This window comes from Malus domestica, chromosome 17 (assembly GCF_042453785.1).
Source record: "Malus domestica chromosome 17, GDT2T_hap1".
Taxonomy (NCBI): domain Eukaryota; kingdom Viridiplantae; phylum Streptophyta; class Magnoliopsida; order Rosales; family Rosaceae; genus Malus; species Malus domestica.
In genome coordinates, this window is record NC_091677.1 from 32,953,093 (window position 1) to 33,024,307 (window position 71,215).

The 71,215-nt window shown below is 37.0% G+C and overlaps 5 protein-coding genes and 3 long non-coding RNA genes across 20 annotated transcripts; 5 read left to right on the forward strand and 3 right to left on the reverse strand.

Annotated features, from left to right (window-relative positions):
* The first annotated feature begins 2,904 nt into the window (after positions 1-2,904).
* On the forward strand, positions 2,905-3,874 carry LOC139193545 (uncharacterized). 2 transcript variants are annotated; one of them, XR_011577758.1, is made up of 3 exons: positions 2,905-3,200; positions 3,334-3,396; positions 3,624-3,874. It is a non-coding gene; the product is annotated as an uncharacterized lncRNA (long non-coding RNA). The 2 variants fall into 2 exon arrangements; XR_011577757.1 differs by lacking the exon at positions 2,905-3,200 and having other exon boundaries at positions 3,262-3,396.
* A 6,092-nt stretch (positions 3,875-9,966) lies between these two features.
* On the forward strand, positions 9,967-11,896 carry LOC103432309 (aspartic proteinase PCS1-like). The gene has a single exon (XM_008370497.4). It carries the CDS (start codon positions 10,144-10,146, stop codon positions 11,563-11,565), a length of 1,422 nt encoding a protein of 473 aa, XP_008368719.2. The 5' UTR covers positions 9,967-10,143; the 3' UTR covers positions 11,566-11,896.
* An 8,144-nt stretch (positions 11,897-20,040) lies between these two features.
* On the forward strand, positions 20,041-21,690 carry LOC114822549 (uncharacterized). Its single transcript, XR_003770618.2, has 2 exons — positions 20,041-20,205; positions 21,236-21,690. It is a non-coding gene; the product is annotated as an uncharacterized lncRNA (long non-coding RNA).
* A 963-nt stretch (positions 21,691-22,653) lies between these two features.
* Positions 22,654-24,649, forward strand: LOC103426216 (uncharacterized). Its single transcript, XM_008364311.4, has 3 exons — positions 22,654-22,892; positions 24,039-24,143; positions 24,251-24,649. Exons 1-3 carry the CDS (start codon positions 22,848-22,850, stop codon positions 24,362-24,364), a joined length of 264 nt encoding a protein of 87 aa, XP_008362533.2. The 5' UTR covers positions 22,654-22,847; the 3' UTR covers positions 24,365-24,649.
* A 396-nt stretch (positions 24,650-25,045) lies between these two features.
* Positions 25,046-26,369, reverse strand: LOC103426215 (uncharacterized). Its single transcript, XR_011577759.1, has 3 exons — positions 26,116-26,369; positions 25,693-25,869; positions 25,046-25,527 (listed from the first exon to the last, which is right to left on the reverse strand). It is a non-coding gene; the product is annotated as an uncharacterized lncRNA (long non-coding RNA).
* A 2,921-nt stretch (positions 26,370-29,290) lies between these two features.
* On the reverse strand, positions 29,291-32,721 carry LOC103426214 (putative pentatricopeptide repeat-containing protein At1g09680). 2 transcript variants are annotated; one of them, XM_070816672.1, is made up of 3 exons: positions 30,310-32,721; positions 30,150-30,207; positions 29,379-29,613 (listed from the first exon to the last, which is right to left on the reverse strand). In XM_070816672.1, the coding sequence occupies exon 1, from the start codon at positions 32,719-32,721 to the stop codon at positions 30,892-30,894; it is 1,830 nt and encodes a 609-aa protein (XP_070672773.1). In that variant the 3' UTR covers positions 29,379-29,613; positions 30,150-30,207; positions 30,310-30,891. The 2 variants fall into 2 exon arrangements, with proteins under 2 accessions (XP_070672772.1, XP_070672773.1); XM_070816671.1 differs by having other exon boundaries at positions 29,291-29,613; positions 30,150-32,721.
* Positions 32,722-32,803: 82 nt separating this feature from the next.
* LOC103405880 (uncharacterized) lies at positions 32,804-42,213 on the forward strand. 11 transcript variants are annotated; one of them, XM_008344900.4, is made up of 19 exons: positions 32,804-33,061; positions 33,157-33,255; positions 34,022-34,206; positions 34,313-34,417; positions 34,636-34,736; positions 35,919-35,997; positions 36,308-36,319; positions 36,409-36,474; positions 36,925-36,993; positions 37,077-37,133; positions 37,605-37,682; positions 37,882-37,979; positions 38,059-38,104; positions 38,871-38,998; positions 40,063-40,156; positions 40,419-40,481; positions 40,566-40,634; positions 41,418-41,661; positions 41,812-42,213. In XM_008344900.4, the coding sequence occupies exons 1-18, from the start codon at positions 32,953-32,955 to the stop codon at positions 41,616-41,618; spliced, it is 1,659 nt and encodes a 552-aa protein (XP_008343122.2). In that variant the 5' UTR covers positions 32,804-32,952; the 3' UTR covers positions 41,619-41,661; positions 41,812-42,213. The 11 variants fall into 11 exon arrangements, with proteins under 11 accessions (XP_008343122.2, XP_008343121.2, XP_070672774.1 ...); XM_008344899.4 differs by having other exon boundaries at positions 41,861-42,213; XM_070816673.1 differs by having other exon boundaries at positions 41,879-42,213.
* Positions 42,214-46,174: 3,961 nt separating this feature from the next.
* Positions 46,175-49,631, reverse strand: LOC103417448 (glutamine synthetase cytosolic isozyme). The gene is made up of 9 exons (XM_008355635.3): positions 49,292-49,631; positions 48,495-48,534; positions 48,089-48,192; positions 47,928-47,976; positions 47,603-47,797; positions 47,271-47,399; positions 47,094-47,168; positions 46,918-47,009; positions 46,175-46,808 (listed from the first exon to the last, which is right to left on the reverse strand). The coding sequence occupies exons 1-9, from the start codon at positions 49,363-49,365 to the stop codon at positions 46,496-46,498; spliced, it is 1,071 nt and encodes a 356-aa protein (XP_008353857.2). The 5' UTR covers positions 49,366-49,631; the 3' UTR covers positions 46,175-46,495.
* Between the last annotated feature and the right edge of the window lie 21,584 nt (positions 49,632-71,215).

Genomic DNA, 71,215 nt, shown 5'->3' on the forward strand with positions numbered 1-71,215 from the left:
GCATACTTTTTCAACGCTCTTGTGTTTCCACCCCTCAACAAAATGGGGTTGTGGAGCGAAAGCATAGACATATTCTTCAAACTGCACGAGCTTTGCATTTTCAGTCACATATTCCCTTGCATTTTTGGGATGAATGCATTCTCACATCCATTTACCTCATTAATCGCATTCCCACCCTTCTCTTATCGGGTCTTACGCCTTATGAGAAATTATTTGGTCACCCTCCTTCATATACCCATTTACGCACTTTTGGGTGTTTAGCATATGCCACTAATCTTCACCCCCAACATAAGTTTGATGCTCGGGCTAAAAAATGTGTTTTCATTGGGTATCCTTTTGGCCAAAAAGCTTACAAATTATATGATCTTCATTCCAAACAAATTTTTACTAGTCGAGATGTCACCTTTCATGAGCATATTTTTCCATTCCACCCAAATCCTCACCCAAATCCGCACCCACATACTGACCCAAACACTGTCCCACACACCGACCCCTATACTGATCCCCATGCCGACCCAGGCCCACTTCCCTCTCCACATGTTACCGTCCCCATCCCTTCCCACATAGACCACCACCCTACCGACCCGGGCCTTTCTCCTGGCCCAGCACCAGTCCCCAAACTACCCACCTCTGCTACTGACGGGCTTGACCAAGTCTCGGTTCTTCCTGGTGGGCCTGCTCTCTCTCTGGACCCGTGTCCACCATCTGCCCAGCCTGCCGCTGCATCCCCTGCTCCTTTGCGCCATTCCAGTCGCATCCGAGTTCCGCCGACCAAGCTCCATGATTATGTTTGTCCGACTATTCCGTTGCCCCCCGCCAACTCCTCGCCTTCCGGTCCTCGTACAAGGTATCCTCTTTCTAATTATTTGTCCTATCAAGGGCTCTCTCCTAAGTATCAATCCTTCATTGCACAATTGTCTACTGTTTTGGAGCCTAACAGTTATACAGAAGCTGCCAAACATCCCCATTGGTGCAAGGCCATGGACGAGGAACTCCAGGCTCTTCAGGCCAATGACACTTGGACACTTTCTCCTCTCCCTTCCGGGAAGGTACCCATTGGTTGTCGGTGGGTTTATAAAATCAAAAGAAAATCTGATGGGAGTATTGAGCGTTACAAAGCTCGGTTGGTTGCTAAAGGTTACACCCAATTGGAAGGTATTGACTATCATGATACCTTTTCTCCCACTGCTAAACTTGTCACTTTCCGCTGCTTACTTGCTCTTGCTGCTACTCACTCCTGGTCACTTCATCACCTTGATGTCCATAACGCATTCCTTCATGGTGATCTCATGGAGGAAATCTACATGCTTCCCCCGCCTGGTCTTCGGCGACAGGGGGAGAATTTGGTGTGTCGCCTTCATAAGTCAATTTATGGGTTGAAGCAAGCTTCTCGGCAATGGTTTTTCAAGTTCTCACAAGCTATTCGATCAGCTGGTTATGTTCAATCTAAAGCAGACTACTCACTTTTCACTAAGAGAAGAGGGAAGTCATTTACTGTGCTTCTCATCTATGTGGATGACATACTGATAACGGGGAATGACTTGAAAGCAATTGATGATCTCAAATCTTTTTTTAATACCAAGTTTCGTATCAAAGATCTTGGTAATTTGAAATATTTTTTGGGAATTGAGGTGGCACGATCGAAACAAGGTATTTTCATTTCACAAAGAAAGTATTTATTGGATATCCTAAATGATGTTGGTTTTCTAGGATCACGGCCTGCAAGCTTTCCTATGGAACAAAATCTCAAATTACTCCCTGATGATGGGCATGCATTGGATGATCCAGTCAAGTACAGAAGATTGATTGGTCGGTTGATATATCTCACTATAACCCGACCGGATATTACATATTCAGTTCATTTATTGAGTAGATTCATGCAATCACCTCAAAAGTCTCATTATGAAGCTGCTTTACGCATCTTGAAGTATTTGAAAGGCACACCAGGGCAAGGCATGATGTTTCCATCTCAAAATTCATTGAAGTTAAAGGCATATTGTGATTCCGATTGGGCAGGATGTCCTACCACTCGACGTTCCACTACTGGTTATTGCGTTTTCCTTGGAAATAGCCTTATTTCATGGAAAAGCAAACGACAGAAAACTGTATCCTTATCTTCTGCTGAAGCAGAATATAGATCCATGGCAGCAGCATGTTGTGAGCTTGCATGGCTCCAAAGCCTTTTTCGAGATCTTCAAGTTCAAGACCAAGGGCCGGCTACCTTATTATGCGACAATCAAGCCGCTCTTCATATTGCGGCAAATCCGGTATTTCACGAGCGAACAAGGCACATTGAGATTGATTGTCATTTTGTTCGAGATAAGATTATGGAAGGAAAAATTGTGACGGGATTTGTTCCTTCCATATCACAACTTGCTGATTTGTTCACTAAAGCTCTTGGGAAGGAAAGATTTCATTCTTTGCTAGGCAAGTTGGGAGTTCGAAACATTCACTCACCAACTTGAGGGGGAGTGTTGAGAAAGTCAAGGATCATCATCAAGATACTTGCCATATATTGTAATTAATTATATTCCTATTTTGTATTATGAGCTGTCTATTAGTAGCTAGTTTGTAGGAATTGATTGAAAATATATGACTACATATAGTAGTATTGTAAAGAGATTATTCATTCAATAAGAATCAGTGAATTACTACCTTCCAAAATTTACATATATCAATGATAGTGTCAAGTTGTCGTCAGATATGCAAGTTGTGTCTGCAAGGGCTAACCACAGAGCTACCAAATGACCTCCAGTACTATCCAAACCTCATCAAGTTATCATTAATTGAAACTGATCTCAAGGAAGACCAGATTACAATTCTGGAGAGGCTGAAAAACTTAAGAGTTCTACACCTTAGCTGGAGTGCTTTTGAGAAGAACTCAAAGACATTGAAATTCTCTGCTGGAGGCTTTCCTCGTCTTGAATTTCTTTCACTTTCCTGCATGGACGAAATAGAGGAGTGGATGGTGGATGAAGGAGCCATGCCTTGTCTTCGCCAATTGTATATTGAGCACTGTGGAGGCATGAAGACAGTTCCCGATTGGCTGAGGTACATTACAACCCTCAGGGAATTAGCCATCACTGGGATGTCAAAAGCATTCTACAGTAGACTTGAGAAAGGAGGAGCAGACTTCTACAAAATCCAACATGTGCCTTCCCTTGATTTTGGGCCAGCCATTGAGGAGTTTCTCTCATCACGTACGTGGAATGTATCATAACCAAGCCAACTTCTTCAATTAATTCATTTTTGTTCTTTATGTTTCAACATTACAGTACACTAGTTGATTTCTTTTGTTGTACAAATATATAGATCACTAATCTCAATGTACAGATAAAAAAATTCCGGTGAAGGGAAGCATGAATTTCAATTGTTGACACACGCCATGATGATAAGGTAATTAGAAGCCCAAGCAAATTTTTCATGTTCCACTCACGTCAACGTTGTTTGCTGATTCTATTGCGAATGGAAGAGTAAAGTTGATGCACTAGTACTTGTGATGTATGCTTTTTTTTCCTAAACATTTAGTTGGCCAAACCAATATGTCCACTTCGATTAATTTTTTCCATGGTTTGTGCTTTAGCTTATTGAGTTTACTGGATAGTTTTGTTACTGTCTTGCAGGAAAAATTGAACGAGGAAAAGCTCTGACCAAACCGCTTAGTGCTGAAAGCCTGAAGCTCTCAGAACCTGCATTGCTCGCTGCTCAAATCTGGTTAAAATTGTTGAAGGCTTGAACCTTGAAGTATGTTTTATATTTTACTTATCAAGTAAAAGTACTTCAGTTAAAGACATCATCTTCACGTTGAGTAATTTCTTCTGTATTAATTGACTCTGCATTTATAGCTTCTCAATTGGATAGCAAAAAACATTTATTTTTTAAGACTCTTTTGTTAAAAAGTATTTAGGTTTTGAACAAAAACATTCATGAAATGGACTGTTATTATACTCGACATGAGGTTACTCTCTCAAAGTGGGACTCTGTACGAACTCTTCGTCATCTCATGTTTTATGCACAATGTTTTATAATGTTGGCATGAAAGTTGTGCCAAAGACATAAAGTTGTGGAGAGTCCATGGATATATATAGTCCTACTCTTGAGACTTTTTTTTAATTCCTATAGTTTGTCAAATATTTGATTCTTGGAATGGAGTGTTTCTCAGTAACTTTAGTAACCAGGAGACTAGCTACGCTATAAATTTAACTTCGTTAAGCAGCATATGTACGTTCCTGTTTAACTAGCTACAGTTTGTCATATGTACGTTCCTGTTTAACCTTATCTAGTATAAATAATATCTGAATGAAAAACTTGTCCAAATTTAAATGAACGTTATATTGTGATGTGATTTAGGGAACAAAATTTGATACGTAAGTTTGACGAGTGTAGTAATGTTGTGTGAAGAAATTTAAAAGTAACGGATAATTGAGTATCACCTTTGTTGCAGGTATGTTGTAAACTTGTAAACGATGGATGTTATTGTGAACCCACCATGAAGCTAATAAAGAGTTACCATCGGAAGTCTTTGAATAACTAGTTCTTGAGTACACTAGAATTTTAAAGATATCCCAAAAGTTGTATTTGATTAAGGGTAATGTTAGAGAGACCAAGTTTTTAAACAAAATTATGTAAGCCAAATGATGTATTTGTTGATGATTGAATTATTACTTAAGTGTTGATTAACGTGTTTATTTCTTTTGGTGATACATCATATGAGATTTGCAAATTTGGTTTAAAAATTAGTGTGCCTAGCATTATCCTTTGATTAATTCTTGAGTGATGATTACAATGAAACAACCAATGATTTAAATAAACAGATTACAACTTCCTGGAACAACTCAAAGGACTATGGTAATTAAAACGACATTAATGAAAATTAATCCAACGAAATTTGAAAGATTTAATTATTACTATATAAATTAAACTGCATTTTGGAGGCTAAAATGACCTCATATGGCTAAAAATCATCTTATGTCACAACAAAGTAGTAAGTTTGAATCGTGGCGTTATTCCCTATTCGAAAAGGTATCAACAACCTAAATCTGAGCTCGGACGCGAAATCTGTAAATTCTCACTGCTTCTTTTTGTCTTTCTACGGTCAATTTTCTCTTCAATCTATTCAACCATTTGTTTTACATCATATTGGTGAACTATACTACATCAGCCCTAAGTATCAAATTGATGCAAAGAGCACAATTTTAATGATGATAGAGCAAATAGTTTATTAGGTATTGGTATGATGCCTAATCATGCACAATACTAATCAAATTGTTAAGGCGTTGCATTCGCCGTTCTATCATCTATTTGTTTATTCTTAATCAGTGCTTTGGCTTGCCGGTTCCCCCATATGTATACATTTTCTTTTCTCCAACATTATTGTTGATTGCATCATAGAACTACTATATATTAACATATGGTATTAATATGGCACTATTGCGTTTAACAAGATAAGGCACATTGCTTAAACAAATATAGCCTCTAATATTCGATTTGACTTGACAATTGACACAGGTTAAGTAGACGCAAGGTTTTTCTATAATATACACCAGCAATGGCGGCTTCAAAATTCAAATATTTGGGGTCTTAATGTTAAAGGTCTAAATTTTTTAATAGAAACAGAGTGCGAAGTGTATAAAAAAATTTCAATTTATTCACTGAGACATTTCGTCTAACACTTAATCTACTTTTTATTGTTAGTCAAATTATGTTGCGCACATATCAACAAATATTGACATTTGCCGAAGCAATTTTATGAGTACTATTGAGAGAATTTGTCGAGTGCTATCAACGCAACCTGACAAGTGTTGTCGAGATATGATTATTAGGCATTACATCAAACGCTTAGTGGGTACAAAAGGGACTCATACCAAACATTGGAAAATTCTTGAAAAATCTTCACATGTAGATCTCCCAAATTCTGGGAGTTCATGGAAACACTTTGGTCTCACTGTACATCTGCTTCAATGCACAAGCATGTGGAATGCACAAGTGCTTGAGCTGGTTGATTATAATTGTCAAAATTCAACTATGTAAATTTAACCGTCCAATGCACCAATGCATCTCATACACCGACGCATTGTAGAATTTTGCATTTTTAGAGGCAGTAGATGAAATCTTATTCTATTTTTTAGGGTAGCTAGATGCAACATTATTATTAGCTCTCAGGTAAGCATATTTCTGTCTCTTAATTTCTTAAACCAATCTAATCCTACACGCATAACCCGTGAGGCATGTAGTAATCTTGTTCCAGGAGTTCGATATGTTGAGATCCGACACCTACCATGCAACATTTTATTTTCTAATGGTTCAATAGTAGGTTGATTAGTCATATGACAACGCCACGGCACCAGGTATTCTCATTCCCCTAGTAAATACAAAATAAATAATCGTCCTTCTGAGCTAGTTCAGTGTCCATCTACAATACATGGACACAATGGTATCTTCTCGTATTTTCGTGTTATGTCGTATTTTTTTATGGTCATATAATAATTATTTGAGTAAACTGCCGATTTGCCCCCTGAACTATCACCCAACTTTCGATTTGCCCCCTGAACTTTTTAATTGGAAAATTAAGGACTTAAACTAATTTTTTTGGCCAATTTGCTCCCTTCTATTAATTTTTCATTCATTCCATCCAAATTTCTGTTAAATGGAAGCATATGCACAACATGTGTGGGTAGTTCAGTCATTTCATTCTTTAAAATAATTGAAAACCTTAGATTTCTAAAATATAAACCTATGCAAATATGTGTGATTCTATAGCTTTTCTATCTGAAGGTCTAGTGAAATGACGCTTTTGTCCACAAATGAGAGTTACGTAGTTTGCACATGATGAGAGTTAACGTTAATTTGGATGAAATTTATGAAAAACTAACGGTAGGGGGAAATCGGCCAAAAAAATTAGTTTAAGTCCTTAATGTTCTAATTAAAAAGTTCAGGGGGCAAATCGAAAGTTGGGTGATAGTTCAGGGGGCAAATCGGCAATTTACTCTAATTATTTTTGTTAATTTGATATTTTTCGTGTTCGTGTCGTATCCCTTGTGATCATATTTAAACCAATAATGATCTTAATATTATGTTTTAGAAGATAAACCCTTTTTTTAGAAGATAAATCCAATTAAGAGACATATTTAACCCAATAATGTTCTTAATACTCTGTTTTAGAAGACAAAACGATATAAGTAATGATTTGTTCTTTCATTCAAATTCCTGACCTCTTAACTGCTTGAGACAAACACTTTGTCCTTCAAAAGTCACAAAAAATTAAAATTAAAAAAAAATTGTTGGGTTCACAGTTGCATCTTTAATTTTTTCGAGATCTTAAGGAAAACAGAAAAATATATTGAGGTGACTAGTTGATCTCATGTACTTACCTCGTTATGACTAAACAAGTGATAAGATTGAACCTATGTGAGCCACCCGGACAATCCAAGGGGATTTAACCATATACCTATAAGAAAGTTTTACTTGGTCCAAAGCATATGTTTCCATGGACACACTTTTTTAAAATAAAAAACGGTGTTGCTAGTTCTCACTCATCGTCATATTGTCTAAAATGATAATGTTAGGGAGATCATATTTAACTAATGAGGTTAATATTGGCTCGGAAGTTGATTGGTGATGGCTTAATTTTCATTCCCAAAACTCCACGTATCTTCTGCCTCTGATCACATCTCTCCGCACATTAGCAAATACATGGGAGTGGTGCAAATAAAGGGCGCAAAAAAAAAAAAAAAAAAAAAAAACCTACTGTCACCACGTTATCATCCAAATTACTCCCCAAAGTAGTTAGAAAAAACGTTAACTAGTCATCCAAATAATAGGATGTCCAGTAAAACCAAACGGTCACAAGTGGTAAATGCTCTGGTAATTAGGAGAAATTTTTCAGTGTGATGGGAATACGGTTTGATACATCAAGCGTCATACCACAAGTGGTTGAATATTTGAAATCCAATAACTTGTATTCTGACACTTGATGTACTTAGGGGAGGGTTCGGTACGGTTACCGTACCAAAACCCTTGTACCAATTACCGTACCAAACTTTCGGTTTGGTAAAATCTATTACCATTACCGTACCAAACTTTCGGTATACCGAAGTTCGGTATTGCCAAAATTTTGGTTGGCATGGTATGGCAATGGTAATTGCCATTTTGTTTTGGGACAAAATATGTTTTTGTTTTTTTAACCCAATTCAAGGGCAAAACTTTTTTTTTTTGTACCTTTATCTCATACATTATAAATTAAATTCATCTATTATTCATCATTCACAATTCACACACATAATAATTCAAATGAAGCATTAAGATTCATCATGAAAATTAAGCTTACAATCCAAATAGAAGTTACGAACCAAAACAAATAGAAATTAACAATCCAAATAGAAATTAAAGTTTCAAACCAATTGAAAATTGGAAGTAAACTTCAAAAAAGAGAATTCATTGATCAGTTATTCAAGCTTGAGATGTCGAAGCTTTTGGAGGAGACATTGAACTTGTAGAAGATTGAGTTTGTGTCAAGCTTACATTACAAACAAAGAAAACATATTAATTAGTAGCAAGAAGAATTAAAGTTGAAAACCATTTAATAACAAATTTACTAAAAAAATTAAAGCATATCTTTCTTGTTTTCTCTTCTTCTATTTTCTTGTAAAATTGAAGCATATCTTCTGTTGGTCCTTGTAGAAGTTTACTTCACCTGCCCTAAGCCAACCACTAGTACACACTAGTGCCTCAATTATTTTAGGAGTCAAGAATACCCTAAAAGGGTTCACAACCCTCCTCCCTAGACTAAATGCATTTTCACTAGCAACAGTAGAAGTGGGGGTTACAAAGATATTTTGGCTATTTGTGAAAGAATTAGGAACTCTTTTGTGTTTGATTTCCACAATTTTAAGAGATCAAAATCACCAACAACAATGCTAATATAAGTAGGGTTTTATTTTCAAATTATTGGAATATTATAAATATTAGTTATATAATTATGTATTATATAAATTATAAATTATAAATTATATTATATTTTCGGTATGGTACGGTAATACCGTGGTAATGATATCAATTACCAATACCGTACCATGAAATTTCGGTACGGTACAATACCGTACCATTACCAATTGGTACAAAAAATTTGGCACAAAATCGGTATGGCACGGTTGGCAATTCGGTTGGCACGGCAATTTGGCAAAAAAATCCACCCATGTATTAAGCCGTGTTTCCAACACACTAAAAATCTCTCGGTAATTAGGGTTTTCTTCATGGTTTTCTAGATTCATACATTTCACTCTCCATATAATGTAAATTATTGTAGAATATCGATTGTAATCAAGTAAAACCAACCCTCCCTCTGTCTCTTTCTCTAGTGTCACCAACGCGTGGTGCACCGGCCATTTGCATTGGTGGATGCATTGGTCATCCGGCAAACGTTGTCATCCAATTTATCTAATATATATAAACAAGACAAAAAGCCTATATTTATGTACTGTAATTTCTGTGCAATACGTAAATGTGTGGACATCTGGACACTTCCATCGATCGTTCCCCACTCACCATCACCCATGCCCCATTCAATTTTATACATCAAACAGTGGAATATGATCCCTACTCTTAACTACTCTATTGACAAAAACGCGTTATCTTCTACGCTTTTGGCTTCTCCTATCTTTTGCTTGTTCCTTTAGGGTGCGTTTGGTACGTGGGACGGGACGGGATGGAACGGGACGAGACGTTCCGTCCCGCGTTTGGTGCGCCAAAAATGGGTGGAACGGGCTGTTCCACGGGACAGATTTTGGGTGTTTTTGCGTTCCACCTCTCCCCTGGAACGGGTTTGTTCCACGTATGTGGAACACAATGTTTTACCATTTTAAGACAAATATACCCCATGTCTTTTTCAAAAATTACACCTTCGTTCCGTCATGTCCCGTCTCGTCCCGTTCCGTCCCGTCCCATCTGCGTACCAAACGCACCCTTACTTTTTTCCTTGCGTTTTTTTTCACTTTCCACCCTATAATTCCGATGGTATAAATACTACCCCACCTCCACAACCCCACTGTACCTAGAAACCCACCCACCCATCCTCATTTCTCTCTTCTTTCTGTGTGTGCTTTTGTAAATCAATCACTAAGTAGCCTAGCTTGCTAGCTTGTAATAATGTATCTCTCTCCCAAAACCATGTTCTTAAATCTTCTCATCTTCTTCTTTCTCGTCTCTCCTTCTCTTTCGGTTTCGATTCCGAAAGATCAGAACAAGCTCCAAAACAAGTTGAAGAACGACACTAGTGCCTTTTCTCTCTCTTTCCCTCTTACTACTTCTCCACTTTCTCTCTCTGCAAATCCAAACACGTCCAAAACTTTCTCTGTCGTTTCAAACTACAAGCAAAACCCTAGATCAAGACCTACTACTACTGCTGCTACTGCTGGTGGTGCTACAACAAAAACACCATCGTACAACTACAAGCTTTCGTTCAAGTATTCGATGGCTCTCATCGTTTCTCTCCCCATCGGAACTCCTCCGCAGATCCAACAGATGGTTTTGGACACCGGAAGCCAACTCTCATGGATACAGTGCCACAGCACGACCCCCAAACCACGCCCACCACCTCCTCCCATGGCATCGTTTGACCCTTCTCTCTCTTCCACCTTCTCTGTTTTGCCTTGCACTCACCCTATTTGCAAACCCCGGGTTCCCGATTTCACCCTCCCGACCTCTTGTGACCAAAACAGCCTCTGCCACTACTCCTACTTCTATGCCGACGGTACTCTCGCTGAGGGCAATCTCGTCCGAGAAAAATTTACCTTTTCTCGTTCCATTAGTACCCCTCCCTTGACTCTTGGTTGCGCTAAGGACACCAGTGACACCAAGGGTATTTTGGGTATGAATGTTGGAAGGCTATCATTTGCTTCCCAAGCTAAAATTACCAAGTTCTCCTATTGCGTACCTAACCGACCGGCTCAAACCGGGTCCAATATGCCGACCGGCAGTTTTTACTTAGGCCATAACCCGAGCTCCGCGGGATTCCAATATGTTGACCTTTTGACTTTTAGTCAAAGTCAGCGCATGCCGAATCTGGACCCCCTTGCCTATACAGTTGTAATGGTAGGGATAAGAGTTGGAGGGAAAATGTTGAAAATTCAACCCTCTGTGTTCCGACCCGATGCGAGCGGGGCGGGTCAGACCATGATTGATTCAGGGTCCGAGTTCACTTATTTTGTGGACGAGGCGTATAGTAAGGTGAGGGAAGAGATTGTGAGATTGGCGGGACCAAAGTTAAAGAAGGGCTACATGTACGCAGGTGTGTCCGACATGTGTTTTGATGGCGATGGTGTGGAGATCGGACGATTGATAGGGGACATGGCGTTTGTGTTTGATAAAGGTGTGGAGATTGTGACGCCGAAAGAACAAATTCTTGCCGATGTAGGCGGCGGAGTCCGGTGCGTGGCAATCGGACAGTCCAACATGCTTGGTGCCGCGAGCAATATAATCGGGAATTTTCATCAGAGGAATCAATGGGTTGAGTTTGATCTGGCAAATCGTAGAGTTGGGTTCGGTAGGGCTGATTGTAGTAGATCATGAGTCTGGATATATAGCGACGATATATATGATATGGTGGCTGCTGAGCAAGTTACTGCAAGGGTGTTTTAACACGTTAGAGGACAAAGAGGTCATTTACATGACGATGACCTAATACCAGAATCTAAACGAGTGAAGAGATGAACTAGTTGCAACTTGCCATGCAGTGGTCAGTGGTATGTCTGGAGGGTTCGCAGTCTCTTGTATGTATATTATTGCATGTACTATATATAAATATAGGATACTGCTAGAGAAACTATCAGTTTAAAATTATATTTTGTAAATTATATGATGCGATTGTTGATGATTGAATTATTACTTAAGTATTTATTAACATGCTTATTTCTTATTAGTTACACATCACATAATTTACAAATGTGGACTACCAAATTGATTTACCTAAAATTACTCAAATATGTATATGGTGAGACCAACGTATACACGGGATGTGAAATAAATAATCCAGGCGCATCGCACTTCGGCTCTAGTCAAGGTTGCCACTCGGACCTAAGACGGATCAAAGAAGAGTGGGCAACCTCTCTCACTCTGGTAAAATGATCATCATCTCGCTTTGTTTTCCGGTTGGGATTAAACTCTGGACCTAACCTAATCCTAATTATCTTACTCCGCTTTTGTTCGTCACCTAAGCTAACAAGTGTTTGATGATAACTTTGCTCGGCTCACACTCTCTCTCTAATAATATTGTGTCCAAATCTAATGAAACAGTACTATAATCTTGAAAGGAAAGCATGGAAATGTGTCCCCCATCCCCATCAACAATAATGGAGTTGTTATAAGATATGAAGATTAGTTAAATGAATTCGAACTTTGAAGAATTTGGTTTGTTTTTTTTCCTTCTAAAATTAATCAATTACATTGAACATGGACATGCACCCTTTTAATCTAATAATTAATCCAACAAAGGAAGGAAGGGTCGAACCTCGGGTGTGTAAACTCCGAATCTCACTCATTACATAGTAATAGCCTTCTTTTTCATCATTTTGGGTGAGAGAAATTCGAACTCAAAATCTTTTTAAATACATAAAAGAGAAATTTAAACTCAAAATCTTTCTAAATATGTAAAAGATAAATATGTACCACCGAACCAGTATGCTTCATTTCATTTTTTACGTTTGGTTGATCATTTTTTGTAATACAAACGATATTACTACTTTAATTTGTACTAAAGGAGGGGGTTGAACTCAAGACGATGCAGTGAGTTAAAAAGAATTAACCTGGCGAATCCACCCCTTGTTTGTATTTGATCATTAAAAAGAAGGAAAAAGAAGAAGATGCTCCATTCCATTCATGCCACTCAAACATTATCAATGTTTGAAATTTTTTTAATACGGTCAATGTTTTAAACACTAGACATCATGAACCTGAATTAGAAAAATGGTGAATGGCATTGCATTACCACATAGGTCTAAAAGAAAGAAAGAAAAACAAATCTATCTACACGTAAAGCTTTTTGTGTATATCGATTCTTTGTTGACAAGATATCAGGTGTTACCAGTGTGAGCCTGTGAACATCTTTTCTTTTTATCTTTCGGTTTGTGTTTGTGTAAACATCCAAAAAAAAAAAAAAACACAAGCCATGGGATTAAAACCGGCAAATCACCGTGCCTAGGATTTAAGGAGGAAAATGTGGGCTCTACCGAAGTTGGAAGCGTGCAGTGAAGTGGAGACACCTACTTGGGACTCTTCTGCCGACTCAATACTCCTCCTTCCACAAATATTCCCGACAGCCATTGACATTTCCTTTTCTTTTCTTTTGTTTGTTTGTTTAAAAGTTAAAGGAGGGGGAGGGAGGCTACCTCATCTCAGGTCAAGGCCAATAGGATTTTCTCTCGGTTTTTTTTGTGAGGATCTAAAAAATTCATAAATTATGTTCGTTTATCGTAAATTGTACAGTCAGTTTTTGTCAACTACTGTTTATGTTTAATTTTAAATAAAAAAATTAAAAATGATTTTTGACCACACAATATACTATAAATGGACACAATTTACAGATCCCCAAAATTCTCACAAAGAGGATCAGGAATGAATTCAGATTCAGGTCAGGTCATATCACAAGTTTTTATGAGAACGTATATAGATGGTTTTAGCATTTTATGAGTTTTTTACTAATCGTTCACCAAGTGGAATTGTCGACAACGAAATTCGAATCTTTGATCTAACAAAGAGAATCCTTGCTCACTTAGAGCAACTCACCCATGGAGCTCTCCCCCTAGCAATCCACTATTCAATCCACCCTATTGAACAGTAACTGCCTTAAATGAATAGTAACTACCATTAATGAACAATAATTACCATTTACATCTCTACCCTTGGAACCCTCCCTCTGGCAATATGCAATTAAAATAATAGTTTTTTTTGTTTGTTTAAATAATAAAAAATTACAAAAGCTCTCTCTCTCTCTCTGACACAAAAAAAATAAAAAATTGCAAAGCCCTTGGGCCACAGGCTCGTCGACTCCCCACCCCACCTTCGCTCGGGCTCCCACCGTCGCTCGGCCTCCACACGGCTGGACCTCTCTCCACCGGCCCTCGGGCCTTTTGTCCTCGCCTGTCGCCCGAGCAACCAGCCTGCGCGGGAGTTGCTCTTAACCAACGACTTTTTTTTTCTTTTCCTTTGACTCTGATTATAGTGTAATGTTATTTTTAAAGGAAAACTAATAAAAATAGTTTGAAAATTTTAAGTTTTAACGATAAAGACAAAGTAAAGGGTAAAATGAATCGTACCATGATTGACTTTTTAGTGTAAAAATATGATTTTTCGTTAAAATGAACAGTACCGAAAACTTTTCAATAAAATTTCCTATTTTTAAAAATAATTTATTTAAGATTTTATTGAAAAAACATATCCTGTGATGTCTTTCTTCTTATCCTTTTTACCTTGTCACGTGGAACTTGTAAAAATGTTCCATCATTTCAATTGTGCATATATTGACAAAAACATTGATGATATATGTCCACGTGGCGACAGGTCAGCCAAAACTATCTCTTTACGTATGTATATCAAATCATATATAAAGTTGCATGCATAGCCATGAATGAATGAGATTAATTTAAAGAAAAACTAATGAAATGTGTTTGAAAACTTTAAGTTTTAACGTTAAAGATAAAATGAAAGATAAAATGAATAGTACCAGGATTAACTTTTTAGTGTAAAAATATGATTTTTTGTTAAAATGAATAGTACATAGAGCTTTTCGTTAAAGTTCTCCTAATTTAATTAGGGTAATACTAAAAAGACCAACTATAAGAAATTAAATAAATCATGCGAGGTAATCTTTGATGATTGAATTATTATTTAAGTATAATTAAAGTGTTTATTTTTTATTGATGATACATCATATGTTTACAAATTTTGTCTAAAAAATTAGTCTACATAGTCATTTAATTAACTTTCAAAAGTTTAGACCACTTGTCATCCTATGCTTAATCTGATCTAAAAAATGCATACATCATCTCGAATATAATGTGAAGCATTTGATTAAGAAACGTGATGGTTCACGAAAAGCAGACCTAATTACACCCTAGCTAAATCTAGAGAAAATGACCACAAGAGGCATGACTAATGCTCTCTCGTGAATTTGGTGAGTTATGATTGTGAATTTGGAAACTAAGTTCATGATAACATCGACATAAAGCAATCCAGTCTTTTTGTCCCAATCATAGTTAAAAAAAAATATGCAACGGATATAATACGTAAAAATTACGTATGTATATTATTTGACAATTTTGCAAAAAAATCAAAAAATCAAAAAATCAAAAAATGTGGCCATATTTATAAATTTTATTTATTTATTTATTCTTATTTCTTCTTTAAAGTATTTGCTATATTAAAAAGTGTATCAAAGTAACATGTATTAACTCTAAAAAATATGTATGTACGTGTATCATACTTTGGAGTTATAAAAATGTCCAAATTAACAAATCAATCAAACGTGTACAAATCTAGCGTTTTCTCTTGTTTTTTCATCCTTTTACTTTGGTTTTTAGTCGTAATTTTGCACCCCCACAACAAAATCAAACACAACAATATGAAGGGATGTACTATCCACACACTCCTTTTTACTTCTCCCACATCTCTTGTTAATTTCTGTCATTTGATTTTTTTTAAATCATCCGATCCGACGGTAAAAAATTAAAAGGGCGTGAGAGAAATAAAAAAAAGGTATGTGGATATCACACCCCTAAAAACAATTATAACTATGTATCGAACTCATCACAAATTAATTAATATAGCATCTTATTCACTATTTTCTCGTCAAATTAATTTAGACTCACATCAGTCAAACATGATAGCTCATCCAACCAAGTGTAGACAGCAACCCCTAGAACATTGGCTAATTTTTCTTTTCCTTTTATTTTTTTGCCTATTTTATTCTTTATTCTTTTCCTTTTTTTTCATAATTAAGATGTATTTTATTCTTTATTCTTTTCCTTTTTTTTATTCATAATTAAGATGTATTTTATTCTTTATTCTTTTCAATTTTTATATTCATAATTAAGATGAAATTCAGTTTTAAGATTTATAAAAAGGAAATTTTAACGAAAAGCACCCGGAACTGTTTAATTTAACGAAAAACCACATTTTTATACTAAAAAGTCAATCATGGTACTATTCACTTTACCCTTTATTTTGTCCTTATAATTAAAACTCAAAGTTTTCAAGTTTTTTTCATTAGTTATCCTTTATAAAAATGGTTAGGAGGGTACGTATGGTGAGCAAATTTTGAGGTGTGAACAGATTATCCCTAATGTTTTGAGTATGGATGTGTGCAATGAATAACTTAAGGCATTTTAGCTAAAATGGTCCGTGAAATTAGCATAACACCTCATTTTGGTTATTGAGATTTGAAATCGATAGAAGTGGCATCTGAGTTTGTCCACAGTCAATCATTTTTATCATTATGTGGAAAATCTTTATTAAATAAAAACCAAAATGACAAAAGTACCTCAATATAATAAATAATGGTTCAAAATGATTTAACAAAAATTGAGAGTATTTTTGTCATTTTGATCCTTATTTAACAAATATTTTTCATGGCAGTACCAAATGAGTTCTATCGATTTTAAATCTTAGGGATCAAAATGAAAAGTTATGTTAATTTCAAAGAACATTTTGACTAAAATCCTAAACTTAATCACTCGTTCGATGAATACTGATCCTACATATATGATAACTTATTGTTATTTTGTGAACTTTTGATCCATACCTCTCCTTTTAAGACAAACAGAATAGAAAAAGAAAAAAAAAGGTTTATAGCAAAGTTGCAAAGGTGGCTCAAAGTGGGGGAATGTAATGCACAGTTTTTCAAATATTTGATAGGAAAAATCCAAAGCGAGTTTCAATAATTTCAACCTCATGTGTTCAACATTGGATGACCGGAGTGGCTTCCGAGGAAAAAGGTGTACCATCTCGATCACCAAAAGATTCAAAGTTTATATTGAATGGCATTGCAATTTGCAAACAAGCAAAAGCTAGTTTGATCATTTAGGAGAAGACAGCAAATAGCTGGCCGAAACAGTAAAAGGCAACTTGTATAGTTGTATGCATGCTAGTTATTTTAGGGTTGGCTGCTTTCACTTTCAGCCGATCCTCGAGGACCGGAGCCTAAGCTGGATATGACGATGACCACTCTCGCTTTCTGCATGATGAAACGTACGAGGAACCCTAGTTTTTTTCCATGGCTAGTGAGATTTACAACCCTTGTTTTTAGCCTCTCGCTTACTCAGGTGAGCGCAGAAAAAATATAAGCTCTTGATTTAATTAGACTGCAGATGATTAAAAATGGAGTGTGAAGAGCGTTATCCTTTTTCATTTCTCCCTTTCTTTTCTTTTGCCATTTTACAGAAGTACTCAAATCAAAAGTACTGATTAAGTTATTTGATTTGTAACGTGATGTTTCTGTTTGTCTTTATGCGTGAAAACGCCACATCCTTATTCTAAAAGGCTTAACTTAGTGAATAGGTATTGAGTTTTTAATCATTCATCCCAAGTTCGAAACATTCTTTTTTTCCCTAAATTATTGTAATAGTTTCAAACTCCTCATGTTAACAATAGTAAAATTAAAAAAAAAAAAAAAGGCTTAACCTGACTTTTCCAAAGAAGATATATAGTTAGTTTCAGAAAGCTTGACAGAGGCTAGAGTAGAGATACACGGGATTGAAAAGATAGGAGATGAAGTTGCGGAAGCCATGGTAAAAAAAAGGATCAGAGGCTCAATACCATGTAAAGTTGGGTGCGTTTTTGCTTAGCACTGTAGGTGTAAGTTCACCTTACACTTAAATGTTAATTTTTTCAGTTTAAAAAAAAAAATTAACCAAGATTAAGTGAAATGACACGTAACAAATGATTAGGTGTATGGTGAGTATACACCACAGTTTATCATGGTGAGCAAATATGCTCCTTGTCATTTTTTTTATTCTTATTAATTGTATAATTACAACGTTAATATACAACTAGGGATCAAGAGTCCTAATCATAAAGATAAAGATTACATTAGAATTCGTCCATTTCAATTATCATGAGTTGCTAAGTGAATTGATGGATTCATTTTGACTCTTATTATATATCTTATGAATCGCGTGTTTACCATCTATTCAAAATACAACAAATAATAAAGAGAGTAATGACTGACTAACAACCTTTTCAACACTATAGACTACATAGTATAGTGGCTGCCTACTAATTAACAAAGATGTTTTGTCATGGTTTTATATTTAATGGTCCCCTCTCAGGCTCTTCCTATTCTTTTTCCCACGCGTTAATTTGTTTCAATTTCAAAGTTTTAAATTATTAACGAAAGCAAATAATGACAGCTTGCTCTTTGCTCTTCAGGGACTTGGTGGTATATATCATATAGGAACGACATATACTCCAAATTTCTGTGGTTTGAAGCCGACGAATTGTGAGATTCAGATTTTTCACGAAAAAGAGAGATTCGGTCCGTTTAAGTTTTTTATTTTTTATGAAGTGAGTAGGATTGACTAATAGAAGTTGTATGATTGAAACTGAATGATCCAAACCTCTCAATCGGACAGCTCCAAACACATAGATCCGTAGTAGATCTTAATCCTGTCATATATGGTTGGTAAATGAAAGTGGAAGTCGGTGAGAAATCAAAGACAGTCCCTCTACACAAAAATTAATATTAAATCGAGTCGGGCCATGATTATTATTTGTATAATTAAGCAGTTTTATTCTCTTTTCTTTGGGCCAACTTATCTTTTGTGTGTGTCTATACTGATGTGATCGGTTAAAGGAAAGTAGAAGTCAACATGTAACCAAGAATTAATAGATCGCTTAATTTATGCAAGCTCAAATCTAGTTGGAATTAACATCCATCAATTTGGAGTAGAAAGATGGAATTGGACCTTGATTTAGATTTCTTATATATATGGATTTCAAATTTTAATACTAATAATATTATTACTTCAATTTACATTAGAGGAAGGGGAGAGACCTAGGAAGAATTAAAAAGAGATTTTAAGAAAAAAAGATGAAGTACTTGGAACTAACGGAAAATTCGGCGCAAAATACAAATAAATTGAGATTTCCTTGAAATCCAGTGATCTTAATTTATCTTGCAAGCCAAAGGTATCCCATCTTAACTTGAAAATGCAAGTAAAAATGTGAATTTACATCCCCTTTACAACTTTAGGAGGTGAGCCGCTGCTGCTGCGTCATAACCACATATTAAACTAGGCCGAGCAACTCCACCACGAAATACAGCCCAACCCAACTCCCTATTGGACCCAAATAACTTTTAAGGCCCATCAACCAGCAAGCAGCCTTCTTTTTCTCTGCATTTTCTGCGGAGGAGGAGGACGACCTGAGAGTATGAGACACGCAGCAGCAGCAGCAGCTATCTCTGCTTCTCAAATTTTGGGTTTTCCAATCGTCCTCCTGATTCAAAACCCATTTCCTCAATTTCCCCGAATTTCGAATGGTAATTGATATGTATTAAATTAGCGAAAAAAGAAATAAAATAGAAAAAGAAGAGAAATTAACGAAAAAATAACACAGACGAACAGAAAAAAAGGAGGGAAAAGGAAACAATTGCACCCGGTTTCGAACTCGGAATGTGGAGGACGTGGGAAGCAACAGAGCAGAGACCGCGCGTGATGCATGTGGTTGGTGACTATAAATAAATACCTTCGTTCAGCCTCAGCCCTTCATTTCAGAAACCCTAGCGCCGACGCACAAACCCTCTCAGCCTTCATTTCCTCATGCACAGAGCATTTCTGCCTTCATCCCTATCCTCCTCATCTCAGATCCGAGACCGATGCGTCCTTCAGTCTTCTTTCAGCTCTCGAATCACAGATTCCATCAAGTTTATCCAACTCCGAGTTCTGCATGTCACATCGCCGTGCATGTTTGTATGGATCTGTGAATAATATCTGGATGTTGCAACCATGTGTTCCTGCATCCATTGGTTGAGTTTTCTTCCTGTATGCTTAGAATTTTTTTTTTTGTTCTGCGTTGCCTTGCATGTATCATGGATGAATGTGATCCCCTCTGCTGCGTTGACTTCTCCCCAAGCCTGTATGCAATTTAATCTCCTAATGAAATGTGAGAATGAGTGAAAGGGGTTCCAAGCAGTTCGGAGGACGTCTTAGCAACCCCACTGTGAGTATCTCTGAACTTATCCCCTTTAGTCTCTGCACTCCATTATTTCCTCTGCACTTTCTGTTGATGTTGAATGCAAACCTGTGATGTATGATGAGGAATGAGGTGAATGAACGAATGCTCCTTAATGTATGATTCAGTCGAATGTATGCACTTCTGGATATTTAGAGGCGAGTTGAATCCGAATGCAAACTTGAAAAAAATAAATAAAATTCACATCACACCAAGTTAACACGGATTACAGAAAGTGTAGTAAAATAAATTGAACAAAAAGTGCTATGTTTTGTGTCGCGTAAAATAAGAATACAAATTGCAAAGGCCTATGCCAATTTCTCGTTCAATGTCGCGTAGATAACCCTAATGCCCGGTTGAAGCTTATATACAAGCTTTTATTCTTAATCCTACCTAAATAAGATCTTTTAAAAACTAGGAAACAAAATAATAAAAGGATCACTTAAAATCACAATCCTAAATCTAACTTGGCAATCTGCCCAGTCAGTAACTCCTCACGTTTCTAGACCATTCCAGCTCCAAATCAGGTTCAAAAGGTCGTGTTTTAAAGATTAGGACGTCCTCTTCAACTTTGTAGAATTGCCCAAATCCTGAAAACATCATCTTCATGCCCAGAAGTCACAATTAAGCATGAAATTGGCGTTTTCTGGAGTTGAGTTCATCTACAATGTTTAAGAGGACGGCCTAAGCTTTAAATCAAGTCCTTTTGGACCTGATTTGGTGTTGAATTGGTCTTGAAACGTGTACTGTCTTTAATTAATATGGCAGATTTTTCATGTTTGATTAGGAATTTATTTCTTAAGTTATCTTAATTTATTTGGTTTCCTAGTTTTATTCCAAGACCTTTTCTAGGAAGATTTTATTGTTTTAGAATAAATAGCCCCGGTCGGGCCTTAGGGGTTTTTTCTACAAAACTTTGAGAGAGAACTTGGCCAGAGCTTTTGCAATTTGTAGACTTTGATACAAGGTGTTTTCAATAATTTTCTTTTCAATAATATTTATTTTTTATTTTAATTAGGGGTATGCATAACTAATTCCTTTTATTAGGATGAGGACACGAGTCTTGGTATGAATTGGCGAGTTTGCCTCAAGGTTGGCCACTGGGGCTGCGACTTCCCCTACCACCGTCGTGTCCCAAATGGTGTAACTGAGGTTGGCAAGGGGTATGTAATAGCTTATTTGTGTTGTCCTGCGGTGCATAACAAGTGCAAGCATAATATCCAGCGCGGTTTCGCGTGAAATGTTATATTTGTATAGTGTTTGATCACGACGTCACTGTTGACTGCCCGGAGATGAAAACACTAATGAAAGAGAACTCAGGGAAAGAGGGGTTGACCTTGTATGTCTAATGATATCATCCTGCTGAAGCTGAGGATTGGGAATGTATCATGTATGAATGCTGCAACAGTTGTATTGTCTGGGACGTCATTGCATGGCAGTTGCTTAATTTTCACTGTACTTTCTTTAGTTTGAGCACTCTGCGTCATTGCATAGCAGCAGAACTCCACTCGAAGTTCTTACCGTTGCTAAACCCGTCACTTGAGGGCATGTGGTACAAGATCATTATGTATGTTATGTTGCACAGACACGGGCACGGATACAGCGAGACACGACACGGTGTATCTCAACAAAAAAAAACAAGGACACAGAGACTGCAAATATTAAATATATTAAAAACAGTACTTTGAGTTCATAATATAACAAAGTATTTGTTCTAGATGTTAGACGCTGCGCATTCCCAATTTCATTTGTATATGGAAAGACAAACCTAAGAATCAAATTCAAACTTCGACAACTTGGAATGGATGCCGTATCTCATCTCTGCATCTTAGGTTTGATAAAACTAACGACCTACGAGTGTGTTTGTTTTGATGCCTAAAATATAATTTATACGTAATTTCTATATTGTGGAATTATAAATGACGTTTTTTAAATCTCATGAACATGTAATTTTCGTTGCTGAATATCCTTGATAAACAAAGAGTGTGCCAGATTTCTTTGAAATCCAGTGATCTTTATTTATCTTGCAAGCCAAGGCATCCCATCTTAACTAGAAAATGCAAATAAAAATGTGAATTTGCATCCTTTTACATCTTTGGAGGTGAGCCGCATTAATTGAACAGAAAAACTAAATAAAATACCAAATTTACATCTCTTACATTAGAGAAAAAATAAATAAAATACCACATTTACATATCTTACATTGGAGTAAAAATGACGTAATCGGTAATCCTGACGCATTTAAGCGTCGGGAACAGCTCGTCATAACCACATATTAAACTAGGCCGAGCAACTCTACCACGAAATACAACCCAACCCAACTCACAATTGGACCCAAATAGCTTTTAAGGCCCATCAACAAAAAGCATTGGACCCAAATAGCTTCTAAGGCCCATCAACCAAAAAGCTGCCTTCTTCTTCTCTCATCTCTTCGAAGGAGGAGCAGAACCTGAGACACGCAGCAGCAACAGCGGCTATCTCTGCTTCTTAATTTTGGGGTTTCCTTCTCTTATGACAATCGTCTTCCAGATTCAAAACCCATTTCCTCAATTCCCCAAATTTCGTGTCGATATCGGAAAATTTTAGTTTCCACCGGTTGCTGTGGACTTTGATTCAGTCGGGAGTCAAAGATGCATCCTCCATTAACGTTACACAAGCACCCCATGTGTGCTCAAGTGAGTTCTCCTTCCCCTTTGCTTTATTCTTGTATTTCTTATATATATGATAAAAAATTGCACATCACTTCAATGGAACTTTGAATTTGGAATAATTCTTTTTTTGTTTGTCAAATGGTAACTGATATTTATTAAATTAATCGAATGCGAATCGATACATTGACATCTTCAGCTAGGACATTGATTTCGGAAATGGATCATCTCTATTTGTGTGTACTGTTTCAAAGTCTCATATTATGAACTCTTGAAAGTGCTTTTAAATGACTGAAATCACTTTTGATGAATGTGCACATAGTGCTTCTTGCAAGAAGCACTACAAGTTTAGAACCCAAAAATAATTTCATTAAAAACGCTTTCAGTCATTTGAAAATAATTTCTAAGCGAGCCTATACTGGACTAAATGGGAAACTTACCCTGTACTAGTTGCCTGTGCCAATAGTGTCGATAGAAAAAAAAGCAGGAAAGTCGATAAACATAGATTTCGGCTCAAATGCTAGTCGAACTCATTGGAGGCTTGCCAGAGTGTAACTGTTTAACCCATCTAATGTGTAGTTTTGAATGGGGAAAAGTGAAGTTATAGACACGAGTTGTGTGACCAAAATCATTCATCATACAAACTCATATGGAGTTACATACGCAACCAAATAGACGAGTTATGTATCAGGATTTTTGCAGTAATAGCTGGATACAGTTTGAAGTTCTAACTTATATGAGGTTGAAGGAAGATGATTTTGATCAAACAACCGCTCTCATAAATCTGCAGCAGAGAAGTCATAAAAGTTGTCATCTTGGCATGTTGCTCTGCCATGAAGAATACTCTTAAGACTCTTGTTTTGCGAAAAATCTACAATAGTCTAGAGCATTGAATAATCCGCCACTTAGAGCCCTTAGATCCAGTCCAAGGGCTGTCAAAGAAAATTGGATCTCGTTAGATTGGATTGAAGGCCTCTAAGTGGCGGAGTGTTCAATACTTCTGAGTATTGTAGCCATGCCCCTTCTTTTGTTGTTTTGATGTTTTAGATGGTTTCTGGTGTTGGAAGTTTCAGTTGTGGCGATTCAAATTGTGAAATTAAGCAAGTTCATATATACGTATATATATCTCTCTGTGTGTGTGTGTGATTTTATTTCTGTATCTTCGGGTTGCAGATCATCGAGGAGTTTCAGAAGTGTCATGTCGATCATCCTATTGCAAAATTCTTCGGTGAATGTACAGATCTCAAAATACAGCTTGACCGTTGTTTCCGACAGGAAGTAAGTCTTAGTTATCCAAGTCTTTATTTCAAAAGTTAAAAATAATAGTAATTATTGTAGAATCTTGTTAATTATTTTGGGGTAATAGTTTGGAACTACTGCAACAGAAAGCTGTGAAGAGGAAGGCAAACTTTGAACAGAGTAAAAAACTCCGGGAAAGGCTACAAACTTTGAGGAAGGAAACTGCCGAGATAAGCACTGAGAGTTCCGTGCAAGCTTAATGGCAAACCGAGGCATTCTTTTAGCGATGAAAAAGGGACTAGTCTCTGAAGTATTTCATATAGATAGATATACTGCAGTGTGTTGCTACCACAGGTTAGTGACGTGATGTGATACACCTCAATGTTGTGTTGCTGCTGATGCTGTCCTTTATTTTCTTTCATTTTGTCGAACTTGTGTTCGAACGGTCTCCTTTGTTTGAGAGAAACAGATATGTAAACGGATGTTCCAAATCAGTTTACAAGTTTGAGGAAATATTATTTGTCAACGAGGATGTTCCGAAATAATTTCAAAGAGCAGCTTCTGTAGATTTCATTTTCCTCCTATTGAGATGTGGATGCTAAAACTATAACTAGAAGTAATCTACGTACCTGAAAACTTTGGCAAATGGCATCACCATGAAAGACTGCCTCGTCTTTGCTTGAATTTCAATCCACGACCGCCACTAGAGTCGTTTCACTGGTTTAGCAAGGACATTTAAAGGGGCAATTCGCTCGTATATGAGCCATTTTGGTGATACGAGCGAACTGCCCCTGGAGTCATACAAATGCCACAATGCAGAACCTTGGTCGTCTTCAAATGAAGGTGCCGAACTTCAACATTTGGTTAAGGACATAAGGACGAGCAGGGTACAGGCAGGTTAACGCAAGCGAAAGCAATGAAAATTAAAATTAAAACGAGAATAACAATAATCAGGAATCACTCCAGTGGCTTCACATTAAGATAATCCTTTTGCCGGAAAACATTCTCAAAACGTTAATCCATCAACTTCCCTTAACTATTTAGTTACTTACATAGGAAATGAAAGGCTAAAACACCATCGGACCTAGTGTGCATCACTCCTGTCTCCGTCACCACATCTCCATCATCATCACCCAATTCAATCAACCCGGCTTTGGATGTGCCTTGATTTTTCAATTTTTGCTTAATTTGCTGGATTTGAGAACGACGATCTCAAGGATTCCATCATGCTGGAAATGAGGAGAAAACAGACGGGGGTCAACAGGTCCAGGAAGCCTGAAAGAAAGGGTAAATGGTCCAGGCGAGGATAGTTGCTGGGCTCTCATATGGTACACAGTTGATGAGTTTTTCAAGAGCTCAACACCGTTCATGACTCCTTGTATATGAACCTTTCCGTCACGTTGGATAACACATTTTACGTTACCTGCACTAAAGATGAACCACAATTCCTATCAACTACCTCCTACTTCCTACTCGATCACTGAAATTTGCAGTCTTGGACTACATCAAGCTAAAGCATACAAACCAACAACAACGGAATCGCGAATCGAGAATTGAGAGTTGAAAATGAACACGCATTTGACATTACCTCGATTCGTTTGAAGGCCAGCAAGTGCAACTCGAACAAGGTAGGCATCTTTGCTCTCGCCAATGTCAACAAGACCGCCATTACCTTCCTTTGCATTTGCTGTTCCAGTCAAAACGACACCCGAATCCTCCGAATGTGGACGACGATTCCCAACATTTTCTGCTCCCATCTTAACCACTGACACACACTCACACCAGATTTCATTCAAACATTGAATTTAGCTTCACATGAAATTATGCGATATTTAGGGTTTAGGGTTTAATGCACAGTTGAAAACAAAACCAAACAATCAAAATTGTACCAAGTGTAATCTGACATGAACGCATATCAAGATTGGGTGCTCAAAATCCGCGAGGGAAAAGTTGGGTGTGCAAACCCGATTCATAAAAAAACAACGACAGATGATGATAGCGAATTTCTTACCTGCGCCGTCGCTGAAATGGATGGGTTTCTGGACAATGTAACACCGCAGAAATCAAACAAGAGGAAGAGAGGAATCCAACCAACAAACGCTGTGTCGATTGGTGGTCAGAAGTGGGAGATACGGTCGGGTTCGTCGTGGCGCGCCAAATGAATCCGGATCCTAGGGTTTTAGACCCAGACTTTGCAAAATGATACGAGTTTGAATACAGGCCGGGTCTTGATTTGGTTAAAATGGGCTTAAGACACAATTCTATGGGGGTGTGGGTGCATGTCATGCATGCTACTAAATTGAATTAATTTGTTTGTTTGAAGTTAAAAAATATTCATTTTTAATATTTGATATTTTCTTAGTAGAACAATAGCGTTTTTAGTGAACTAAATAGTTAGTTGTTAGGAAGAACTCAAAGAGGAAATGAGACCGAACCCACACTATGGTGCATAAGCATGATTGTTTCATGCATCTGTGGTAAAATGCCACCTGCGCATAGTTCTTGTTTTTAAAGGTTACGGAAGAGGAATTTTTAGAAATTTTTTTTTTGGTTGACCTTAGTTGATGAGAAAAATTATCTGTATTGACACATTTTATTTATAGCTTGAAGAAAAATTTATTTCGAGTTTTTAACAAGCCTAAGCTAATTTAAGTGTCATACAAACATTATATTTTCTATATTTTAGTTTTTTTCAAGGCTTTTTTTTAGTGTGCTTTCTACTAAATCTTGCGGTAAATAACGAATTACGATGCCTCCTTAAAACTAAAAACTAAAGGTTTCGAGTTCGAAACTCGCTGCTGATGTTGAAGCCAAACTTGTGGCCAGAAGAAGACTAAAATGCCTCTGTGAGTCTTCCTGACCCCCGAAAGGGGTAGATAACCATGACTGCCACTAGTTGTCCTCCTTTTTAAAAGAAAATAAATAAATAAACTAACAAAAAAAACAAGGACATGAGACTCCCGAATACCAATCCAAGTGAAAGGGAATGCGGCCCATATACGAACCTCCAATTCTGGTAAAAGATTCAAAGGGGCAATCTGGTTTTCCAATTTCATTTTCCTTTTCCCTTCATATGTAGACATAAAACATGTGAAGCTGGCGCTCCCACTACCGTGCTATGACCAAGCAGGGTAAAGGAATAACATTATTACTTGATGTTAGGGAGACTCCTATATATGTCGACCTCCATCCCCAACGGACAGGCAGACCTGCAAAAATGTTCAACCCTTCCTCTTATCTGAGAGGGCACTCCCAACGAAGCCTTTCGAAATATTCAGCTTTCTTTCCCCCCGATAATACCTCTGTAAACAAGCTATACTAGAGCAAGAATATCTCATATCATCAGGGTTAAAAGCAAGAGTATCCCATATCATGCTTTTTTCCTATCTTTTCCTTTGGCCTTGTTCTTACCTGCAAGACAAGGAGAAAGAGAGCAATCAGTCAGCACTTGGAATCAAGCTTCCAGCCAGGAACTGACTGCCTGGAACCCCTTACCTGATTACTTACCTGGCATTGCTCTTGAGTACTCATCTTCAACATCTTATGCTTCCAGGGAAGATACCGCATCTGCCTGAGGAACAGATAGGGCAAGTGAGAAGGATACAAGGAAGCATGTGGAGACAAGCGTAACAGCACACGTGCTGATACATCCACTTCTCTGTCAAAAGCAAAAGTATCCCATATCAGCAGGGTCGAACGTACTCTAGATTTGATGGACTTGTTTTGACCCTCAAATTCTTCAGTCGGCCTTATACTCTGGAGGAAACCAGAAAACCCTCCAGCCCAGTTCAAGAATAAGCCTGTGGACAGTTACTTCTTCAAAAGCAAAAGTATCTCATATCATCTCTTCTCATTTTTCTTCTCTTTATCCTTCATGCTGCCTGCAAGATAAGGAGAAGGTGAACAATCAGTCGGAGCTCTGATTGCTTACCTTGTCTGTCACATCTTTCAGCAGATCCCCTAACTCGGCGACTTGGGGGACTCCTACTACATGGTTTGTATCGCGCTTAACCAAGCCTGAAACTACAAGTAAGCTTCAAGTGAAATTGATAAATTACCTTGTGCATCTCCACCAGTTACAGATACCACCCCTGGATGGAGGAAGAGTACTTCCAGAGAAGATGCCACATCTACCTATGAAACAGATAAGGCAAGTCAAGACGATACCACATTCCGGTACTTAGAAGTTTCGTGGTTACGAGATCATTCTCCCACAATATTTCCTAATGTCATTTGTACTAAATCATTCACTTGTACTCACTAAAGGAGAGCTTGAACCTATGTACTTGTGTAAACCCTTCACAATTAATGAGAACTCCTCTATTCCGTGGACGTAGCCAATCTGGGTGAACCACGTACATCTTGTGTTTGCTTCCCTATCTCTATCCATTTATATACTTATCCACATTAATGACCGGAGCAATCTAGCGAAGATCACAAACAGTGACCGTTTTCGCTACCTAGGATCTATCTTGCAAGAGAACGGAGAATTAGATGGAGATCTCAACCATAGAATACAAGCTAGATGGATGAAGTGTAAGAGTGCATCCGGCGTGTTGTGTGACCGTCATAGGCCACTGAAGCTCAAGGGAAAATTTTATAGGACGGCAATAAGGCCAGCGATGTTGTATGGCACAGAATGTTGGGCGGTGAAGCATCAACACGTACACAAAATGGGTGTAGCGGAGATGAGGATGCTTCGTGGGATGTATGGGCACACGAGAAAGGATAAGATTGTGAATGAGGATATCCGAGGTAAAGTAGGAGTAGCCAAAATTGAAGGAAATATGAGAGAAAATCGGTTCTGGTGGTTTGGACATGTGCAAAGAAAATGTGACTACGGGACAGAGGTTCAGGGCCGAAGGGGTAGAGGAAGACCTAGGAAAACTTTGGAAGAGACCCTAAGAAAAGACTTGAGTACTTGGATCTAACGGAGGACATGACACAAAACCGAGCGCAATAGCGTTCTAGGATTCATATAGCCGACCCCACTTAGTGGGAAAAGGCTTTGTTGTTGTTGTTGTTGTTGTTGTATACAAAATAACAAAACCAACTTTTCCAAAACCTCATTTCCCTTTCCAAATCATCTGTTCAAAATCCTCACATCCTTATGCTACAGCAAAGCCATGTCAAGTAAATATCCATACCGTCGATCGTATGTCAGCTAACTAGTAACAAGGGATTCATAACAAAAAGTACTGGGAAATAAAGACATAGTAAATCCGAACATGAAAAATTTTACCCACGTCTCAGGCAACCTTACTAGACCTACCATACAAAGGCCTTAGGTATAGGACATTTGCTTCTAGATACGAAGCCTGCATTGAAAAATGCAGAATATGACCCAGTATGATAAACTGTAAGTTGGTACAGAGAAGCCAGATGATCACAAGTACTAGAACGGTCTTATAACTAAATCTAAGAGAAATATTCACAAACAAAAAGCCCTCATACCATACCAAGCTTCAATACGAGGAAACTGACAACATTGTATTATTCATGCATTGACCTGTAAAATATATTCTGAAATCACAACAACAAGACATTAGGATCACGAATAAATCAAATCAATATAAAATAGAGATTGACTAATTACATTAAACTTATCTGTAGAATACGGAACACATGGTTATGAAGATGAAGCCATTGATCCTTGCAACAAAGTAGAAGTAGTCTTCTACTTCTAGTACCTCTCAATGAACTCTACTATAAATAGGCTTGTAGTTTTCATGAGTTTCAGTTGGTATGGAAGCAGGGACTGCTCCTTGGTTATATAGCTAGGGTTTCAACCAATTCCTCCCTATTATCGGAAAGGATATCAACCCAAATCATATTTAATCAATTAGAGTCCCATCATGGCTCTTATTCCTTGTATTTACTTAATAAAGGTCCATAATTGATTGCATGTAATTAGGACTCCAATATGTTTATTTCCTTAAGGCACCAAGAGTCCTAGAGATTTCATTAACTTGATTGCCAAGTCAACTATTCCCTCAATTATTCTCAGCATAATTCATTGTCATTCACAAAATGGTTTTACATGACCGTCTGATAGCACACCTACTGAAGCCTTCTAGACCATCCACATGAGAGAATGCATTAACTGCTGCCACCAATGATATCAGCCTCGAAAAGAATTCCAAATATAATTTAGTGTGTTCATTGAGGGCAGCACAAACATTATAAAGAAAGAAAGCGAACTCACATATATAGGAGAGTCAGCATCAAGGCATTTATCACAGAATGAAGCTGAATCTCAAGAGTCATTGTGGAGTACAGGGTACTAGACGTATTGCTATTTTTCCATAAAAAAGAAAACCAAAACAGGCATATGCAATATGAAGGCCATGAGCATTAGCTATGCTATGGTAACATGGGATAAAAGTAAGTCAAGAAGAGATTTGATTCCTTGTATGGATGCAATTCTGATAATCTTTTCATTCTTTGGCAGATTTGGTCTTTCCGTAAAATGCCAAAACATCTCCTTCCATACTTTAGCGTTTTATGGATTTCCTTTTCTCTCCGAACATCCTTTGGTTTTCTAGACATTTGAATAGAAAAGGATTTCTCCAAATGCTAGTATTTCCAATGGGCCTGGACTTTTTCCCGCAGTTTACTTCTGTCAGAAAAATCCTTGCCATTGTAATGTGTATAGGGAATTTTCTCGAGTCATCTGTACCTTACAGTCGATATGAGTCACTTGAAATCATTATCAAGTTAGGAACTAATTACTAAACCAACAAGACTTGATAAACTGAGAGCACCAATTTCCAGCAACTTGCTCCAATCATCTCTTTCGACGATCCTTGGAAGACTTATTGAATTCGCTAACTAGCGAAGTATATGAAGCATAATCAAGAGCAAGCCCTTTCTCGCTCCGTAGCTTTTCAAAGTTCTCTGGGTTTCCATGCTTGCAATGCCCTTCCAATAGAATGTTGTATGTAATGTCATCTGGAGCCACCCCCAAATTAATCATAGCATGTAAGAGCATATTAGCATTTTTCATCTGTCCTAGCTTGCATAGCCCATTCATAAGAGCGTTATAGGTTACAACACTTGGCACATAGTCATCACTCTGCATCTCCTTGAGCAACTTAAAACCCATTTTAACATTGCCCTTCTTGCAAAACCCATCAATGACCATTGTATACGTGGCATCATCAGGTTTCATGCCAGAATCTAACATCTCCCTCAACATTTTTTCAGCGTCAAGGGTTCTTCCCTCTCTACACAATCCCGAAATAAGGGCTGTGAAAGCCACATTGTCAAGCTTAATCCCTTGTATAATCATTCCCTGCCTTATCTCTAGCGCCGAATGTAAATCTCCTTCTTTGCAGCATCCATCAATAAGTGTAGTATAAGTGATCGTGTCAGGCTTCACCCCAGTCATATTCATCTCCTCAACAAGCTTCCTAGCTTCCCTCAAATCACCATCCTTGCAAAGGCCATTTATGAGTGTATTATACGTAATCACATCTGGTTTGATACCTCTCCCCAACATTTTCTGATAAATTTCCATTGCCAAATCAATCCTCCCATTCTTACACTGCCCGTCAATCAAAGTCGTAAATGTGACAAAATTCGGAACCAACCCCCTCTCACACATTTCATCAAACAAGTAGTTTGCATCATCCAGCCTACACTCCTTACACAACCCATTGATCAAAACACTGTAAGTATATACATCAGGCCATGTTCTGCTCTCCTCCATATCTCTCTTCAACCTAAAACCCTCCTCCAGATTCCCGGATTTGCAATACCCATTAATCAGAGTATTGAAACTAACCACACTCGGGCGCAAACCCCGCTTCCCAATTTCATCAAACACCATCTGAGCCTGTTCAATTTTAGCCTCTTTACACATTTTGTGCATCAAAACATTGAAAGCGTACACTTGTGGTGGAAACCCAGCATCCAAAATCTCCATAAAATACTCCCAGGCCATCACAGGCGAGTTCAACTTCAACATTTTATCAAGCAAACAGCCACAAACATGAAATGGGATTCGAAAATTATTCTTCCTTATCAATCTAAAGCACTGAAACGCATCGGAAACAAACCCAGAATCCAAATACGCATTCATCAAAGAATCAAACACATAATTGGACTGATGGGTACCTCTAGTTTCGAGAATCGAAGCGAACACGGAAGACGCAGAGTCCTTTCCCCTGCGAGAAACGACGAGTCGTAGGAGGGAGAGGGCTTGGGGGTACATTTGGTGAGCGCAAAGGAAGTGGGCCATGGTGCAGTAGGATTGGACGGTGTGGCGAAATGTGGGGTGAGAAGAGAGCCAGTCGAAGAAGGAGAGGAGAGAGAGAGGGGAGAGAGAGTGGGGGTTGAGGTTGATGAGGTTGATAACATCGCGGGCTGTGAGGGAAGGGAGGAGCTTTCTGAGCGAGGAGGAGGAGTCGAGAGACTGAGAGTGGTTTTTGATGGCGTGGGAGATAGCCGAGAGTTTTGGGTCTTCATTTTGAGAAGTTGGCGGGAGCGAGTACCAATTGGTTGCGGCTGCGGTTGCGGTGGTGGTGGCGGAGGAGAAGCGTAAGCAGTAGCAGCAGTTGTAGGTGTGCGGAGAAGAGAGAAGCAGATAGCTTCTTGGGATTTTGAAGAGAGCCATTTAGCTGGAAAACGCTCAAAACCCGTCTCCAATGTAATATGAGGAAATTAAAACTTTGTGGTTAATTTTGAAAATCATCGCAAAATCAGAGGGTGTAAATATAATTAGTCAAAAAATGAAGGCCAGGAATTTGCAAAAAAAATAAAAAACAAAAGGTCTAAGAATTAAGAGCAGCACAAGTAAAAGTTTTACTGTAAAACCCACGGAAGAGCCCCATTGAGGAAGAAGAAGATGTCTCTGCGACAAGCAGCAGCTAACATGATCAAGCGGCGTTTCCGTTTGGCCTCCCAAACTTTCTCTTCAACTTGCGGCGGAGCAGCCACTGTTATTCCACTCGCCAGTAAGCAAATTTTCCATCTTGTGATGTTAATCGCCATAGAAATGGATTCATTTGTAATTAAAGAAAGTGAATTCTTGTTGTTTCTGTTTTTGCAGGGCGTACCAGATTTGATCACGGTTCTAAGGATTGTAGTTGGAGGATGAATTATAGCCACAGGGACCCTCGTCTGTGGCTTTTTGTATCCGGCAATGCAGGTATATGATATCTCTTGCATCCCATTTAATCTGGATTTTAATGGATGAATGATCAAGTAGATATGTTATGATCTTCGAGTTTTTTGTTTTCGATTGATATTCTAATTTATTCTAAACTAAACTATGGGGAGGAAGATTCGAACTCGCTGAGGTGCGCGATTTTCGAGTTGGGATGAGTCTAAATGCGTGGTTATTTTGCAAAATCGATTAGGGAAAATCCTCTATTATCAACCAAGTAAAAAAGAGTGGATTTTTCATGGAAAATGGTTTCTAGTTTTCTTTTCCGGAGGACTTCTTATATCCAAGATTATCACGTCCCATTTTAATGCTTTATCTGGCTTAGCCTGCTCGTAATCTGATCAACGAAATAATTATTTATTTAATCTGTAATCCATTTTTTTTCTAGATTTGGTTTCTGGTAAACGCAATATCTTGTAGATGGCCACAACCAATAGGCATTGAGGTGTTATTGAGTTGGTTTGTTTGTATATTGTTACATATCCTGGGGTACTAGCTGTTTTATATGGATGTGATATTGTCGGATCATGTCTCGAAATTTGATTTCTAAGGGCTTAAAGTAAGGGTCTTTTTTGTTTCAGGATATCTGTGATTATACCCTTAGCTACTTTATAGACACAGTCAGACATATAATATTTGCAAGAAATCTAAGGTCATGTGGTGAAGTATCTCGGTGTATTTCAGGGTTTGTTTAGAAAGGCATACCATGTAACATATGTTATTTATAACTAATCTGATATTTTTGCAGCAATTTTTCTTGCGATACATTCCAACACTGTCTTAGCAAAAGATGAATCAGTTGATCCTGATAATGGCACAGAAGGAGCTAAAGCTATGGGATTGCGCAAAATTGAGGACGGTTCTGTGATATCAAATATACATACTTCTAAGTGGAGAATTTTTACTGATAAAGGGAGGGATTTTTTCCTTCAGGCAAGGATTATATGCTATGTGCCTTCACTTGTTTGCTATGTTTTATTTATTCGATAGTTCTTTGGTCTTACCAATTTTGTTTTATTTTGCTGTTTCCATTTGCTAGGGAAAATTGGAGGAAGCAGAAAAGCTTTTCCTCTCAGCTTTACAAGAAGCGAAAGAAGGCTTTGGGGAAAGGGAACCACATGTTGCATCTGCATGCAACAATCTAGTATGTACACAAGCCTTAGATAATCTATTTTTTCTTAAGTCATCCAAAAGCTTAGTTGTTAATTATAGAGTAATTTAAATTCTGGTTGTCAGTTCTACCATCACAGAAACTGTGGAGTAAGATGGTTGCATCTTTCATGGACGTTTTGCATAGTGTTATGGTTTTCTCTTTGGGACTCTTTAATGAGTAATTGCAGTTTTCTATTGTTATTGTTTCAGGCAGAGCTCTATAGGGTTAATAAGGCATATAATAAAGCAGAGCCCTTGTACTTGGAAGCTATCAGCATACTGGAGGAATCATTTGGTCCTGAAGATATAAGGTATATTATGGTTATTATGCAGACTATAGCAGCAAATGCTGACACATTCATTAACATGTAAAACTCAATTTGAATGGAATATAAAGTTACATTTCTATAGCTTAACAGCATATGATGTTTGTGTTTAATTAATTTTCATTTGTGATTATGTCTTCTTTTATGGGATTTTCGGTGCTCTGAGTGGGAATGAGGGACTTCCATTGCATATTGCTGTTTATGTATAAATGCAGTGAGAAATCAGTGGAATATCTATTCCTCCATTGTTTAGTTGCAAGGATCTATGGTACACCTTTCAATCACTTGGGACAATTAATTTTTGCCTAATGCAGTCTTAGATTTACTTTGTTCACGAGTGGCTGGTTTAGCAAACACCAAAATTGGGAAGTTGGGAGACCATTTCCCTTGTGCCTCTGTTGTATTTGGAAAAACAAGATGCCAGGATTTTCAAAGATAGAAAAGCTTCCTATCAAAAAATGATAACAAAAGCTTAGGTCGGAAGCTTTGTTCTTTATGATTGGGTGGTCTCAATGAATTGTTCTCTTCATTTTTTTAAGGGTCTGTTTTTCTGTTTATTAGATTTTCTGGTTTCTCATGTATATTTTCTGCATATTAGAGATGCCTTTATGCACTATTCAACAAACTTATTGCTCATCATAAAGGAGAAAAAGAGTAACGTATGTGTTTTGTAGGGTGCTATATTGCATATTTTGACGGAATTTGGAACTGACATAAGCATCTTTCATGCTTGAGTGTGTAGAATATAGTTTGTTTTCTCTTTCTTTTTAATTGCTTCTTAATTATGCGAGTTTGTCAACATTAAAAATTTCAGTAAACTTCGAAAAACAGAGGTTTCTTGTTTTATTAGCCAAAATAACTAGTAGCCTATTTAGTATTTAGTTACATTTTTGTTTTTGGTTTTCAACTCTTACCATCTAATTTTAAAATAAGTATAGGGAAAGAAATGAGGGAAGGATATGAGAGGAAGAAAGAGAAATATTACATCCCATATATATTTTCTTCACCCGCTCTCACTTGTATGATTACATCATCCCTTTTCTCACTATGCTTTCATTTTTCCTTTTATGTCCTCAAATGAAAATACAAAACCAAAACAAAAATGAAAATACAATCATGATCTCTGTGTTGAGTCACTAATTGCTCATGCAAGATTCCTGTCCACAGAGTTGGGGTTGCCTTTCACAACCTTGGCCAGTTCTACATTGCACAACGGAAGCTTGAAGAAGCTCGCACTTGCTATGAGGTGAGAAGTTTTATTTTTAGTCCATGTTTTGTTGTTATGACTATAGGTTCAACAACAGTGCCTATGTGGTCTTTGCTATCCTTTTATTTTAAGTTTGTTTTTTATGGTATTTTGAGTCTTTATTTTAAAGTTCATTAAATAAATGTTTCTGTATTAAATCCCCTGCATCTCCTTCCAGTATACCATCAGCACCCTTTTTTAAGCAAGGCATGGATAATGTTTGTATTAATTTGGTGAACTTGTCCCTTAAAATTTGCTGACCCTTGCTGTTTTTTCACCTTGCTCCCTGATTAATGATACATTTGGACAGCGTGCTTTGAAGGTATTACACAAGGCTGCTTTTACTTTTTACGTGCATGTAGTAATGTAACTATTTATGCTGCTAACTCCAACGTTATGATCACCTTGCAGATTAAGGGCTGCGTTTTGGGTCTTAACCATTCAGATTATGCAGATACTATGTATCATCTTGGAACGGTAGTTTTTTATATCCCTGTATGATAATATTGATTTGTACTACATTCTTGGTTCTTTTCTGTGTCTAGAATGGAAAATAAACTCAAATTAAGATGTTCTCTTGTATAAACAGATTAAAGAGAATTGAGAGAAGCAAAGAACAGGTGGAAAGAGACGGAAAATGATAGAAGAAAGAGAGTAGAGAGAGTCAGAGACAGGATAAAATGAGAGCCAAATTAGGGTAAACTTAAAATCTGTATTCTCAATCAATATGTTAGAAGTATGAAACCCCGTTTTTCTAATTTGCGTCATATGTTAAAAGTAAGAACACCGTTATGAATTAGATAGTGAAGCTGCATAAATGTTTCCAATTTGTGAATGGGCATTTTTTTCATTGGAGATGTATTGAAAAATGTTTCCAACATATTCCCTTGCAGTAAATTATTTAATTAGATTTCCGTTTGACTGCAGGTGCTACACCTCCAAGGAAAAGAAAAGGATTCTGAGGCCCTTATTCAGGATTCGATCAGAATACTTGAGGTCAACAGCTTGTACAGTATTTTGTTCACTGTTTGAATTTGACATTTACTATTCTAACACTCATTTGTTATTTGACTATATAGGATGGTGGCCTAGGGGAGTCAATGGTGTGTGTCAAGAGAATGCGATCTCTTGCTCAGGTTGTCTCTTTTTCCAGGTTTCCACTGTGACTCTTGTTTCACAAGACATAATTATATATGATGATTGGGTATGCATACCAAATGACAATTTGAATTGTGAGAGGAAGTCTTAACTCTCTTAGAAAGTTGATGAAGTTTATGTGTAAGGGCTTAACGATTACACCCTGTATGTTACAGAACCCTCCTCTTCAACTAATGCTCAAGATAAACCTCAAATTGCACCCCTCATCATAGCTTGCTGCTTTGGGCCTTGACTCTAAATTTGTTTTATAACCAGTTCATCCATCCACACACTGTATTGGAAATTCTTGGGTATAAGAACCAGACCGTTCTTTATATATTATATTCTAGAACTGTTGGATAGCGTAAAAAAACTTACAGCTGCTCTTATGTACCACTCGGATACATTTTGGTTATTGGACGTCTTCATCTTTCCCTTAAGTCTAATTAATTTCTTGCTTCTCTCTCTAGATATATACAAAATCCAATCGTTCTGCAGAGGCTGAGAACGTACAAAGAAAGATTCTACATATAATGGAATTAACGAAGGTTTGACATTTAACTGTTTTTATCTGTATCTTTTCATACTATATGCTAAAGTTAGTTTAGTTCATAAAGTTTCTTATAGATGTTTGGTGCGTGCTTAAATGAATTACTTTCTCCTGACTTGTTTTCTGTATACCTTCATGTTTGGCTATGTGGATGAGAGATTCTATTTACAAACATTTGTTACTGTCTGGCAATGCAGGGATGGAATTCAATGGAAACAGTTGTAACAGCTGAGGGGCTCGCACTGATCCTACAATCCGCCGGGAGCTTAAAGGATGCTGAAGAGCTTCTTGAAAGGTAAGAGCATTATAATTGAAGATCAGATGACACGATTTTCCATTACTTAAGAGAATTTTGTTTACTACTTTCCTTTCAGATGTCTTGATGCTCGGAAAACCTTACTTCCTGAAGATCATATCCAGGTTTTCTTTTGCACATTCAGCTCATGTAAATATCCCCAATAATGTGACATATATTCTGATTGCTTATGATTTTGGTTAGCATTCACTCCACTTCGTCATATTTCATTATGAATACATGGCAATACTATTTATGCATTCACTGCACTTCGTCTTATTTCATTATGAATGCATGGAAATGCTGTTTTGATTGGTTCTGATTCTTGAGAGCATTCACCTATACTTTGTCTGATTTCATTATAACAAGAAATTTATTGGCAAAAATCAATAATTCTGTACAACATAGACATGTGCAACAATTAACTTTAAATATTTAATTGTGTGAAAAGACAAAAGAGGATATAATATTGAAACTTAAAATAATATTTCTATCTACACCCCTCAAACCCTAATATTTTCTCAACACAAATTCATCTTCCCAATCGTTCATCTGCTTTCCCCACAACCCCTAACATTTCATCAGCTGAAAGCTTACCAACTGATCAACATAATGTACAGTGTTTCGTCCTCTTCATCAACTAACATGTTCGATATTGTGCAATACAAAAAGGCGCTGCCTAAATGAAGAAATAAGAATTACTTAATGCCATGGGAACAAATTAACAGTATTTTGGGTAGGAAGTTGTATGAAATTTGAATTTTCATTTCAAGTGAAAAAGAAAAGTATGGCTGCAATAATTCACTTAAAGGAAAAGTTAGCGTGCACTTTGGATTAGGCCTGATTTTATTTATTTATTTATTTTTTTTTTTTTTTTTTGTCAATGGGCAGATTGGTGCAAATATGCTTCACATTGCTAGAGTGGCAATGCTCAATTCCAACCAACTAAAGAAGATGGACACTTCTAAAGCAATTTCTGAGCTTGACAAGGCCAGAGATAATTTAAATGAGTCCATAAGGTTTGTTTCATTTAGTCATAAATTTTACGCAAAAGAATTTGTAACCATACAAATGAAAGTGATGATGCGTTGATCAATTACGATTTCATCAACCTATTTATTACCTTAAAGGACTAACTTGTTTATTTTGGTTTGTTTTGATTATGTGATTTTCACATCCTCTTCGTTATATTACAGGGTATTTAGTACTATTTGTCCAGTAGTGATTTTTGCAAAAGTTGATATACATAATGGTTGAGTCTTTTTATTTTGTTATGCTTCTTATTTCGAAGATTCGATGACATGTTGGTGTAACTAAAATTGAACTGTTGCTTCAATATATTTTGCTAGATCCTGTCATATTAGGCTCTATTCATAATATGCTTGGGAAGAGGTCAATTTGAATAGGATAGATCCCTTTTTTTCAAAGCACGGGTGTGCGGAGAAATTTTATTAAATTTTGTTTCCCATTGGTTGACATAGTTGATCATTTATGGTACGAATGGCCCCTTTAGAGCTACAATTTTAGGTTTTTAATAGCCCAAGATCTAAGTGGTGAACCAATCAAAGAGTGAAAATAAAAAATCTTACGTAAATTTTGGTTCTACACCCTAAGCAATCAACCATGTCAACAAATGGGATCATAGTGAAAGAAAATATAGAATAAATGAGATTTTCTCAATGTGAAAGAAAGAATAACTCGTATTAGGTATCTCTATGGTTATGGCTTTGCCCAAAGAGAGAGAATGTTTCCTTGTGCGATGTACGGAGACATTGATTTGTACTTATAATTACTTTTTAAGTTGTGTGTTTCACTTTTTGATTCAGTTAAATAACGTAGGATAGAAAGCCCCTGGGGTTAGTCCAAGTGGTGAGGGAGGGTGCAGTAATGGGTTAGGATTAGGATTGGTGCAAGGTGTAATTCCCTTTATTGTAACCAAAAACTAAGAATGCATCATAAACTAGTTATTATTTATGAGAAAAATTGCTTTCTTTACAAAAACCAAGAATGTATCATGAATGGTTAGGATTGGGATTAGAATTCATCTGTGTAACTTTTTACAACTTTCTTTTTTCTGTAATAGGATAGCACGGTGTTCGTTGGATAAATCAATCAAGAAGAATAGAAAGATACAAAGTGATATTGGAAGGAGTTGTCGTGTGCCTTTGGTCATAATGGTCAGTTTTCTTCTGTGCAACAAATATTTACCTCTGCTGTATAATTCTCATCCTGTCTCTCTCTTCTCACACATGCGGGTCTTCTTATATGCGAGGATTTGGGACTGCAAATATCTAGTTCTGTACTATAAAATAAAGCCACATGCAGTTCTTGTTTAAAATTGTCCCTTTTTAGCAATATTTTTCTTGCTGGTACTAGCATGCATAATACATGTATATACACATTTTCCACTTTGAGTTTGATGGATGTATGTACTTACAGTTGCAAGCATTTGACGCTCTTAGCCTTGTGGCGATCGCTAAGCAAGAATTACAGGAATCAAAGGTTTAGTAATTTTTTCTGGTTGACCTACTACTATATACTGTCAATTCAAACTGGCTGACCTGTTACTATTTTTGTAAACTGTAGCAGGATGAGTGTTCACCTAACATCGAAGCTGAGGATGCACTATTTAGATGCATCTCTGCTTACAAAGAGGTACCTTTTTGTGTTCATAACTTAATTGCTCTCGCTCATTTTTATGGTTTTCTCCCCCTTCTAGGTGGTTATTTTAAATAAATGGTTGCGAATGCACTTAGGAGTAATTCTTTTTGTATGTTTTTTATTTTATTTAAATATTGGAGAGAAATGAAGCTAATTGATTTTTCGTCAGACTTTACATCTGCTAACTTGTATACTGTATATGCTGTGTTGCTTAAGTTGTCGTAGGGCCCGAAGAAATGTCCATAGTTTACATTACGTGAAAATATTGCTAAAGTATTTGATATTCTTGTTCCGGTTCACTACCTATAGGCAGACATTGTCTCTGAGCTTAGTTCTACTACAGAAATCAGTCCAATTATTTAACTTTTCAGGAGTTACCTTTAAGTGACAGTGTTCATACTTCATTTTATTCTTAGCTAGGTATATTTTATTAAGGGCGATTTTGGGAGGGCCAGAATCACTTTTGGGGAGACACCTCCTATGTGCTTCTCCATAAAATCATTAAAAGTGATTACCACACTCCCAGACAGGCCCTTGGTAAAACAAGAAAATCTAACTCTCAAATAATAGGGTACCTACTTATCAAATATACTTGGGGAAGTCCGTGGTAAACTTTCGCCTTTTGAAAATTGTGCTCAATCTGTTCACATGTTCAATAGACGACCAGTGTGATTATTGTTTCACAATTAACATCTGAGCCTTCTATTTTTGGACGTTCGATGCGCCTTCTTATAGTTGTGTTTGCATGTTGATTTGTTTCTCCTTATCGATTTGTAGTTTGTAACTGAGAAATCGGTTGCTGAGTTTCCTGAAGTGAAGGCAGAGTATCTTAAATGTTTGAAGCATCTTATAAGCTTAAATAGTGGTACCAGTACCCAAAGGTCACAGCAATCTACAAGAGTCAATCTGCAAGATCTGAGAGATGAAATCAAGCATCTTGAACTCGAACTCTCCCCGTCTAGGAAACGTAAAATCTAAGGCTGCTGTCAATGGTCGATTGTTGTTGCAGAAGCAGTTACAGGTAAAAATAAATATTTATTCTTGTCAGTGCTTCTATCTACCAATGAATCTGATTTAGGACATTGCTTTCAAAAAACGCTCATAGCAAACGTTGACGGATCACTTCCACAAACTGACCCGCCAACATTTGTTATGATAATTACATCAACAGATTGTAACTTTTGATTACATTAATTACATCAACGATAATGTTTTCGAAGTTGGAAGCTCAACGTCAGGTGTTATTGTCCAGGCACCCTTGTAATTAGCATCACCAAATCACGGTGGATTCTCAGAAATGGTGGGGTGCGAGAAAAAGCATTGCTTCCCAATTCATGGTGGATTCTCAGTATTGTCGTCAGTTTTCATGGCAATAAGGGCGATTCGAGAGTCGAAAGGTGGTTGAACCGTCTATTTTTTAAGTTGCAGTTCATAGATCATTTTCGCAAAATATTAACCAACTCAAAAATGTTTGAGACATTTAATTAACTTCAAAGAAATTAACGAACACTATGTTCTATGAAGCTTAAAATTGCATTCTAACAATTAAATTGACAAATAGTTTCGGATTGAACGGTTAGGGCCTTTAGACTTGCATTAGTTTCGGATTGTATAAGCTCTGTAGCTTAAGTCTCCTTTAATTTCACTATGTTGAACGTTTAGGCCATTGTTAAACTTTTCAGTGGACCCAAACGCCCATTTCCATTGAATGTTCTTATTCAATTCTGACAATGCTAGCTGCAGCAAGACCAAATTGCACCCAAAGATGCAGGGAGTAGGATTAGCTCCCCCTTTTTTTTTTTAGGAAAACTAATGAAAATGGCTTGAAAACTTTGAGTTTTAATGATAATGACAAAATAAAGGGTAAAGTGAATAGTACCATAATTGATTTTTTATTGTAAAAATGTGGTTTTTCGTTAAAGTGAACAGTATCGGGTGCTTTTCGTTAAAGTTCCCTTTTTTTTTCCCTTCCTTTCCCTCCCCCTCTATTTGAACTGTCACGGTTAAGTTACGTCAACATCTTATATTAATTTTTTATAGCAAGGGAAAGACTAAATAAGAGAATATAAGAGGATGGGATAGAAAGAGAAAGGGAGAGAATCCTAGTCCATGATGCAATCACTCCCATGAGAGGATAATATATGACACTGACGTCTTGTACCGATGAAATAAAAACACGTCTATATTTTTTATTCTCATGTTCATGTTTTATTAGACAAGACATCACGTGGCGATGTATTGTCCCATATAAGTTGCTCTTCCACGAGAAATCTGATACCATTTATTTTAAGGAAAACTAACCAAAATGGCTTCAAAATTTTGAATTTTAACCAAAAATCATATACAAACTTTATTTAATGATAAGGACAAGAAATAAAAAAGAAAAAAAATAACAAACAATCCAACCCTATCGCGTGTAACCACGCGCCAACCAATTCAATTATCAAATCAAGCATCTAATGTGACTATGAGCAGATAGAACTGATAAGAAGATTAACGTGCATTGCAAAATAAGTAGTGGGAGTAGTACAATGAATGATGAGATGGAATGGATGGATGAAATAAATTATTTTTAAAATGATGAGATGGAATGGATGGATGATATAAATTATTTTTAAAACATTTCATTGGGAAGGAAAACGTGAGAGCGAAGCGTCAATAGCTTTTTTTCTTTTAGAGAGGGAGAGAGAGAAATATGTTTACATTCAGAAAGAAAGAAAAGAAAAGTAGTAATTTTCAACAGAAAATCAACAGTGCAAAAGCAGCACCCAAATTACTTTTTAAATATTTCATCGGGAAGGAAAAGGTTCAAAGAGAGAGAGTGTGTGTAAGGAAGAGATTGTGGGGTAAAGCCAACCAAATCCTTTCAAACTGACATCAACAAACTCCAAAAAAATTTAAAAAGAGAGAAATTTGAGATAAAAAAAAATATATTGCTGACACCAATACATGACAGTAATTTGTAAGGAAATAGTTTTAAAAATAGTGATAGTGCTAGTGTTCGATTTTAAGAAATAGTTAGTTTTTTGTCTAAGAAATAGTCAGTGCTTAGTTTACGAAATAGTGACAATACTAGTTTACGAAACAGTGATAATACTAGTGTTTGGTTTGAAAAATAGTCAGTGTTTAGTTTACAAAATTATGATAGTACTATTATTTGGTTTAATATATAGTCTATTGTGTTCGGTTTAAGAAATAGTCAGTGTTTAGTTTACGAAATAGTAATAGTACTAGTGTTCAGTTTAAGAAATAGTCAGTGTTCAGTTTACGAAATAGTCAGTGTTTAGTTCAAAAAGTAATGATAGTATTAGTGTTCCGTTTAAGATATAGTTAGTGTTTAGTTTAAGAAATATTGTTCAGTTTAAGAAGTAATCAATGTTCAGTTTGAAAAATAGTGTTCGGTTTAAGAAGTAGTCAATGTTCAATTTAAGAAATAGTGTTCAGTTTAATAAGTAGTCAATGTTTTGTTTAAGAAATAGTCACAGTATCAATGTTCATAAAACTAAATAATGAAATTTTTCTTTATTTTTGATTTTGTAATATTATTACTTAATTTGTTCTAAAACAATTGAAAGAATAGACAAATACATAAATAATAAAATAAAAATAAAATGTTTATGGAGTGAGGTGAAAGGAGAGAGAAGAGTGGGGAGAGGTGAAAAAAACAAAAGTTGAAGTGGATGGGTGAGGTGAAATGATGGAGACAAGTTCCAAAACCCATTAATTTTCTATGCTATTAGCTTATTTGAACATCCTTATCTTCCCCAACTATTTTAATCAACTCCATAAAGTTATAAGAACTCAGTATTATAAATTCGATCATGCAGAGAAGAAAGCCGAGGGGAAGCTTTAACGACATCGATGAATCGGCAGTAGTAAAGGCAGCTGCATGGGCATGGTTCGAGCACGGTCCGGTTTCCGACGGCGAGTCGATCATGCCGGAATTCGATTTAAGAAGGGCTTGTCACGCTGCTTATAAACCGTCCAGGTACAAGCTAGAAGCTATGGAAAATATAGCCAACATTAGCAGTAAAGAAAGTGTTACTGCATCTAATAAATCACTCCTTGATACATATGAAATTGAAAGTATATCTCGGAAATTGGATCAACTTATAGAATTTAGTGGGGACAGAAGCAAACTTCATAAGGGTTTTCTAGTTGGACACGTTCTTGGTATAAAGAACATGAAAGAGGGCGGGAGAGGTTCGGACTCTGATCTTGAATACAGAGATAAACGCTCTTTACCACTGAAGCTACAAGTCCCCGAAGAAGTTCGTCAACAAGAATGTGTGCCGCTCATGGATGGTAACACGAACGGGAGGAAGAAAAGGAACCAGAACGTTAGAGGAGGATTTTGGCATAGGCATGTGGCGATATGTGGCAGAAGTGAAGATGTTGTAAACACAAAAGCTTTCGTGGTTCGTCATCGGCGGCCGGAAAAGGGATAAACTGTTCAGATATATAAACCTCCAGGGCGAAGAAGAAATTGCGCTCTTTTTAAGTTTTGAGAAAATAAATGAACGTAAGTGTAAAGTTCCATCACCGCTTTAGTTTGTAAGAAGTTTGGGAAAAATATGTGTATGAAGTTTCCATTTAACGTACAAGATTGACATTTAAGGGTGGCAATTTGTGAGGGTGAATAATGTTTGTGACTTTATCTTTGTGTTTGTGTCAAGATAGCTAATCCAAAATTCTAGTGAGACATGTCAAATGACACTAACTAAACATCCTTGAAACATTACTCAATAGATTAATTTCGCGATGGAAATAACATACAAGATTAAACAGAATTGTGTAGGAGGAAAAAGAGACAAGATTAAACAAGGAAAGTGCAGTTACCATTTCCCTTTTCCAAAATACCCTTACTCTAATAGGGCACCAAGCCGCATAGTGTTTTTTTTTTTTGTCAAACGATAGATTTTGTTATATTAGATGTTAAATTAGTCATTTACGGGATTTGAACCCACGCCATTATGTAAGGGCTCAACACCTTTCCGCCAAGTCGCATAGTTGAATACTTGATTTCTCTTCACAGCACTCGGTTGTGTTTTCTTCGGAAGGTGTGTAGAGTTTTTACTTGGGTGTACACACCACCACCTTCTGTACACACCACCACCTTCTGTATACACCACCTTCTGTTTGCCTGCCTTTATTGGCACTGTTGTCGGTGGATTTTCCACCGGCTTCTTTCTTTGACTGGTTGTGAATTTGGCTGCTTGCTACCGGTTCGGGGCATTGGTTTGTGCTGGCGTGGATGCTCTGCGGTGTTGGAGCACTGGTTTTCTTCACGCCTGGGGTTTTGGTTGGTCGACGTGCTGGACGGCTTGCGTTGGTGGCTTTCGACATTGCCGGTATCGGAGGGGCCAAAATTTGTTTTGGGCTCTTTTGTATGTACTGTTCAGGTCCAATGTTTTGTTTTGTACTTGAGTAGTTTGTGGACCTCTTTGTATGTTTGTTTGGCCTTGCGCCCTGGAATATAATGTCCAGTTTTCCAAAAAAAAAAAAATAATAATAATAATAATAATACAAGAACAGAATAAAAGATGAGGCTTGCATTTGTCAAGAATTACAAGTAAAATGACATTAAAACCAACCAGCCCTTTGAAAAATACGGTTCATAAATGACACTTATTCAACACAATGGGCAGAATGATGAGGAATTGGAGCAATTAACCACATCTTGGCACTTTTAATAGGGAAAATAGCAACGTAATACAATTTAAAGGACAAAGCTAATTCTAGTTTGTAGCTAAGGACACACAAGGATCTTTTAAACGGACCTGGCAAAACACATTTCCAGCCTCAATGAAAGACGGGACTTGGAACTGCACGGGTGTAGGTGCAGCGGTGTGTGCTCATGGCTTCAACAGAATGGTGGTTTCTGCAATCATAGAAGTGACAACATATGGATCCATGTTCGACGCAGGCCTCCTGTCCTCGAAATAGCCCTTGCCAGCTTGTTCTGTCTCTCTACCAACACGGATAGAAGCACCGCGGTTGGCAACACCCCATTTAAATGTGTTGATATCGGCAGTTTCATGCCTTCCTGTCAAACGGCGTTCATTGCCTTCTCCATAGGCAGCAATGTGCTCCTTGTGCCTGAGTCCCAACTTGTCAATTGCCTTCTTGATAATTTCATAGCCTCCATCTTCTCTCATGGACTTGGTGCTGAAACCATAGCACATTACAATCGTCATCGAATAGGAAAACAATGCTAACCGTGACATAGTTTGATCAACAGACACAAATCCTTAACAACTAATCAGTGGCATTATACCTGTAGTTTGTGTGAGCACCAGCCCCGTTCCAATCACCCTGGATTGGCTTGGGATCAAAAGACAGAACCACTCCAGCAATCTCAGTGATCCTCTGTCAGCATTGAAACAAAACTTCATTGACCAACACCGTAGAGTAATACCAGCAATTTATTATACAACAAGTATGCTAAGTTACCTCCAAAATATAACGAGCAGCCCACAGTTCATCTCCAGCTGATATGCCGACAGAAGGGCCAACTTGAAACTCCCACTGCATTATATGATTATATTCAGAAATACTTTTAACATTTGGGCAGAAGAAGAAAAAGGACATAGAAGAAAGGTCAAGAAAATATATGTTTGATTCTTTTACCTGGCCAGGCATCACTTCACCGTTTATTCCACTAATGTTAATGCCTGCATAGAGACAGGCCTTGTAGTGCGAGTCAACAATGTCTCGTCCGAAGGCCTTGTCTGCTCCAGCAGCACAATAGTATGGGCCCTGTTAAGCAATAAACAACATAATCAGGTTATGTTTGTGTAAACAAAGTAGAACTACCATCACATAAGTATATATGTCCGGATAATCCTTAGAAGTTAGCGATGACAAAGTCAGGCAACATGTAAGCATTACGTAAACTCATATGAGCATAAAATATGACAGAATGAATCTAAATCATCAGAAAATATAGCGCGTTCAATAACCTGAGGGCCTGGATAGCCACCAACAGGCCACCCAAGGGGCCATTTGACATCTTTCTGCAACAAGGTGTACTCCTGTTCAATTCCATACCAGGGTACTTCAGCAACAACATCAGGATGACTGAAAATCTTTGCAGCAGCAGCCCTCTTGTTGGTTGGAATCGGTTCTCCACCAGGTGTGTAGGTATCGCATATCACCTAAGTCGAACATCATTGAGTAACATTGTTACTTTTTAAGGAAAGGCAATAATTAATAGCTCACAGCATGCCATATCTCAACAGAAATGAAAGGGGAAAAAACTAAGATGCGAGATCATCGATAACTCACCAAAATGTTGTTGCCTCTCCTGAATGGATCCTTGAAAATGGCTTGAGGGCTGTTTCATTTCATTAAAAAGAACACATATCAAAACTGATAACCGTGAATAAACAATACAACATAAAACCGTTAAAGAGAAAAATGGTAAGAAAATTATAAAAAGAGCTTACTATAAGATAACTTCACTATCTTCTCCAGGAGCTTGACCTGTGCTGGAACCATCATAATTCCACTTGGGGAGCTTTGATGGATCACTCACTGGTCCTGGCAGAGTCTTCATTCACACAAAAACATATATTATTATTATCATTATTATTTCAACAAATTAATTATTAACAAACCAAGATAACAATTAACCAATCAAGGACTCGTTTGGGACTGCTTTTAAAATAACTGAAAGCGCTTTACAGAAAACGGTTTTGGGTTCCAAAAGTACTTGGAGTACCTGGTGCTCAATTGCGTTTTTACTAAAGACTGGTTACAAATATATTTTCACCTCGCTTTCAGTTATTTTAAAAGTACTTCCCAAACGAGTATCAAGATAACAAGATCAAAGAGAAGGAGAAAATTAATTACCCTTGCTTTGCTTCTGATATCCATTCCAGATCCACCAATCCTGTTCCAGTAGATCAGAGTTATAACATTGGAATTAGATTTTAAAATATCATTAAAAACCATTAAGCAAAGTAATCAAAGTAGATAAATCCCAACTAGTAACATGATTAAGTTGTGATTAACAGAAAAGAAAATACCAATCATCAAGCAAAGATCCATCACCAAAATAGAAGGACAGTGATACAGACAGAAAAGATATACCTGATCTACGAATCTTAAGACAACAAAATAACGGCTCGGCTCGTTAAAACACAACTAATCCCCATTTTTTTGGAATTACCTTAAGGGATTGTAGATGTATATATACACATATATATACATATATATGAACTAACAGTCGGTCAATTTTAGCAAAAGTATAAAACCTTGGAATTTCGGCAACCGAATTAAACAAGACCAAAGCAAACAAGAAAAAAAAACAATTTATCCCAAGTAGAAACAAGAAATTTAAAAGAAAAAAGCTAAGTAAACGAACCCCATCGGATTTCAAAGAATCCATTACTGGAAATGGTCAACAGCACAAAATTAAAGAACACACAAAAAAAGGAAAGACAAATACTTTTATAAACATTTGACCAGCCCCAAGCGGTCGATCATAAGATCAAAACACAAAAGCAAAGCCAACCCATTAACCTAATCACCAAAACAAGAAAACCCATTTGCGTACGTATCAAAATACGCACAGATACGTATACCATCACCATGTTCCAGGTCTGGAAAACCAGAGGATTAGGAAAGTAAGAGGATGAGGGGCTGACCATATGTACTCTGCGATGATCTTCTTAGTAGAGCCTGAGAGATCCAGGTTGATGAGATCTGTGAGCAGCGACATAGTTCCGGAGAAACACAGAGACTTGGAAACGAAGACTTTCTCTCACCCCTCTCTCTCTCTATCCTCTCAGTGAATGACTGTATACAGAGAGACGTAAACGGGAGGGGTGGGTGTGCTTCTTTTATAGTACAGTCTCCCGGTGCTGTGAACGTATAAGAAATCTTAAATTATTAAAAATTAAAACTAAAATTATAAAAAGCGGAAAAATAATAATAATTTTGCTATTTTGCCGTTTCAGAGGAAATTATGATTCTGATAAAGTTGGTGAGTGAGGATAATCAAATCAGAGGGGCCCACGTTGTTCGAGATATATGGACAAATGGTTCACCTGGTAACTCTTCTTTCGGTCTTATTGGAGGGGAAAATGATTTGCCCGATCCTTTTGGAAAACCTAATTTGTTTGTATTTGTAATACAATACCTATTTTTTATTTTATTTTTCCTTGTGAGAATATAAAGGAGAGAAAAATATTTGTTTTGGAAAAAACATATTACAAAAAACCAATTGATTCCTTTCACTCGTAGTGTAATGGATAGTTGTATCATAATAATTGAGAAAAATTTGAAAAAATTTGAGGCTCTCATAACCGAAAAATAAACTCTAACCGTGGACGTAGATGACAAAATTTAAGATTAATAAGAAATTCTAAAATGATAAAATATGTTTTTCTATAATTTGTGAATTTTCTTCTTTGTTTTTTGCTAATTTAAAGTACAATCAAATCTAAATACATAATTCAATGTGTATCTCAAATAATATATAAAAAAATGTGTATGTGTATCTAGAGTTATTAATATATACTAGAAGATGAGCACACACTTTGTGTGTGAACAATTTCATTTTCTTTTTTGTTTTTATTAAGGAGTGTGATTAGTTTTTAAATTTTTTTAAAAAAGTATGAGACAATGATGATGAGATCTCTTAATAAGGGCATATTTTTCTTAATATTACATAATTATCATTTTGCTCTCTTTATGTAAATATTGTGTATCAAAAGTGAGGGTAGAATAGGAAAAAAATGGGGATATGATTGTCATTTTTTCAAAAGATACAAAATTACTATTTTGCCCTCCTTATGTGTATCAAAAGTGAGGGCAAATTTGAAAAAAAAAGTGGAAAAAATTTGAGAAGGAGGGTGCTCTTAATAGAATAGAAGAATAGATAATGAGATATTGAATTAGCAAATGTGCTAGTAGTGGTAGTAGAGGTGGTGACGGTGGGTGGTGGCGGCCTTATGTCAATGAGAGTGGTTGTGATGGCCATGGGAATGTGGTAGTAATAGAGTTTATAGTAGTGACACAGTGGCGGGCGTGGAGGTGATGGTGGAAGAGGAATGATAATAGCAAATTGATGTGGTCATGGTCAAACGAAGATCATGGTAATGACAACGACAATGGTGGTGGCCGGTTCATGGCAACAGCTACAATGGTGGAGTTGGGATGATGTGCATGGAAATGTGATGGTTAAGGAAGTGATGGTGATGGTAGTGGCGGCGATCATGGTGGAGCAAATCAATTTTAACACTAAAAACAAGTAAATAAAGTTTCAAAGAATGGTAGTCTCTCAAGTGCAAAAGAAGAAGATAAATGGAAGATAAAGCCAATAATTAGGCAAGAAAGCAAAATTTGTGGTGGTGGCCACTCATATTGAACTATAAAAGAAATGGCACCTCTTTCTCGATTGATTAGCCGATAGAAAAGCCTAAGTAGTAGCGGTTGTGTCTAAAACTCTAAAAGTGATAGAATTGCGTATCATTTTGTTTCATGGAAACTTTAGTGAAAAGCTTCTGGTACTGTTTATTTTAACTAAAAACCATATTTTTACACTAAAAAGTTAATCATGGTACTATTCATTTTACCCTTTATTTTGTCCTTATCGTTAAAACTCAAAGTTTTTAAACAATTTTCATTAGTTTTCCTTTATTTTATGGGAACTTTAACGAAAAGCATCCGGTACTGTTCACTTTAACGAAAAACCACATTTTTACACTAAAAAGTCAATCATGGTACTATTCACTTTACTCTTTATTTTGTCCTTATCATTAAAACTCAAAGTTTTCAAGCTCTTTTCATTAGTTTTCCTTTATTTTATTCCTTAGTAAAATATGACATGTGAAGAATAAATATCAACAACTTTGAAGATAACTATATTATTTTCTTAAGTTTGACGAGAGCAATCTACCAGCATAAGTTTACCGTTATCGTGGCTTTTCGATACAATAACGCATTGAAACATAAGAAGAAATTTTACAAATGATAATGCATTATTAAACCAAAATGTGCTAAAATATTCCATGTAAATCTTTTCTCTTTCTCCATTTGAAGAGAATCTCTTGCCGTAGAGCAACTTAAATGGTCAAGTACACCACTACTGTATCATTCTGACCCAATCACGTGATATTCCGTGTTAAACTTATTTTCCACGAGATTGTATTATAATCTACTCCTTCCAACCAAGTATTTCTCTTCCTACCAAATTGCATAAAGAGCTTTTATGTAAAAAGAAAACTAACGAAAAATTCAAAAAAAAAATTTTTAATGAAAAGTTATTTTTAAAAGTATAGTGAATTGTGCCAGTTAAAGGTAAAAATGTGATTTTTCGTTAAAAATCAACAGTACCAGAGGTGTTTTGTTAAAATTTTTTTATGTAAATTGATTTTTGTACGGCAAAGGACGAGAGAGCAGCAATGCCACCGACACGTGTCGTTGATATTGCAAGTGGCTCATGACGCAAATTGGGTTCACAGTCAGGGCCTGGGGCCCACGTCCACATTGGAGCTCCCAATCAGATCCTTATGCTTAGTGACTTTGTGATTCATGATAAGATTTTCTTAATTAATTCACGCGCCTGCTTGGCTTTTTCTGGAAGAAACTTTCTTTCCTTCCTTTCTTTTTTTTCTTTAAATTCTTAATTAAATATGTGTAATGCTAGAAATAAAATTTATAAACTAAATGATATGTCGTCAATAGAAATGAGTATGTTTATTAACATTAAATAATAAACCAATCATCGACTTCCATGTTATTTAGCTTCCATTTTTATTTTTTTTAAACAAACGGATATTATTTATACTTAGGGAGAGGGAATAAGCTTACCCGCACATTGGGCTAGTAATAATGTGATTCAAATTCACCTATGGTTAAAATCGAACCTAAGATCTCTCACTTACAAGTGAAGAGAAATATCACTAGACCATAATATTAAGTGGTTTAGTTTCTAAATTTAGCCTACAAATTTTATCTCCCCAGCATTTCCCATTAAATATAGATAAACAAGTTTATTTTATTTGATTAAAATATCTATTAGAAAGGATGAAGGAAGGTTTTGAGTGGTCGTAGAACTGGCAAACAGGTTGTATTTTGTTGTGTTTGTGTGTCGTGTCATAATTATTATAGCATAATTATTATAGCAATGGGTCGTGTCGTGTCAAACTTATTGTCTTAATGAGTTTTAGTAGGTGACTTGATTCGTTAATGGGGCCTATCGGTTCGTGTCGAGTTAACTGATCATGCAAGAAATTGTCATGCTTAATGTTTAGACCTGATAAAGAGGTCTTATTTGTGTCGTTTTCATGGAATACCCGTTATTATCAGGTTATTAACGAGTGACCTGATAACGACTCGACTCGGTAATGGGTTACCTGAAACTTGTTATTTTTGTGTTACTTCATGACAGGCTAACATGTCGTGCAAAAAAATTGCTAGGCCTGAGTAGCCGATAGCTTAGTAAGTTAGATAATCAAGTGTTAAAAGAAAAGAAAATCGGTATAAATCAAACGTGCACCAAGGTGAAAACAATTGTAAAAAATAAAATACAATAAAATAAAATTTGGATGCACATATGTTATTTTTTTTTATTATACTATATGTTTTTGTAACCTGACTTCGTCTTGCTGAGGGAGCCCAAAATACATATAATAAGGTATCATTATTGTCAATGTCTAATTTGTTAATTGATTACATACTAAGGTAGTAGGTAGCATTCGACACACCTAACACATAAGTGTGCACTTCTCAATTATAAGAAAACCACACAGCTAAAGGTATTTTACAAAGCAATGGATATGTAGTCTTGTTGATTAGAGCATCTCCAACAGCCTCGTTAAATGAGGTTATGTGGTCATGTTAACAAAAAATTCACAAAGTCTCAATTCTAGCAAGTTAGCTATATGGCTTGCTACTTCAACATTGTGAACATTCGCTCGCTAGATTTGGCAAGGAGGATAGAGAAATTTGTAGTCTAACTAAATATAACTATTATCATGACGCTGTTCTCTACCTAAATTGTGGAGTGGTAGATAGGATAAAACAGAGAGATGGAAAGGTGAATCTAAAAAAGTCTTGGTTAATTAGGGCTTTTTATGTTTCAACTCATAAGGTCACAGGTTCAACATCTTCCTTACCCCTTTGCCCCACACGTTCTCAAAATCACCTTTTTCATCGCATAAGGTCATATAGGTTTAAACTCCTTTCCCTTGCCCCACCACACTTTCTTTAAATTCTTAATTAAAGATAGAAAAAACAAGTTTCTTTTCTTTGATTAAAACATCTTATAGAAAGGGTGAAGGAAAGTAGTTAGTGATCGTAGAACTGGCATATGGATCACGTTTGTCTTGTTCATGTTATTTTTGTGTCATGTTCGTTATCATAATAGGTCGTATCATGTCAAACTCATTATCTTAATGAGTTATTAGCAAATGATTCGATAACGATGCGATTTGTTAATGGGCATTGTCATTTAGTGTCTTATTAGGTTCTTAACGGACAACTCGATAACGATCTTACTCGTTAATGAATTGACTTGGAACTTGTTATTTTTGTATTATTTCATGACGGACTAACGGATTGTGTAAGAAATTTGCTAGACCTTAGTAGCCAATAGTGTTAGTAGATTAGATAATCAATTGTTAAAAGAAAAAGACATTAGTATAAATCGAACTTGCACAAAATTAAAAAAAAAATTGTAAAAAAAATGAAATTTCATCGCCCAAAAGAAAAACGCTCTCTACCAAAAGAAAAACCCTAGTCGTCAACCCCATAGTTGTCGATCTCTGGCTATAGCTGGGGGCCGATGGCAGCCTCTCCCCTTCCTCTCCTAGCTTTTCCTCCCTCTCTATCCCCCTTCTTCCCCATCACATCCATCCTCTACCCCCGCCATACTCGAGTTTCTTCCCAACCCCGACCCCTCCTCCCCGGCCTTTACCAACCTCCCCTCCCTTGCTTCTCTCCCACCATTTTCCTCCATGGATCTATGCCCCATATCTTGACCCGGGCCATGCCCTTTCAAGATTTTCTTTTATTTGGCGCTTGTATTCTTGGTGTGGGTTTTAGATCTGTGTTGTAGGTAGGTTGGATCCCGTTCGCCAACTCGGTTCCATGGTGGTGTCACCTTCCCCGATGGCTTCGGTGGATGCATTAACTGTGCTCCTAGCAGCTGTTCTTGTGGTATTTAGTGTATGGAAGCCAGCATTCCCACTGGATGGATGTGCCGGATTGTGGTTTCCTTCTCGATTCTTTCCTTTTGTTCGCTCCGGACGAGTTTTATTTAATTTAGTTTATTTTAATTTTCTTAGTTTAGTCCTAGTCTTCCAGGAAAATTGCTCTCTAGGGTTCCTAGGTCTTCTTAGATTTCATTAGGAGTGAGTCTGCACGATGTTCATGTACGGCGATTTGCATCGAGTTACCTCGATCTTGTGTTAGTAGTTCTACGGGCATAGGTAAGTGGTTGTTTGGTCCAACTAATCCACTTTGTTGGAGACATTTTCAGTTGATGGTTCAGGCTGGTTTCGCAGCATGTGGAAGTCATGGTCACATGCTTTGCCGCACGATTGACGCTCACTGCATAGCAATGATTGAATGCTAACAAGTTTGTGGGCAGAAGATCCCCCTGATTTGCTTAGGGATATTTTGTAATTTTCTTATGTATTGACATTTGAGGATAGGTATTTTCGTCGTGCGGGACACTCTTTTTCCTTCAACCGAGTTGAAAGCTCCGACAAGATTTTATTGAGACCCACTGTGCACACTATCCTCAGTTTGTTCTCAAATTGTACTTGTTCTGTGTTGTTTGAAATGAATATCGAATATCGTCTTTCTTAAAAAAAAAAATGTAAAAAAAGTAAAATAAAAAACACAAAAAATAAATAATTTATAAACTATGTGCATCTAAATTTTATTATGTATTTTATTTATGCTATGTATTTTTGTATCTGACTTTCTCTGGCTGAGAAAGTCCAAAATACATATAATAAACTTGTTCAAAAAAAAAATACATATAATAAAGTATCATTATTGTCAATGTCTAATTTGTTAATTGATTCTATGCTAAGGTAGTAGGTAGTATTCTACACACCTAACACATACGTGCGCACTGTTGGATAATAGTTTCATTAATCGGACGCTCCTCAATTATAAGAAACTACACAGCTAATGGGATTTTACGAAGTGTTGGATATATAGCCTCGTTGATTAGAGCATCTCCAACAACCTTGTTAAAGGAGGTTATGTGGCCATATAAACGGAAAATTCACGTAATTTCAATTCTATAAAGCTAGCTATATGGCTCGGTACTTAACATAGTAAACATTCGCTCGCTAGATTTAGCAAGGAGAGAGAAATTTGTATACTAGCTAAATATAAGCTATTATTGTTTCACAGTTCTTTTCCTGGATTGTGGAGTGATAGATACGATGAGACAGAAAAACGGAGCGAGAAGTGAATCTAAAAGAGTTTGAAAACTAATAAAGTCACGGGTTTATAAGAAAACTAATGAAAAGAGTTTGAAAACTTTGAGTTTTAATCAAAATGATAAAAATGTGTTGTAAGTGAATAGTATCCGGAGTGATTTTTTAGAGTAAAAATATCTTTAAATTAAAAATGAACAGTACCAAAAATGTTTCATTAAGACTCCCTTTAAATATTCCTTCCCCTTGCCCCACACTTTATTAAATCACACAAACACTGCCTTACTTTATGGTCAATCCAACGCAACTCGTAGAAATGTGACACTCTCTTATTGATTGGCTCTACAAATCCAACAACATGATGGATTCACATTGTAATGCTTCTCCTTTTTTTTTTCTTTTTTCTGAGTACAATGAATTGTTCTACACTAAAGTATGGAGGGAGTTTAACCGAGTCACATAATAATCAACTTAATTTAGTATTGATATATTTATATTTTTAATGAGAAATATTTATATGACATGAACATAAAATCACATAGCATCTCATGCAATTAAAAAAGATACATTTGAATAAAAATTTACACGTCCCTTTATTTTACTGACATAAAACATCATCATGACAACATGTGTGTACCCCATGTACGTCATTCTGTTTTTTAATACTACGAGAGGTCCCAAAATCAAATCTCTCATCGTAAATACAACGAAAAAGACGGGTCAACCCTTCCAAAAAATAATTTCACCCATGCCGCCCCCATCATATGCCCGTCCACCCATTAATGAATTTGAAATTGATTTTTGAAACTCATTTTTGCACTTCTTTTCATCTTATTTTTGTTTTCTTTCAGCTTTACGACTGAATAAATCAATACAAAATCGGTGTACAAAATAAAATCACTACACTTTAAGTACGATATGTCACTTAGTACTACAATATAATGATCTACTTTTTCATTTGTAAGTCAAAACTCTTAAATTCAAATTTCGTAAATAATGAGTTCGTTGCCAATATATTTCCCCAACGCTTAATTTAAATACTTTGTTTAAAAAATATTAAAGTACGCCATGAGAAACTTTCTTAAAATGAAAGTCATTTCGTTTTTATTTTTGCAGCTAATGTTGAACAATACATTTCAAATATTGCATTTTCTTCTTTCTTCTAGTGATATTGTATTAATTGGAAGGAAAAATAAATACTGCTAAATAGGTAAAAAAGCTTTTTCATGATATGGGTTGGGGGAGTAGGTTTGCCAAATCCTCTTGAACATCCAACCTGTAAAAGTCTAGGTTCAAAGTCTAGGTCTTTGTGGTTTGTCTTTGTTGTATGATTTAATTGACATTTTTGGCTTCAGAAGAAGAGGCTCAAGTTCAGACTTAGAAAAATTGCAGAAATTTGCTATCCCATTACTTTCGTTTGGTCAGTGGTCAATGGTGGAAATTGGAATTCTGAGTTAAAGTTAAAATTGAATAGAATAAAATAGCATATTTGTCAAAGTAGATCGTCCCCATACATCAATCGACAAATTTTTGAACATGTTAAGAACATAGTTCGATACAATAAGTATAATATACAATTGATTAGACACTTGAAAAAAAAATTAAACTAATTATATTTTAGCACTTAGTGTATTAGACCGTATTATCAGCCCATCTCTCATTAGTTTATGAACTTGTCATCCACGTTGGTCTGGTTGTTGGTCACGTGTCCCCATCTAACTTGTGGCCGTGTAGGTGATAACGTGGACCCAATTGGTTGTTTTGTTTGTGCTTGAAGTTCAACAAATAAATAATACCAAATGATTATAATTTAGTTTATCAAAAAAAAAAAAAAAACACATGATTATAATTTTTTATTATTTGTCAATTGTATTACGTTATAGTAGTATATAAATAGAAATTTTTAAGTTTAAATTTTATAAATAACGAGTTTGATAATAATTTACTTAGTATTAACTATTATTTTGTATAACTATATTACTAAGTAAATATATTATTTTATAAAATAACTATACTAACAATCTTTGAGTGATGTTGCTAAGCATTGAAAAAACACGAAATGTAGTGTTTTCATTTTATGTATAATACTATGATTGAACAACCAAGTCAATATGTCAAACTTATAAAACAATACTAACTAATGAAAACAATAACACACATATTATTATTTGAGTGTAATAATTATACTACCATATGGCATTGTTTTGAGTACGCCATACTGAAAAATTACTCATTAACATTAGCTTTGAAAAGAAAAATTACTCACTACCACTTGCAAAAGGCTTGTTTTAGCATTACTATTACACCTCAAACAAGATATATAAAGTTTCTATACTAGGTTAACAGATGACATGTGTTTTTTTTTTTTTTTTTAAACAGCAGTATTCAATCATTGAAAAAGGGACATCATAAATACCAAGGAAGAAAATATCGGTAATATCGGTAGTCCGAAAACACAGAAATATCGATGAAAATATCGGGATAATATCGATATCGATAAAAATTACATGGAAACCACGGAAATTGTAAGAAAAACTTGGAAATTTTTATTGAAACTTTGCAGGATATTTATTTAGTCAATTATCTATTAGTTTATCACAAAAAATTGGAAGGAAATGCATTGCATGATGGATTTAACATTATCAAGTTGATTATATAGCGAGCTGACAAACATTGTGTGTGTAGAAAATATGTAGTAATTAATGAAAGAGGTCTAAACACACCATAATCATTTATATATAATGAATTAGTACAATATTTTACACTTTGTACATTGCATTTTTGGTTCTTCTCTGACAGAATTTGGTCTTCACGTGGAGAAGAAGATAAAGTAAGCAGATTTTTTGGTTCTTCTCTGATAGAATATTTGGTTCTTCTGTGCAAAGTCACTTCCAATTCTTTCATACAAAACCGTGTGCCACACACACACACCCTCAAAGTTTTTTTCTTTTTCTCTCGGATAACACACACACACGCACATAACCATACACACACACACACATAACCATATACACACACACACACACACAAAACCATGGTTTCATACAAAACCGTGTGCCAAAACCGTGTGCCACACACACACACACCCTCAATCCTTCCTTCTCTCTCAAATCGTCTCGATCCTTCATTCTCTCTCTTCTCTCTCTGAGTCTTCTCCCTTCCTGTAATTGTTCTCAGTCTTCTCCCTTCCTGTAATTGTTCTCAGTCTTCTCCCTTCCCCCTTCTCCAGTTCTTCCACACACACACACAGACATCATCTCTCGAATCTCGATCCATCTCTCGATCCTCCTCGTCCGCGTCTCCCTCTGCTCCTCCCATCTCACCCGCCCTAAACCCAGCCGTCGACACCACTCCATAACCGCCTTCTAAACCACCTTGTTCCATGGAGAAGCCGTGTCGTTAGTCCCAGTCGTCGAGTCGTAACTATCGCGTCATCGCAAATCAACGGTTGTGGAGAAACTGAGTGGAGGCAGCGGACACCGGACGATGGACCGGAATTCGTCGTAGTCGTCGGTGAGGAGCACGACGTTGTCCCAGCCGTCTTGGATTCGTGAGGAAGACGACGTTCCCAGGCTCCTACTACCATATTCTTCTCGGCTTGTAATTTAATTTTTGTACAGATTTCGAATTTTCTGCATGTTGCACCATTTTTGTACTGAATTTGATTTTAGGGATTTAGGAATTAGGGATTCAGTTCATTTGCTTTGAATTCGAATTTGGGGATTTAGGGATTCAGTTCATTTGCTTTGAAATCGAATTTGGGGATTTAGGGATTCGGTTAATTTGCTCCGGCGTTCTTCTCCGATTTGAACAGTGCCAAAATATCGCGATAGTTTCGAAAATATCGCGATATTTTGACGAAAACACTTTGGATAGTTAAAAAAATATCGGACAAAAAAAAAACGATAATATCGGCGAAATATCGCCGATATTATCGATATTTTCTTCACTGATAAATACATGTTATGGATAACTCGGCCCCCAAAGAGTTCCTGCAAAATAGATTTAAAAGCATTACAATAAAGTATTATTGATCGTATAGCAATGAGTAGAGATCAAACTCTCATTAAGAACCGTAAAATTATACAGATCTATAAAACCGTTAGATTTCGTGTCAAAGATCATGACATGCATTAAAACTCAAGGATTGTCAACGTAATCGTTTACCTACATTTGATTTATTTTAATCTGATAATTTTTTATTTTAAGATTGGTGATTTATCTACCTTGTGAGATGTAATGTTAGTTAGAAGCTATTTTTCTTAAAATAATTAATAAGTCAGAAGGCAGTTGGATATACTATATGTTCTGTATTAAATTTTCAACTCAGTTAGAATTTTAACAAATCTTAATAAACTGACTAGTGCTGTCAGATTCCTTATGGAACTTCATTCACATACAAATGATTTTCATGGAAAAAAGATTTGGCTTTTTAAGATTGAAGAGGAAATTTTCCTTAAGATACTTTGTAATTGATTAAGGGAACTTCGTTCTTATAGTCAGAACCATTCATATTGTAAATCATTCTATAAAGATCACCTTTGTAAAAAATCAATTAAAGCTAAGGTTGTTAGTCAATCAATTTTGACAAATAAATAGACGGTTCTTAATGTTTTTACCTCATCCATCTATTTATTTTTATATAGTTTGATGACTAACTATCTCATATTTTATTTATTTTTTACAGAGATAATCTTTACAAAGTGATTATAATATGAATGGTTATCATGAATCACGAAAATCCGTAAATTGGCCACGAAGTGCATTGAGGAGGAACTCCTCCACATCAAGTGAGAAGCCAGGTTAATTCCAGTTTCATGAAGCCTCATTCTCTTAGTTACCATATGATTAAAGAATGCGTGGTTACCTCACCATTAAATTTGATATCAACGATTGAGATTCAAATACTAAAATCACATTCATTTATTCTCAATTTTTTATATCGAATTATTCAAATTCATGAGTAAGTGACCACACATCAAGAAAACATTTCTATACTTCCTAGTATATATAGAGATGGCCTTTCATGAATAACAATTGACGGAATTTAAGCGTGCAATGTCTAATTGTAGCATCCCTTTCTCTGTATTTGGTTAGTCAACATCTGATACACGTAAATTATAAAAATTTATGAGTTTAACTCACATTATTTGGGTTAGTTCATAGGCGTTCGTTGACAATCTCTTTTAAACACATGTTAATTGGTTAGTATTTGATGAGACATTTCTCATGTTCTAAACTATTAATTAGGTGATAATTATGATGATTATTTTGTTCAGAAGCTAGCGACAAGATTTTTAAGGATTTTCTTTAATCTAATAAATGTCTTAATCATATATGGTAATAAAGATCAATAAGAGATCGAAGAGGTGTTCTTAAGTTATCATGAAGGGACAGATAATTGACAAGTTCCTACTCGGTTTTTGAGATTCAAAATTACGTTTTAGTGTCCCTTACCTGCATCACACTTGATGATTTCATAAATGGTGTTGTACAACTTCCACTCTCGTTTCTTTCGTCACATTGAAGGAAATCGAACTTTGACGTATGCTAATTTTGACTCATTGTCACACTCTTCTTTTGTCTCTTTACTTGCACTAACCCTATTGCTTAAGATTTTCATTCTCCATTATTGTTAATCTACTTGTGTTTCAAATTGTGAGAGGTTAACCTTACCCTTGTCGCCCTTTAAATTTGTAAGGCAACATATGGTTAACTATAATATATCATAAGATTACAACCATACTATATCAACGTTCCACTTGCATCTATACATAAGTTTTTTCAATGTTCCACTTTATTGCTGTTGCAGGTACAATAATGACGTTAAGCATATAACTAGCATTCCGTTCATTATCAGACAAGATCACCTCTATCAAGCAAGAAATTCTTCGGTGAATTCGTTCAAGCGACTACTATAAGTTTGTAATAATGACGATATAGTATTTTGGCAGTTTAATTTCAATGTTCCACTTATATATATACATACACACATATACATTTTTTCAATGTTCCTACTCACTTTTAAGAGTAAAAAACCAACACATTTGAGTGTTCCCTAGCTGTGTCACACTTGATAATTTCATAAATGTGCGGAACCTAAGACTTCGATTCCTCTTCTCATCTGCTATATTAAGGGAAATCGAACTTTGAACTTATACTAATCTTAACTCAATATTGTTATGCTCTTTTTCCGCCTCTCCACTTGAACTTACCCTAATTGCTTAAGACTTCCATTCTCCTTTTTGTTAATCTTTATATTCCGGCTAGAGTTAATTGCATATTAGGGTTTATGGTTGCAAACATATATCGAAAACCCCTCTCTGCCACTCATTTTATTAGAGGTTTACCTTACCCTTATCACCCTTTAAATTTGTAAGGCAACCATATAGTCAACTATAACTTACCAAATTTTGTCTAGATTACAAGCACGACCCCCTTACTGCGTCAAATTTATGTGAGGACAAATCAGTCCATATGATGTGAGATGTATGATAGTATGATAGTATGATGTGAGATGTAATGTTAATTTGTTAGAAAGTTTTTTTTTCTTAATATAAATAATTAGTAATTCAGAAGGTGAAGTTGGTTATACTATATGTTCTTTATTAAATTTTCAACCCATTGGATAGTATAAGTAATATGGTAGAAGTTGTTTGGTGCTCATATGTACTAATTAAGCACCATATAAATTAACCTGGTCCCGCCATTTTAATACCCCTCAAACTTGCTAAGCTATACTCCCTAAAACCTTCGTATAATTTAGTCGGGTCACAAATTCAACCTCTTTGTTCGCATCGCAAAACTTCATCCAAGTATTCCTTCTCTTTGTCTCCCTTCTCACTTCCGATCAACATCATACAAACAGAAAATCAGATGTGGCAAATTAAATTCAAGCTATGTCGTCCCTATTCAGACATCCATGGTGGCATATCGAACTAGAAACGGAGAGCTGCGCCGCTCCAGAGCCGTCTTCAGCACCTGAATCAACTCATTCTGAGAAGCCGCATCGTCGTCGCCCATGACCTACTACTTCTTTATAATTGCTCGCACCATCATCTTGCATGCGATGCCACTGCTATTGTATCTTGAAACGAGATCCCATGGTTGCGAACTGTTGCCGCCTTAAACCACTGCACGAACCCAAACCCATAAAGCACAAAATCCATTGCGCCGCCCCCACATCATACCATACCCGATTGCTTTGAACCATTGCAGACCACTGAGGATGAATGCTGCCAAAGAAAAATCCTTAATTTACCCCTTTTTTTTTCAAATTAGGTGTTGCTCTAATTTGGGGGCTTTTCATTTGCTTCCTATAAGAAAGAATTTGCTTCCTGTCAATTTTTTTTTTTAATTTAGTTCAGTGCCAAACAAAGTATAAATAATACGGTCATTAGTCTGATATTGCACCAAACGCCCGACTAATTTAATCAGTATTATCTAGTGGCTATTATCCTATCTGATTGAAATAGTCAATATAGTCTGAGCTACCAAACGAGGCATAGTTTTAACATATCTTATTAAACTGACTAGTCCTGTCAGATTCCTTGTGGAATTTCATTCACAAACATATTATTTCATTGAGAAAGGCTTGGCTCCTTAAGATTGAGGAGGATTTCCTCTTTAAGATACTTTGTGACCGATTAATGGAACTTCATTTTAAGAATCGAAATCGTTATAAGTTACTCTGTAAAAAAACACCTTTGTAAAAAATAATCAAAACTAAAGTTGTTTAGTTAATCAATTGTAACAAATAAATAGTCGGGTTTTTTTTTTCCGCCACTTAGTACTATAGTCTAGTGGTATTTTTCTTCACTTGTAAGTGAGAGGTCTTAGGTTCGATTTTCGCTAAAGGTGAGTTGGAACCACATTATTGCTAATCCATTGTGAGGCTAACCCCACCCTCTCCCCCTTAGTGTGGATAATATCGTTTGTTAAAAAAATAAATAAATAAAAGGAAAATTAATGATGAAAACTTTGAGTTTTAACGATAAGGACAAAATAAAGCGTAAATTGAATAGTATCTGGTTTGACTTTTTAGTGTAAAAATGTGGTTTTTCGATAAAGTGAACAGTACCAGAAGCTTTTTCGTTAAAGTTCCCATAAATAAATACTCAGTTTTTAACGCTTTTACCGAATATGTCCATTTATTTTTATATTGTCACTACTACATAAGTGGCTTATTGTGTCGGCGATTGGTGTCAGTTTTATATAATATAGTGGCTGATTAGACATTTCTGACAACCACTTTACATAGTGTCAAAATTATTGTCGGTTATAACTGACATAAACTGTCTATGTCACTTATAACCAACATAGACTGTTAATGTCGCTTATAACCGACATAGTTTTTAATCTTTTTAAATGGTGGCGTAGTATAAAAAAAGAATTGTGTCGCTTTCAACCGACATAAAGTTAATGTCGGTTAAAAAGAGAATCGTGTCGCTTATACCTGACATTAATAATTATTTTTAAATATTTTAAAATTTGACGTCGTTTGTAGCCAACAGGTTGGTGTTCTTTATATATCCTCTCTCTCAACAATATCAGAACCCCTTCTCTCATTTCTGTCATCCCCTTCTTCATTTAATATCAGAACCCTAGCTGCATCTCATTTCCCTATAATAAAGAACCCTAGCCGCACCTTATTACTCACTATTCTTTGCAAAAACCCAAAACCAGTGAGTCTGCCATGAAAATGCAGGCACATCTAAGCTCCAATCTTCCCACAAAGTAAACATCGACCCTGCCATTGTTGAATATGTGTCCATTTGATGATTTTTATACAAAAACAAGAAGCAAACTAACACATGCTTGTTTAATTTGTGTACAAGTTTTTGGATCCGCCAAAGAAATAATAGGAAAAGGCAGAATAACATTCCAATAGCTCAGATCCGAAACAAAAAGGGTAAAAAATCCGTTGTTGATACATGTACAACGACTGCAGACATAACCCAAGAAAGATGCAGAGGTCCAACAATCACGGTACTCGTCCCCAAACGTTCGATCTCAACTAATCTACAAGAAAGGTGTTTGTACCATACTTGACCAATCCTGAAACTACTGAGCATCGGTCAACATTATACCGTCAAGGACACAGAAGAGTTTCCCTCCAACCATGAGGCCAATCATAGTGCGACACGTGTCGACATCAGAAGCCAATCATAGCGCGACACGTGTCAACATCAGAAGCCAATCATAGCACGACACGTGTCAACATCAGAAGTCAATCACAACATGACAAGTGTAAATGTCAGAATGAAACTAGAAACTCTCTTCTATAAATAGAGATCATTTTCTCACAATATTTCTGAATGTCATTTGTACTAAATCATTCACTTGTACTCACTAAAGGAGAGCTTGAACCTATGTACTTGTGTAAACCTTTCACAATTAATGAGAACTCCTCTACTCCGTATACGTAGCCAATCTGGGTAAACCACGTACATCTTGTGTTTGCTTCTCTGTCTTTATCCATTTGCATACTTATCCACACCAGTGACCGGAGCAATCTAGTGAAAGTCACAAACTTAACATTTTCTGTTGTACCAAAGTTCTCACTGATTTTGTGCATCAACATTTAGCGCCGTCTGTGGGAACGACACTTATTCCTAATCTATTCAGCTTTGTCAAGCTGGTTTCCACCATTCGTACACTCCCTTTTGACCAGGCATCCCTCTCCAACATGGGGAGCGAAGGAAGCCACAGCACACAGAATGACACCCATCTTGCACCTAGTGCGAAGCAACGAAAGAAGAAAGGAAAGAGGGTTGCTCTTCAAGCTAAAGTCGATGAGCTAGAAGCTCAAAACAACAAGATAACAATAAAGAATGAGGTCCTTCAGGAGCAGTATGAGAAGCTCTTTGAGACGCTACACGAAACTATGCGTACTCAAACACGCGAGCTTGTTGCCCATATGGACATCAACCATCATCTGGGTGCCCCCCAACACGGAGGGTCACCTTCCTTTGACATGAGTATCCCTGATGAGGAGCGAGCTAATCATTAAAACATTGATCAACATGAAACTTCTCTCAACCCAGCTGCTTCGGCCCAAAGCAAGAAAAGTGAAGGAATACACCTCCTTGCAGAAAGGTTGGAAGGATCGAAAGTCGTTTATCATGACTGCCAAGACTTCCTAAAGCAACGTCGAGAGAATCCCTTCCACATAAGCTCGAAGATCAATGACCCAAGGATTTCTGAAAGACTCGGTCCCCTCTCTCATCCCAGGCCAGCTACCAATTTGGGGAAGGGGTAACAAATCCTAGAGAAACATGAAGGTATAGGGGACTCAGAGATGTTTCGACAGACATACCTTGAAAGTTAGTACGGCGAGTCCAGGAAAGAATCACATGCTCTTAATCAAACCTTCCTACTTCCAAGAGGAGATGGAGATTTACGAAAGAAAGCTCAAGTGGTACATGACTCAGGACCCTCTTGTCCTACAACTTCTTAAGGAAGTAAACAAGTTGAAGGTCAAACAACAAGCTGAGATACCTGATTGGAACCAACCTAGGCATGACCCTTTTACAAGGAGGATCCTCGACACCCCCTCTAAGCAAAGACAAAGCAGAAGCTTGGCTTGCAACTCTATACAGGAAATGATGACCCAATTGAACACCTTAACCTCTTTGAGTCCACCATGGCATACCAGATGCACACCGATGAAGAGCGATGTCTTCTCTTCCCCTCCACCCTCTCTGGCGGAGCTCTAAACTGGTATTGCCGTCTTCCACCTAAGACGATAGACTTATTTGAGGAATTAAGGAAACTGTTTGTTTCTCAACATATTTTCCAGACCGATCGCTTGCACTCTGCAGATGACTTGTACACTATTCGCCAGAAGCCGGATGAGTCACTACGAGAGTATGCCGGTCGTTTCAGCCATGAGTATTCTCGCTACGCTGAGGCAGATGACAAGACCGCCCTCAAGGCCTTCACGATAGGCCTATGTGATTGTTTCTTCAAGTACATGATCAATGCCAACACTTGGAAGACTTACTCTGAGGTGATGGCACAAGCTTACAACCATGCCTCCACCGAGGCAAGGACATATCAAGGGAAACCCCCCACAGCCACCCCTTATCAGCAAGTAGGGAGTAGAAGCCAGATCCAACCAAATGAGAAGACCTCGACCTTCCAAACGGCAGCGGTGCCTCCCCTTGCCTTACTTAATACTTTGCCAAGTCAACAGACATATCAATCTCAGGGCAAAAGGAAAGATTTCCATCCTCACCAGTCTCATTTTAGTAAAAGGAGTAAGGGACACTACCGTGATAACCAATGGTATCACCACGATAATCCCCGACCCCAGGCAGTCAACACAGTGGGTCAAGCACGTGTCAAGACAACCCCTACCCCAAGGTATGAGGCATACATACCTTTGAACGCCACATGCGTGGCCATTTACCCCAGCATAGCATACCTGATACCGAAGCCAAAGCCGAGGCAACTGGATTACAAGTCTACGAAGAACACAGGCACGTTTTGCTGCTACCACGAGTATAACGGCTATGACGGCGAGAAGTGTATCACCCTTCGTGATCATATTGAAGCTTTGGCACGTGAAGGAAAAATTGATCAATTCCTCCTTCACCCTCCAAGGGGTAACCGTAACCAACGCCAGGTGAATGTGATATATTCCATAAGTGATGGCACACCCATATCTAAATCTTCCAACAGGGCCATGAAAAATAGTGAACGAGCTTTAAGGTCTGGCCACCAAGTGTTTCACGTGGAAGACATCAGGGGAGGCAAACATCAAAAGCCTAACTCGGATTTAATATGTTTCTACCCTGAGGAAGAAAGAGGTATCATCTACCCTCACAACGACCCACTGATCGTGGAAGCTCACATAGCAAACTTTGAAGTACAACGAATCCTGGTAGACACGGGGGCTTCGGTCAATATCATGTTTGCCGAAGCTTTCAGGGCACTTAATGTAGCTAAACACTTGCTCGATCGCTCGATTTCCCCTCTGATAAGCTTCTCCAGTGATATCGTGTAACCTTTGGGGAGCATACACTTACTTTTCACCATTGGTATAGGCCCTTACACAGCTACCATTACCACTAACTTCCTGGTTGTTGATTGCCCAACGGCATATAATGTCATCTTGAGATGCACAAGCATCAATGATCTCAAGGCCATGGTATCCACACATATGTTGTTGATGAAATTTTCAACCCCCTATGGCAATGGTTACATCAGAGGAGATCAACTTAGTGCACGATCATGTTACAACACTTCGGTCAAGCAACAGCACCTGCATGTGCCTAAGGAAACCCTTTCTATACATGACTAAGTTATAAAGACCAGCCCAGATGAAGCCAACTTGGATCTTCACGGTGGTAACAGTCAACCCGACGATCCTCGAGATGACTCTTTCACCCAGCAAGCACAACCCGCTGAAGAGTTGGAAAATGTCTCTATCTCAAAAGATTATCCGGATCGCATGGTAAAGATTGGCACAACCTTGTCACCACCCATTCGATTGGCATTGATCTCTTTTTTACAAGAGAACACTGAGGTTTTTGCCTGGTCATACGAGGACATGTCAAGCATCTCTCCCGATATCATCTGTCATCGCTTAAGTATTGACCCCTAAGACTAAGCCAGTGAGACAGAAGTGAAGATCTTATGACGTTGAACGGTACGAGGTAATGAAGGCAGAAGTTGAAAAACTCAAAGGCATAGGCTTCGTCCGCGAAGTCAATTATCCAATGTGGGTAACAAATGTTGTCCTTGTTAAGAAGAATCCGACCAAAGAAAGTCTCCTGCTCCAAAAAGTCTTGTGGATAATGTGTGTCGATTACACCGACCTAAACAAAGGATGCCCGAAGGATAGCTTTCCTCTTCATCTCATAGACAGACTTATAGACTCTACAGCAGGGTGTAAACTCCTGAGTTTCATGGATGCTTACTCAGGATACAACCAAATCCTCATGAACTCTCCGGACCAAGAACACACAACCTTCACTACTAATAGGGGACTATATTGCTATAAAGTCATGCCCTTCGACCTAAAGAATGCAGGAGCGACTTATCAGAGACTAGTCAATTTAATGTTCGCCGAACAGATTGGGAAGAACATGGAAGTTACGTTAATGATATGCTAGTCAAGAGCAAACATGCTGACCAACACATCACCAACTTATCTGAAACTTTCACCATTCTGAAGAGGTATCGAATGAGGTTGAACCCCAACAAATGTGCATTCGACGTAGGCTCTGGCAAATTCTTAGGCTTCATGATAAGCCAACGAGGCATTGAGGCTAATCCCGAGAAGATCAAAGTAATCCTCGACATGAAGGAACCGGTAACTTCAAAAGACATCCAAAGCCTTACTGGCAAGATTACTTTGCGACAGAGTCCCGAGTGAAGGAACACTTAGTCCAAACTGGAATGGACCATTTGAAGTTGTTGGCATCAGTCGCCCTGGCTTTTACAAGCTTAGAAGCTCCGATGGCAAGAACCTTGGCCATCCATGGAACGCTGATCACTTGAAGTACTATTACAAGTAAACTCACATTGTAGAAGTGTTAAGCTTCAGCCGTTCGGCATCCTATGTAACGAAGACTATTTGGCATGAACTCAATAAAGAGGTGATTTAGACAACTCGGTCCTAATCCTCTTACATTTCTAGCAATGAAACACTTGGGTTCAAAGATTCAACATGAATGCTTCCAACATGAAACAAAATCTAAGTATATGTCAACAAGACTATACAAATAAACGAACAATTTCACAGTATATTCGTTCAATCATACATTCCAACACATTCATACATAAGCCAACTGTGCTTTGAAAGGGTTTAACATACTTTGTGTCATTCGACACTTGCTACAATGTGTCTAGACACCTTGCCTTTATTCTCACAAACCAGGTGATGAAATGTGAAGAAGGAACTCATCTTCGTGCCACCAACCAGGTGATGAAATGTACAACCCGTACTCTCCTTCATGCCACCAACCAGGTGATGAAATGTATAACCCGTACTTTAATATCATTTGGCAACTTGCCACCCATGCCACCAACCAGGTGATGAAATGTACAACCCGTACTCTCCTTCATGCCACCAACTAGGTGATGAAATGTACAACCCGTAATCTTCTTCATGCCACCAACCAAGTGATGAAATGTACAACCTGTACTCTAATATCATTTGGCAACTTGCCATTCATGCCACCAACCAGGTGATGAAATGTACAACCCGTATTCTAATATCATTTGGCAACTTGCCACTCATGCCACCAACCAGGTGAAGAAGGAACTCATCTTCATGCCATCAACCAGGTGATGAAATGTACAACCCGTACTCTAATATCATTTGGCAACTTGCCATTCATGCCACCAACCAGGTGATGAAATGTACAACCCGTACTCTCCTTCATGCCACCAACCAGGTGATGAAATGTACAACCCGTACTCTAATATCATTTGGCAACTTGCCATTCATGTCACCAACCAGGTGATGAAATGTACAACCCATACTCTAATATCATTTGGCAACTTGCCACTTATGCCACCAACCAGGTGAAGAAGGAACTCATCTTCATGCCACCAACCAGGTGATGAAATGTACAACCCGTACTCTAATATCATTTGGCAACTTGCCAGTCATGCCACCAACTAGGGGAAGAAGGAACTCATCCTCGTGCTGCCAACCAGGTGATGAAATGTGATGAAAGGTGATGAAGGAACTCACATTCGTACCACCAACCAAGTGATGCAAGCAACTCACCATTCATTCCATCTACTAGAAGACGAGTGGTATAACTTGTATATATGAACTCCTAGCATTCACAAATAATAAAAAACCCTCAAGCTTGACAACTCAACTAGGGGAGCACTTATGCCCAACAAGAGTTATAGTCACCAACGAAGTCTTATTGCAAGCCAACAACAACTTCAGTGCATGGCATACGAAGATCAAGCTATTCAGCCCTTTTGCATCTGCTTCAAACATTTCCCCTATATAACAATGCAAACACCACAATTCGTAGAAAGCTTCACACACTCTTAATCAAGACAGTGTGAAGCAAAACCAATTTATGGTGCCAACAAGAGCTTCATCAATGGAGGGCAACCACAATCTCAAAAGCTTCACACACTATTGATCAAGACAGTGTGAAGCAAAACTAATTTATGGTGCCAACAAGAGCT

What these genes read in the sequence shown, in the direction of transcription:
- LOC103426216 (XM_008364311.4), top strand. Translation starts at nt 22,848, where the DNA reads ATGCATCCTCCATTAACGTTACACAAGCACCCCATGTGTGCTCAA. An exon ending in AGCACCCCATGTGTGCTCAA is followed by an intron (nt 22,893 to 24,038) that starts GTGAGTTCTCCT and finishes TTCGGGTTGCAG; the next exon opens with ATCATCGAGGAGTTTCAGAA. An exon ending in ACCGTTGTTTCCGACAGGAA is followed by an intron (nt 24,144 to 24,250) that starts GTAAGTCTTAGT and finishes CTACTGCAACAG; the next exon opens with AAAGCTGTGAAGAGGAAGGC.
- LOC103405880 (XM_008344900.4), top strand. Translation starts at nt 32,953, where the DNA reads ATGTCTCTGCGACAAGCAGCAGCTAACATGATCAAGCGGCGTTTCCGT. An exon ending in TTTGGTCCTGAAGATATAAG is followed by an intron (nt 34,737 to 35,918) that starts GTATATTATGGT and finishes TCCTGTCCACAG; the next exon opens with AGTTGGGGTTGCCTTTCACA. An exon ending in GCTGAAGAGCTTCTTGAAAG is followed by an intron (nt 37,980 to 38,058) that starts GTAAGAGCATTA and finishes CTTTCCTTTCAG; the next exon opens with ATGTCTTGATGCTCGGAAAA.
- LOC103417448 (XM_008355635.3), bottom strand. Translation starts at nt 49,365, where the DNA reads ATGTCGCTGCTCACAGATCTCATCAACCTGGATCTCTCAGGCTCTACT. An exon ending in ATATCAGAAGCAAAGCAAGG is followed by an intron (nt 48,193 to 48,494) that starts GTAATTAATTTT and finishes GTGTGAATGAAG; the next exon opens with ACTCTGCCAGGACCAGTGAG. An exon ending in GATAGTGAAGTTATCTTATA is followed by an intron (nt 47,977 to 48,088) that starts GTAAGCTCTTTT and finishes GAAATGAAACAG; the next exon opens with CCCTCAAGCCATTTTCAAGG.
- LOC103432309 (XM_008370497.4), top strand. Translation starts at nt 10,144, where the DNA reads ATGTATCTCTCTCCCAAAACCATGTTCTTAAATCTTCTCATCTTCTTC.
- LOC103426214 (XM_070816671.1), bottom strand. Translation starts at nt 32,721, where the DNA reads ATGGCTCTCTTCAAAATCCCAAGAAGCTATCTGCTTCTCTCTTCTCCG.